The sequence below is a fragment of the Camelus bactrianus genome, chromosome 12 (genome assembly GCF_048773025.1).
Source record: "Camelus bactrianus isolate YW-2024 breed Bactrian camel chromosome 12, ASM4877302v1, whole genome shotgun sequence".
In the NCBI taxonomy this organism is placed as follows: domain Eukaryota; kingdom Metazoa; phylum Chordata; class Mammalia; order Artiodactyla; family Camelidae; genus Camelus; species Camelus bactrianus.
In genome coordinates, this window is record NC_133550.1 from 29,956,090 (window position 1) to 30,028,178 (window position 72,089).

General features: G+C 38.5%; 2 protein-coding genes across 4 annotated transcripts in view; one reads left to right on the forward strand and one right to left on the reverse strand.

Moving 5' to 3' along the window:
- The first annotated feature begins 6,838 nt into the window (after nt 1-6,838).
- Nucleotides 6,839-30,508, forward strand: PRDM4 (PR/SET domain 4). Of its 3 annotated transcripts, none has more exons than XM_045506987.2 (12): nt 6,839-6,895; nt 7,363-7,630; nt 10,797-10,930; nt 12,563-12,748; nt 16,844-17,638; nt 21,225-21,374; nt 22,361-22,479; nt 23,439-23,524; nt 24,151-24,278; nt 24,929-25,243; nt 26,352-26,520; nt 28,793-30,508. In XM_045506987.2, exons 2-12 carry the CDS (start codon nt 7,620-7,622, stop codon nt 29,103-29,105), a joined length of 2,406 nt encoding a protein of 801 aa, XP_045362943.2. In that variant the 5' UTR covers nt 6,839-6,895; nt 7,363-7,619; the 3' UTR covers nt 29,106-30,508. The 3 variants fall into 3 exon arrangements, with proteins under 3 accessions (XP_045362943.2, XP_045362941.2, XP_074231212.1); XM_045506985.2 differs by having other exon boundaries at nt 6,872-7,003; XM_074375111.1 differs by lacking the exon at nt 6,839-6,895 and adding an exon at nt 6,985-7,172.
- A 20,557-nt stretch (nt 30,509-51,065) lies between these two features.
- PWP1 (PWP1 homolog, endonuclein) overlaps nt 51,066-72,089 on the reverse strand; it is a 26,282-nt gene continuing 5,258 nt past the window's right edge. Inside the window, exons 2-15 of the mRNA XM_010970476.3 lie at nt 71,316-71,374; nt 70,995-71,179; nt 68,002-68,087; nt 67,805-67,901; nt 64,912-65,022; nt 63,783-63,913; nt 63,088-63,149; nt 57,245-57,341; nt 56,613-56,674; nt 55,272-55,383; nt 53,560-53,650; nt 53,352-53,473; nt 52,198-52,303; nt 51,066-51,367 (exon numbers count right to left, since the gene is read on the reverse strand). Of these exons, the coding sequence (XP_010968778.1) occupies nt 51,258-51,367; nt 52,198-52,303; nt 53,352-53,473; nt 53,560-53,650; nt 55,272-55,383; nt 56,613-56,674; nt 57,245-57,341; nt 63,088-63,149; nt 63,783-63,913; nt 64,912-65,022; nt 67,805-67,901; nt 68,002-68,087; nt 70,995-71,179; nt 71,316-71,374 (1,431 nt within the window). The 3' untranslated portion in view covers nt 51,066-51,257. The remainder of the gene's footprint in view (nt 51,368-52,197; nt 52,304-53,351; nt 53,474-53,559; nt 53,651-55,271; nt 55,384-56,612; nt 56,675-57,244; nt 57,342-63,087; nt 63,150-63,782; nt 63,914-64,911; nt 65,023-67,804; nt 67,902-68,001; nt 68,088-70,994; nt 71,180-71,315; nt 71,375-72,089) is intronic.

The window sequence follows — 72,089 nt, forward strand, 5'->3', positions numbered from 1 at the left end:
GTTTTTCTGGTTATGTTAAAAATGTTGGCTACTATTCTAAGAATGATGGGAAATAAATGAGGTGTTCTGAGCAGAGAGGTGACATGGTAAGACTTGTTTTTCTAAAATATCACTGTCTGCAGAGTGGAGAGTAGATTGGAAGGGATCAAAAGGAAGAACAGTTAAAGATATCATTTTTTTATCTGCAGTTTGGCAAAAATTTTAAAGATTGGTAATATCCAGGGCAGACAAGGATATGGGGAAGGGGCAGAAGCATAAATTGTGACAAGCTTTTGGGAAAGTGTTAAAATTAATAGTGCACATCACATATCCTTTGTGATCCCTACCATTTTATCCCACAAAAATAAATGCACTGGTATAGATTTATACGCACAGTACCATTTATTGCAACATTGGCTGTAGTGATTAAAACAAGAAAACAAATGGAAATAGCCTGAATGTCCATCAATAGGAAAAGGGCTACTACTTTTAGAATATTATGCTATTATTAAAAATAATGACTTAGATCTATATGTATAAAAACTTGCAGAGATATCCATAATGTGTTAAGTGAAAAAAAGGAAATGGCAAACACACACAGCACAAACTTAAACTATTCTTCGTGATGTGTGTGTCTTTATACATGTTGGTGTGAATGCAGAGAAGGAAATGGAAAGACACACACTAAACTTTTGTCATTGGTTTGGACCCTAAAAAGGGTGGCACTAGGGATGGAGGGAGGTGTTGTTCATCTTTCTTTATGGATCTTTCTACTATTTAAAATATTACAAAAAGCATATTACTTTTACTTTTCTTTAATTTAGTGAAGTTTAAAATACTAAGATAAAATGTATGGAAAACTCGAACAATGCCCTAATCCTGGCCAAACCGAAATATTTATCATTATGATTTAAAGTTTTGGACCAGGTTTTCTAGCTTCTTATAAATTCTGTCTCTGATGAATAAATATCTACAGATTTTTTCCCCTACTAATACTGCAGCAAAAAATGGTCAGATCTTGATCGTATAGTGGTCTTTTTACAGGGTCCAAGTAATATTATGATGTATCTACTTGGTCACAAGCAGTGTTGACCATCTTTCTTACACTTTTTGAAGGCGCATGTGCATTGGAAATAAGTGGCTTTTCCAGTGAGACAAGCAGTTTTATCGGCATGATGTGGGTGGTGGGGGACTGCTTTCTTCATTACATAGGAGATCAAAAGAGGAGATTCTCTCAATCCCTCCCCAGTCAGTTTTGATCCAGACAGATGTTCTCTCCAACTTTAAAGATGTCTTTCTTAAGACTGGCTAGATCAAGTTACAGATATACTGTACCCAAGAATGCTTGGGACTAGGTTTGTCTAGTCCTATTTAGGTCAGCTTGTAAAGAGGGAAGTGGATTCACTAAAGATCAGGCCCACTGGAGTTAAATGGCTGGCTCTGCAATTCATCTGGAATAACTACAGGGCAAGGATGCCCACATATGGAAAAGAGGCAGAAAGAAACATGCACTTTTAATATCCGTGAAAGAGGAAAACCTTGGGATTCTAATTGGGATCATGTTGAATATACAGATTAATTTGGATAGAATTAACTTTTTTTAACCCTGAATCTCTCCTATATGAACATAGTAGAACTCATTTATTCAGGTCTTCTTTTTTGCCCTTTAATGAAATTTCACAGGTTTTTTCATGTAGTTCTTACATGCTGCTTTTATGTTTATCTCAAGACAGTTCAGTTGCTGTTGTGAATAGAATTTTTTCCAGAGCTATTGATTTATTTCATGTTCATTTTTAATCCAGTCATTTCACTGATCTCTCTTACCAGTTCTAGTGGTTTTTAACTGAAAGATCTACATAAGTTAAATGTTCATATATTAAATATATAATTTAATGAGATTTGATACATGTATACATTTGTGAAACACCACCTCAAGATAGTTCTAATATTTATTTTTTAAAGATGACTTTCTAGGATTTCATAAACTATAAACATATTGTCTCAAATGATAGTTTTGTTTCTTCTTTTCTAATATAACTCATTTATTTTTTCTTATTGAATTTCAATGCCTAAGTTCTCTAGTCCAATGCTAGCTAGCATCCTTGTATTTTTTATAGGAAAGCTTCTAATGTTTCACCAGTTTAGTTTTGCCCCATTAAAATCTGTAGAATAGATCAGAACAGGACATTAGATTAACCTCAAAGCCTGGTGGTCCCTAGGTCAAATACTCATTTCTGAGTCTTTTCCTTTCTCTAATGGAAACCATTTTAATATAGCTGACCAGAGATTATACAAATCAAATTATCAGTAGAGTAATACTTCAGATTTTAAAATATACCTCCCATTATCAAATTGCTGAGGATAAATTAAAATCCAAAGTTTAAATAACCTTACCCTATAGGTTTAAATTCAAAGATCTCGACATCAAAATTTTTCTAGTTAAACTCCACAGATCATTCCTCCCAATTTCTTATTCTGCTCAGTCTCAAGCAGAGGGATCAGACTGCCAAACCTGAGCAGAGTCAGGGTTCCTTCAGTAGTTGTGTCTGAGGTGATCTTCCACTGAAGTCAGTGTAGTTTCTTCAAATCAGAAATTGAATTAGTCCAACACCACCGGTGTTCTGCTTTTTAAGTTCATAGAACGCACAAGATTATCCCGGTTCTGGTCCCATATCCACTACATTAGAAAACAAGCCATTCTGCAGCTCTTAGAGAAGTTAAATCAAATACTTAGAACTTAACCCAGGAAAAATAATGTTCCAAATACTAACACTTAATCTTTTATAGCCATGTAATAGTTTCCAAAGATCAAATCAGAAAATCAGTGGTATCCAAGAAAAGGAAGGCAGCCTCTCAGAATGGTCATCAAATAAACCACCCCAAGACTCAGTAGCTTAAGATAACAAGCGTTTATTTAGTTCTTGAGCCTGAGGGGCAGTGGTTTAGGCTGAGTTCTAGCATATTTCTAACCTGGCAAAGTCAGAGTCAAGGAGCAGAAAAAGTCTCCACCTCTTCCTAGGACGAGCTATAAAGTCTCCTTGCAAAGGGAATGGTTACCAAGAGCAGGGAGGAACTGGGGCCGTTAACACAATTCCTCAGTCTAAAATAATTATGCAATTTGAACTAGGAACATTTCAGGGGCTCAGTAAATAGCCCCCTGGAACCCCCATGTGGCAAGTGTCTCCCATATTGGACTGTCCAGTTCTAGTGTCAATAATCTCCTTACAGTTCCTCAGACCTGCCAGGGATTCTCCTGTCTCTGGCCTTTGCAACTTGCCCTTCCCTCTGACTGAAACACTCTTCCAGATGTGCACATGGATCACTCCTCACCTCCTTTGGTTCAAGTGTCACCTTTTCAATGATGACTTCTCTAACTACCCTATTAAAATCTCAGCTCCTACTCCTGAGCGCTTTCTATCTATATTCCTTGCCATAATTTTTTCATGGTATTTATTGCTCTCTGGTGTATTTTATATTTTATTTATTTGTTTATTATCTTTCTTTCTCTCCTCTAATGCAAGCTCCGTAAGTCCTGGTATTTTTTTTTTTTTTTGCCTGTTTAGTTCACTGCTGACTCCCCAGTGCCTAGAGCAATGCCTGGCACATAGTAGGCACTCAGCATATGTTTGAACAGACTCTAGCCTTTCCAGACCTTTCTGCAAATATTAAATAAAGAAATGAGTCAGCTTAAATTATATTTTATAATTATAACTTACTGTATCAGATTCTAACAATAAGCCTGATTTATAAACATATTGTAAAAGATTATAAGTCAGGCTTATGAAAGAGAATCCCAAGAATTCCAAAGAACAGGCTTACCAATGTAAAAAGTAGTATTTCCAGACCCTCCTTAACATGAGAGATCAGAAGAAGGATTTGAAACCGTAAGTAGAGTCAATTTGAAAGAAAGATAACCTGAGAAACCCAGTCCGGCCCAAATTTACCCCTTACCCATGTTTTTGTCCTTAGGGCTAGAAAATAATGTTTAAAAGTAATTTGCTCTCTGCTTCAGTTTTTGCCATCCAGCAAAAATATTAATGGTTTGTCTTTTAAAAAAATTTTTTTTTGGAGGGAAGGTAATTAGGTTTATTTATTTATTTAATGGAGGTACTGGGGATTAAACCCAGGACCTTGTGCATGCTAGGCATGCACTCTACTACTGAGCCACACACCCCTCCACCTTGGTTTGTCTTATATACAATTATCTCTAAGGCTTATCTTTGATTGCAACCCTACACCTTTGTTCCACAGCCTAATACTTGGATTCGAGAAGAGCACTACACTCTGATTTCTTCTCCTCTAATTGGTAATTCTCCCTTTGTTTTCATCGTCTCAGTTGTACATTGATGTCTCCTTAAAGTGGTAAGTCACCCTAAATCAGCTCCTTAGGCAAATTTTTGTAATTCATTTTGCTGTAAGTCTCCAAGGAAATAGATAGATGGGTCTATAAGCATAGCTTCAAATTACGTCAGTTTGACTTTCATTCATTCATCAGATATTTGCTGAGAACCAAATACGTGCTCGGTATTGTGTTGTGTCATGTAGCATTAAGTCAGGTAGACATGGGTCTTGTCCCCCAAACTTAAAATCTATTGAGCAGGACAGAAAATTAAACAATTACAATAAAAATAAGAGCGATGAGAGAGCATTCAGTGAACCATAATCTAGTCTGAGGAGTGGGGGCTAGGATGCTTCAATTTTTGGTCACCCTAACATCATTTTTTTTAAATCAACTTTTTGAGGTATTTTTACATGCAGTAAAATTTGCCAATGTTAAGTGTACTATTTGATAAATTTTAACAAATGTATGCAGTCATGTAAGCACTCCCACAATCAAGATAATTACATCATCCCTAAAAGTTTCCTGATGCCACCTTATAGGCAGTCTCATTCCTCCTGCTCATCCTCAACTCCTGACAATCATTTATCTGCTTTTTACTACTATAGTTTTGCCTTTTCTAGAATTTCATATAAATGACACACATAGTATGTAGTCTTTTGTGTATGGTTTCCTTTACTTAGCTTAATGCTGTTGAGATCCATCCATGTATCAATATATTATTTCTTTTTATTGTGGAGGAGTATTCCACTATGTAGATACACTTGGATTTGTTTATTCATTCACCAGTTGGTGGACATTTGGGTTGTTTCCAATTTGATGCCATTATACATAAATCTTGTATGGACAAGTCTTCGTCTGTGCATATATTTTTATTTTCTCTTGGGTAAACACCTAGACATGTAATTACTGAATCTTATGGTATAAGAAATTGCTAAGTTGTTTTCCAAAATAGTTATTGCATTTTGTATTCCCACCAGTAAAGTGTGAAGGTTCCAGTTGCTTCATATATGCACCAACACTCTTTATAGTTGGTCTTTTAAATTTTGGTTACACTAGGACATATGTAACGTTAGCTCATTGGGTTTTGATTTGCATGTCCCTAATAACTAACAAAGTCTAATCTTTTTATGTGCTTAATTGCCATGCATATATCTTCTTTGGTGAAGTGGCTGTTCAAGTATTTTGCCCATTTGAAAAAAAGGGGGGCTGTTTGCCTTCTTATTGAGTATACAGGGCTTTTAAAATATATTCCAGATAAAAGTCCTTCACTTGATATTTGTTTTGCAAATATTTTCTCATCTCTGGCTTGACTTTTCATTTTGTCAACAGTATCTTTTTAAGACCAAAAGTTTTAATTTTGATGAAATTCAATTTGTCAAATTTTTAGTTGTTCCTGATTTTTCTGTCCTATCAAGGTTACAAAGATTTTCTCCTATGTTTTCTTCTGTAAGTATTATAGTTTTAGCTTTTACATTTATCTGACCTGATTTTACATACACATCTGAAATCAATAAAATTGTTCAAAAGAACAGGCATGGAAAACCGGAATGAAATCATTTAGCCTTTATAAGACACATTGTCATTCCTTAGGCCCAGGTTTGATGTGACATTTTAGGGAATACTGTCCCTTATTTACTTGTGATATGATGATTTTTTGATTTAGATTTCCATTTGTTGTCAACGAGAGCAAAACCAGCGTGACCTGCCAATGTTCAGTGATTAGTTCCCTCAGTTTGGAATGTGCTTTCTCCTTATGAGAAGAAAGAGAAACATTCTGTGAGTTGACACCACTCCAGGTTTTCGTCGAAAACATTGTTATGTGCCTGTCTTTTACATGAGATTGAATTTTCAAAACTCACTAGTTCCCACTAGACTGCAAGCTGTAGACGGTCAAGTCCTGTAGGTTATTTTGTATCCCTATGTTTGAGATGTAATTCAATAAGTGGTTTCTTAACGAAAAGAGGAATTCCTGGGTGTCTGCCGTTTTGCTAGCTTAAGGAAACTACTAGGTAGTGTGTTGTAGTTTCAATGTCAATCCTCATGAACTTGGGACCATTTTCCTTTAAAGACAACTCAATTTGCCTAGGGCTTAGCGCGGTGCCTGGCATGCAGTAGGGAACGAAGGGCAAAGAGAGAAGCGAAAAGAAATTTGTTCAAGTCCCAAACACCACCCTTTATGACTTCAAGCTGGGAAGCTGAGCAACCTTCAGGTGTAACATATGATGACAAATACTTGGTATACAATCCTAATTCCTCCTGGGCAACACCCCCAACATTTCTGGGTTAAGTCCCGTATTTCTAATCTTGCGGGCTTGCGTAGAACCACGCTTTCCTAATAGGAGAATGCCCTGAAGATTGAAACCCGAAGTCTGGGAGACTTATTGGACTCAGAACCCACTCCCAGCGTGCACGTCAGCCCTGGTTGCTTAGCAACGGGGTCGATCGTTCGGCGCTCCACTCGGCTCGGCCGGACTGAGACGCGGCCCCTCTCGCGGCCCCGCCCCATCCGGCCCGGTTATCCGCGATGCGCACGCGTGGAAGGTGGAGCGCTGCGGAGGGGCCAGTCAGTCGCAAGTCAGTCGCAGGCGCCGCTTGCGGGCCGTGGTGGGGAGGGGCGCACGCACGAGGGGCGGAGCGGCGGGCGCCAAGAGTGGCTCAGGAGCCGGAAACGCGCTTTAGAGGGTGCGGCCGGGAGGAGAGTGCGGGCTGGGCCCGGCCCGGCGGGAAACGTTAGGCGAGCGGCCCTCGCGGCGCGGGGGTCGTGCGGGCGGGGAGGGCCCCTAGGCGAGTTTTTCCCGGATGAGGAAAAAAGCGGTGGGGCAGGCGCGTGCGCTCCCCGCGCGGCCGGCAGGTGGGCTGTGCGCAGGCCGGGCCGGGCCGGGCTGGGCGGGGTGAGGGCGGCGTGCGGGCCCCATGCCCGCGGGCGGGCGACTTAGTCGCCCTTGGGAGGTGGTGTTCGCAGGCCTGGGCTCGCCGGCGGCGAAGGGACGGGGGCTGCATCCTCCCCGAATTTTGGTAACCGCCCTTTTCCTCCCCCTCAGGTTGGGTAGCCCCCCCTCCCGAAGCTTCTGGAGGAAAGGCCCCGGGTGTTCCCCGGCATGCCCCATCTCGCGGCAGGGTGCGCGGCTGCCGACCCTCGGGAGAAGTTTGGTGGCCCTGGACGGCCCCGGGGACTAGTGGCCGCGCTTGTGCAGCGGTTGTAAGCAAGATGCGGTAGCACGTGACGCTGGAACGCAAATCCTGATGCCGGTTCCCCGCCACCCGTGTGCGCTTTTCTCTGACACTTGGCCCCCAGCAGATGCATCACAGGTAAGAAGGTTGTGGGGCTCAGCGGTCGTGATATCTTTAGAAAATATCTGGCAAGTGGGACTTTAGAGTGCCTTTGCTTTTGGTGCCATTGGGCAGGCTACAGGTGCGATTTGTAAATGGATTTGTGTCCCAGAGGGAACGAGAAATCCAGAAGCTAGTGCTGAGTTGAATATATTCTCATTAAACCTGATTAGCTCCACATGTGTCTAGTTCAAATCGCTGTACTGTGATTGTTGGTTCGTTGATATATTTACCATTACTTTTGAATTATTTGCGCGTTTAATAACATTTTTATCTGGATTTTGAAGTGTATTTTTAGGTCATCACCATGCTTCGCTTTGAATTTTGCTGGTTACCGTCTGGCTTGGCTAGTAATGTAGAGAAGGAGGTTCTTAATTTGTAGGCTTCGTGTTAATGCTTAAAGTACTTTGCGGTACCATGTCAGTACAGAAGTGTGAAGGGACCTTTCATAGGGTGTATTTTGAGGATAAGGAAGATAAAAACTTCCATTCAAATTGCTGAAACTGTCCATTTTACTTGCAAAGTGGCTGCGTTTCCATTAGCTTCGTATATGTCATTCTAAGAAAAAGTATAAAGGTCAGCAGCAGGCAAATCGTTTACGCAGAGACCATGTAAACTAGAGAAATGTGAGGGGAATGGTTCTACAATGAATGCGTGGAGAAGAGAGAGCTTAGTATCTTATTCTGGCCCTTCTCCCAAGACTGCTTCCTGCAATCTCAGAAGAGCAGCTGGAATGGAATTGCACTTTCGAATGGGAGAGTCTTAAGAGGATCATACTGTGAATTCCCTTCATCTGCTTTCTTTCTGTGGGATACTAGTTACCTTTGGTTTATGGCTGCTGAGGGCATCACATTTTAGTGACTCACAACAAAGCAGAAATCTGCTGAGCCTCTCACATTAATCTCTGGTTTAAACTGGTTTGAGAAGGCCTAGGAGTCAACCTAGAAACACCATTTTGATTTTTATGTTGAGACTAGGTGCACAGATTAATACTCAGGACTCTTCAGCATGGTATTTGAAGCTGCAAACGTAATTGTACTTAAAAATTATTGTAACCAGTTTTTTTGTAGGTCAGTACTACTCTAGTGATTGTAAAGTTTTAGTTATCTTTGTATCTAAAAAAAAGTTACAGGAAAAGCTGTTTTAAACCAAATCAAACCCAGAAACTTTCAAAATTAAGATAGCTATGGTTTCTTTTGGTTATAAGGATTTTTGCATTCTTTTATAACATAATTAGTGTTGTTATGCTGTCCTTCATAAGATGTACTTTATTTCCCATGTGCTTCTTGTTGTCTTTCTAGTAAGGATGTGTTTGCATTGCTCCATCCAAATAAATATTTCAGAGTACCTACTCTGTACAAGGTACTGTCCTCAATTGGCTTTGAACACTTTTAATGCCTGGGAGCTTGGTTTTATGAGCTACCTTGCCCAGGGTAAGGTTGAAGCCTATGGATATAGAATAATGCAGGAATAGGTTTGTGTGGGACTTTAAACCTGGCCCACAATATAAATACACAGACCCTAAAGTGTTGGAACTAGAAAAGGCAAAATGGTTCTTTTATTGTCTTTTTCTAATCATAGTTAAGGGCTTGGGTTTCTTAAATTGGGCACACTTGGATTTAAATCCCAATTCTGCCAATTTACTAGTTTCTTAAATTAGGCACACCTGGATTTAAACACCAATTCTGTGATTTACTAGTTTCTTAAATTAGGCATACCTGGATTTAAATCCCAACTCTGTCCCTTACTAGTTATGTAATTTGGGGTTAAGTACTTAGATGAGTCTGTTTCCTCATCTCTAAAGTGGGATGAAGAATAATACCTCCTCACAGTAGTTATAAGGATTAGGTGAGATAATTACATGTAATCATTAGGCCCAGTGCCTAATACATATAGTAAGGAAGTATTAATTGTTACTATTATTTTTGTGTTGATTGATAGCCGATATTTCCATTTTTCAGACTAAAAACCTGTTAAGTTTTGCTTTCCCTGCTAGGGCAGTGTAGACCCATTTGATTTCCTTTCCTGTACTTCACCCCTCCCATGTACATAGGTACACAGAAGAACTTGCATCACTCTGATACTTGCCATAGGATTGGAGGTCATTAGTGACCTCCTTTCGATACCTATTGGCTAGCCTCTTGAAATTCTGTTTATAATATGGCAGTCTCTAAATTCTGACATAGCAACTAATACTTATTGATAGCAACCCCCAATAGTGTCTTGTTCAGATCAGTGTTACTCTTATTTTAACAAGGTTGTCAATGGCACTACAAGATGGACTGCATAGAAAAGGCAATTCTCAGATTCTTCAGCCTGCCAAAAATGGCAAAATGATTAAGAAAAAAAAAAGGGGTGTATTGAAAAACTTTTGCCAGTATTTTGCAGCATGATCTGTGTTCCTCCATTTAATTGCTGTGTGATTTGGGGCATATGGCAAGCCCCCTTTGAGCCTTAATTTCCTTGGTTACCTTATTTTGAAGAATTGGTGAGAGAATATGAGATAATTTTTTAAATAAAACATCTAGGAAAGCTTACATAATGAACCTTGATTTATGGAGGATGGTATTAAGATTATTGATTAAATATTAAGATACCTGTGCAGAATTTTAATAAAATGCTGGTCCGTGGAGAAAATATAGTACTTCTGTCACAGCACTGATAATCTAAATCAGGCCCAGTATCACTTTAACTCCTGGTATAAAAAGAATTAGTAAAAGTTCTTTGAGTAAGTTAAAGCAAACTGTAAAAGTCCTGGTTTGAAGTAATAAGCCAGTTGTAGAAAATAAATATTGTGAAGAAAAAACTTAGATGAATTAAAAAAAACAAACAAAAAAACAACAACCTGATTGCCAAAGTGTTCAAAGGATTGCAGGTTTTGCTTTAGATAGTGTGCTTAGGGTTTGGAGCAAGCCAGACCTGAGTTAAATCCTGTTTCTGCTATATGACATCCGAGGTAACATCTCTGAATCCCAGTTTCCTTATCAGTAGAAAGAATATGACCTGGCTATCAGAGAGCTGTGGGCATAAAAATGAAGTAGTAATTGGTCGAGGCACATTTCCCCACCCTTATTGTTTCATGTTCTTCAGTCCCTTTAACAGTCACTAAGTTTTTGCATAACTAATTGTGTCTGCTCTTTCTTAGGATGAATGAAATGAACCTGAGCCCAGTGGGGATGGAGCAGCTGACTTCATCCTCTGTTAGCAATGCCCTGCCAGTCTCAGGGAGTCACCTTGGGTTGGCTGCCTCACCCACTCATAATGCCATCCCTGCCCCAGGTGAGTGGTAAGGGAGAGCGACTGAATTTCAACACTCAGTTGTAATAACAACTCTAAATGGAGCCTAGAGGGGGTCTAGAGCCCCTTTAAGAGTGGAAGGGAGAAGCCAAGCAGGTCTAAATGGTGGTTCCATATGTGGAAGCAGAATGGAAGAAACCATTTTTGTACAGTACTGGAGCTGTAGTGGATAGGAGTGGCCTTTCTTTTTGATGGTCCTCTCCTTGGATTAATGGTCTTTCGTCTAGTGCTGAAGTTGACTTGGCATTTTATCTAGGATTACCTTTGCATCTGGTTCATTCCCTTGGCACTCTGTCCCGGAGTTAATAGAAGAGAATCAAAGTTACTCTAATAGCTGTTCCTAGAAAACATGAGGAATTGAGCTTTATTTCCTATCACATCTGAAACTGGCAACAATTGCAAATTCACCAGGCCTAGAATTATGGTTAAAGAGGAGATTTCAGAGATGGAGCTCCTGCATGGAGCTCCCCATGAGCCTCTAGTCGGAAAGAATAAGAGTGCAAAAGAGGCAGCTTGCTTCTCCCCATCACTGTGCATTTAAAACCTTCTTATCTGCCTAGTTTAATTTCTTCTTTTTACTGAAACAGAAAAGAAACAAGCTATTGAGTCTCACAATGGTAAGCTAGTGATTCTAAAGGTCTCTGACGTTGTAATGGACTTTGTTTATCACAATAAAAATGTTTAAGAGTATTTTAAATCAGCAAGTTGTTTAAATAGTTCTCTATAGAGAATTACCTGCTTAATTACTAAAATGCAGCAGTAAAATAAGATTCATCTAAACTAGGGTCTCTTCACATGCCTTTTATTGTCCACAAAAGATATTAATCAGATGAGTTAAGAATAAATTTTTTTTTAATCTCTTAGTCATTCCATTTAATGGACACTCTTATTAAGGAGAAGAAACCTGGTAAAAAAAGTATTGCAGCTGGCAAAGATAATGCGAATCAGTACTGCCCAAGTTGATGAGTGTTCATTGTGATACTTAGGCACAGTTAGAGTCATTTTAACACTTTGCAGATAGATATAATCCAAGGTAGATACAAAGCTCAAGTTTTTTAAAAACATGAAGTACAGCATATATACAAAAGGCTGTATGAAAATATGTATGTGCAGTTTTGCATCTAACTGTAAATTATTTTCTAGGTAGAAGCATATCTTTAAATTTTTTATAAGTGAAGTATTCTCACCATGTAAAATAGAGAATACAGTAAAATAAAAAATACATTAAAAAATTTTTTGTACTGTCACTACTCAGAGACCACTCTCAATGTTGATATATTTCTTTGAACTTTGGTATGTTTCTTCTTATTTTTATCTATAAATGATTTGTCTTCTTAAATTGTATTTAAACTAAGTTTTTAATTATAATTAAATGTTTTAAGAGCAGTACAGACAACTGGATGATCAAGTTGGCATTTTAAAACTAACCTAAGAACTAAATATAGACCTGTTTGTGGATGTCTGCACAATACTGCCTATCTGGGAATGTAAAGGGCTACTAGGTGAGAATTTTGCTCATTGCAGAAACCTTCCTAGGAATTTAACCAGTGATTATAAAGAGAATTTTTAAGTACTTGCTTTCTTTTAATTGAGAAGAAAACTTTTTTTCCTTAGGCCTGCCAGTGGCAATTCCAAACCTGGGTCCCTCCCTGAGCTCTCTGCCTTCTGCTTTGTCTCTGATGCTCCCAATGGGTATTGGGGATCGAGGGGTGATGTGTGGGTTACCTGAGAGAAACTATGCCCTACCTCCACCACCTTACCCCCACCTTGAGAGCAGTTACTTCAGAACCATTCTACCTGGTAAGTGTTAATGGTTATTTGGGAAGTCAGAAGAAAGAATACAGCTAGCTCTTCCTCAAATTTTTTTTTTAAATTGAGTTATAGTCAGTTTACAATGTTGTGTCAATTTCTAGTGTAGAGCACAATTTTTCAGTTATACTTGAATATAAATATATTCACTGTTGCATTCTTTTTCACTGTGAGCTACCACAAGATCTTGTATATATTTCCCTGTGCTATACGTTATAATCTTGTTTATCTATTCTATGTAAGCCTGTCAGTATCTACAAATTTCGAACTCCCAGTCTGTCCCTTCCCACCCCCCTCCCCCCTGGCAACCACAAGTTTGTATTCTGTGTCTGTGAGTCTGTTTCTCATTTGTATTTATGTTCATTTGTCTTTTTCTTTCTTTCTTTTCTTTTTTTTTTTTTTTAGATTCCATGTATCAGCAATCTCATATGGTGTTTTCTTTCTTTTTCTGGCTTACTTCACTTAGAATGACATTCTCCAGGAGCATCCATGTTGCTCCAAATGGCGTTATGTTGTCATTTTTTGTGGCTGAATAGTATACCATTGTATAAATATACATTTTCTTTATTCAGTCAGCTGTTGATGGACATTTAGGCTGTTTCCATGTCTTGGCTGTTGTAAATAGTGCTGCTTCGAACATTGGGGTGCAGGTGTCTTTTTGAAGTAGGGTTCCTTCTGGATATATGCCCAGGAGCGGGATTCCTGGGTCATATGGTAAGTCTATTCCTAGTCTTTTGAGGAATCTCCATGCTATTTTCCACAGTGGCTGCACCAAACTGCATTCCCACCAGCAGTGTAGGAGGGTCATTTGTAGATTTTTGAATGATGTCCATTCTGACTGGTGTGAGGTGATACCTCATTGTAGTTTTGATTTGCATTTCTCTGATAATTAGTAATATTGAGCATTTTTTCATGTGCCTATTGGTCATTTGTATTTCTTCCTTGGAGAATTGCTTGTTTAGGTCTTCTACCCATTTTTGGATTGGGTTTGTTTTTTTCTTATTAAGTCATATGAGCTGCTTATATATTCTGGAGATCAAACCTTTGTCAGTTTCATCTTTTGCAAAAATTTTCTCCCATTCCGTAGTTTGTTGTTTTGTTTTGCTTATGGTTTCCTTTGCTGTGCAGAAGCTTGTAAGTTTCATTAGGTCCCATTTGTTTATTCTTGCTTTTATTTCTATCGCTTGGGCATACTACCCTAGGAGAACATTTTTGAGATGTACGTGAGATGTTTTGCCTATGTTTTCTTCTAGGAGGTTTATTGTATCTTATCTTAAGTTTAAGTCTTTGAGTTTATTTTTGTGTATGGTGTAAGGGAGTGTTTTAGCTTCATTGTTCTACATGCTGCTGTCCAGTTTTCTGAAGAGACCATTTACTGAAGAGACTGTCTTTTTTCCATTGCATGTTCTTGCCTCCTTTGTGGAAGATTAGTTGACCAAAAGTTTGTGGGTTCATTTCTGGGCTCTCTATTCTGTTCCATTGGTCCATATGTCTGTTTTTGTACCGATACCATGCTGTCTTTTTTTATGGTATTTTTCTATCTTTTTTTCTTTTTATTTTTTTTATTGAGTTATAGTCATTTTACAATGTTGTGTCAAATTCCAGTGTAGAGCACAGTGTAATGCTTTGGCAATTCTAGGTCTTTTGTGGTTCCACATAAAGATTTGTTCTAGTTCTGTGTAATGTGTCTTGTGTAATTTGATAGGAATTACATGAAATCTGTAGATTGCCTTGGGCAGTGTGACCGTTTTAACAATATTGATTCTTCCAATCCAGAAGTATGGGATATCTTTCCATTTTTTTAGTCTTCTTTAATTTCCTTTATCAATGGTTTATAGTTTTCCATGTATAAGTGTTTCACCCCCTTGGTTAGATTTATTCCTAGGTATTTTATTACTTTGGGTGCTACTTTAAAGGGGATTGTTTCTTAACTTTTTTTTCCTGTTGATTCATCGTTAGTGTAAAGAAATGCAACTGATTTTTGAATAGTCATCTTGTAACCTGCTACCTTGCTGAATTCTTCGATTAGTTCTAGTAGGTTTTGTGTGGACCTTTTAGGGTTTTCTATATATAGTATCATGTCTTCTGCATGTAGTGACACTTTTACCTCTTCTTTTCCAATTTGGATCCCTTTTATTTCTCTCTCTTGCCTGACTGCTGTGGCTAGGACTTCCAAGACTATGTTGAATAGGAGTGGTGATAGTGGGCAGCCTTGTCTTGTCCCAGGTTTTAGTGGGAAGCTTTTGAGTTTTTCAGCGTTGAGTACTATGCTGGCTGTAGGTTTGTCATGTATAGCTTTTATTATGTTGAGATATGTTCCTTGTATACCCACTTTGGTAGGAGTTTTTATCATAAATGGGTGTTGAATTTTATCAAATGCTTTTTTTCATCGATTGAGATGATCACGTGGTTTTTGTCCTTTCTCTTGTTGATGTGATGTATTACACTGATAGATTTGCGTATGTTGAACCACCCTTGTGTCCCTGGGATGAACCCCACTTGATCATGATGTATAATCTTTTTTATGTGCTGTTGGATTCGATTTTTTGATGTTTTGGTGAGGATTTTTGCATCTATGTTCATCAGTGATACTGGTCTGTAATTCTCTTTTTTGGTAGTGTCTTTGCCTGGTTTTGGTATTAATCTCAGTTCTTAAAAGATTTGAGTAACACTTTTTCTGTTTGTCACTATTACATATTGATCTATGTGGGAAAAAATTTTTCTTTGTGTTTGTGTATCTGTCCTCTTAGAACATATATAGATAACCTATTATTGATACAGCAGTTTGACTAAGCTTAATTTCTTAATGGCACATAAACAGTTTTAATCTTTTCTCTTCTAGTGCCTCCTTGGTTCAGTTTTTATAATTTTGCATTTGTGATTCCTACCAACTACATGTCCTGCTACAGTGTCATTGTTTATTATAAATTAAAGTTTATTAAATTTTGACTGTTCTAAAAATATTATATACTCACTTCAGAAAATTTAGCAAAAAAGAAGGGAGGGCAGTCTCTCATAGTCTCTCCATCCATCTTTTTGGTATCCTTCCTGTCTTTTATTTTTGTGTATGTTTTGTTTTGTTTTTTTTAATGGAGATACCGGGGATTGAACCGAGGACCTCGTGCATGCTGAGCATGCACTCTACCACTGAGCTATATCCCCATTTTTGTGTATAGGTTTTTACTGTTTTTCATAATTATTACTATATTACTTTCTATTCAATTGTGTATCCTTACTTTTTTCACTTAATGTTTTTGTTTTTACATAGTTTTTTTCTCCAACTGTTACATGGTTTTCATAATTACCCTTTTTCATGATGTATTATATTCTGTTGAATGGATATTCCATGGTTTATTATATCAACCTTTATTGTTGGTTAGTTTTTTCCAGTTTTTTAAATTACTGTTATATAAATGTTCTGTGTATAATATTTACAAAATACATTTAGAGAAGATTACTGTAAGTGGCATTTCTTGTGCAAGAAGGTATGAACATTTTTGAGGTTATTATGCTATATACTTTACAAAGAGGTTTTAGAAATTTATACTTCTGCTGGCAGTGCAGCAAGTACCATTTCACCACATCCTCACAGGCATGACTGTTCAAATATTTTTTTCTGTTTTAGTAAAGCAGGTATAATTGTGACTTATTTTGAATAGAGTAATGTTTTATGATAGTTTAATAAGTTAAAACTTAATTAAATTTTATTCTTCACTTGGAAGATTGGCTTTTAAATCATTTTACCTTTTAACTCTTAATAGAGCAAATTTCATCATTTTACGATTCAAGAATTCCAACCATGTGTTTATTAAAGACAGCATGTAAATGGTTTAATTTCTAGTGACTTCAAAGGAATATAGTTAATTTTTTTTATTTCTGAGTTTCACAGGAAAAACTGAATGGTAAATGTATGTTGCTATTTATAAAGTATGTGTATATATATATATGTATGAAACCAAAAAAATAAGTGGGAGATTATTTTAATTTAGTTGTATTTGTAAAGAAAATAGCTTTTAGCATTTGGAATTTTTTATATTTAGCAAAGTACTGAAAAGTCCCTGATATCTTATCTTTTCCTTTTCTCAGGCATTTTATCTTATTTAGCCGACAGACCACCTCCTCAGTATATCCACCCTAACTCTATAAATGTTGATGGTAATACAGCATTATCTATCGCCAATAACGCTTCAGCACTAGATCCCTATCAGTCCAATGGAAATGTTGGTTTAGAACCAGGCATTGTTTCAATAGACTCTCGATCTGTGACAACACATGGTGCCCAAAGTCTTCATCCCAGTGATGGCCATGAGGTGGCCTTGGATACAACAATCACTATGGAGAACGTCTCTAGGGTTACCAGCCCAATCTCTACAGATGGAATGGCAGAAGAGCTTACCATGGATGGTGTTGCAGGAGAGCATACCCAAATTCCAAATGGCTCCAGAAGTCATGAACCTCTGTCTGTGGATTCTGTGAGCAACAACCTTGCAGCAGAAACTGTAGGACATGGTGGAGTGATACCCATTCATGGGAATGGACTGGAGCTCCCTGTGGTCATGGAGACAGACCACATTGCAAGTCGGGTCAACGGGATGTCTGACAGTGCCCTCAGTGACTCCATCCACACCGTGGCCATGAGCACCAACTCTGTAAGCGTGGCACTCTCTACCTCACACAACCTCGCCTCCCTAGAATCTGTTTCCCTCCATGAAGTTGGCCTAAGCCTAGAACCTGTGGCTGTCTCCTCCATCACCCAGGAGGTTGCTATGGGGACAGGTCATGTAGATGTATCTTCAGACAGTCTTTCTTTTGTACCACCTTCACTGCAAATGGAAGACTCCAATTCAAACAAGGAAAATATGGCAACCTTGTTTACAATTTGTGAGTGTGCTTAGCCTTTTTCTTTTGGACATATTGGTAGAAAGGGCCATCATCCCTAACAGAGTTGGTCAAAGTCAGGTGTCAGTTAAGGGAGTATAAAAAGCGACTAGACTTTGAAACTTTTCTTTGCCTTTTTATTGTCCTTTATATTAATGTGGTGCCTTTTCCTCAAGTAAATCAAGTGATGTATAGACATTTTGTGGGTTCTTACAGTATTTTTCCTGAAGTAAGGAAACATAGTCATTTCTATATTTTACAGGTAAGCTTAGCCTAATATACTTAGGATATTTTCCAAAGTTACATAGAGTTAGGAAAGTATGTTTCAGTAAGGTATTCTGTATGACATGCTGTGTGCTTTTTCAACATAAGACAAATTTAGAAGATCATGCATATTTGTTTTATCCCCATGGGAAAATGTAGCTGGATACAAATGATTTTTTTTTTTTTTTGGCTCAGAATGTGTATAAATTGCCATAGTTGAGCACGTAAAAGTTCTCTTTTTATGGGGCAATAATAACAAAAGGCAATATAAAAACAGTTAATTTGTTGGTGTCACTACATGCTTCATTGATGCAGGAAATAAGCACCAGCCTCTGTGCTAGATACAGGGTGAAGAACAGTCTCCAAGAGAGAACACATGCTTTTAAGGAGCTATAGCATGATGGGAGGCTTAGGCAAGTAAACAGGCTATTGCAGTATGGTATGATAAGTGAAAAGATGGGATTAGGTGCGAGGTGCTAAAGGAGCTTGAGGGGCAGCAGCTAACCAAGCCATGCAAGGGGCAGGGAAGACTGACAGGGAAGGGGAGGGCAACATACATGTTAGCACAGACCTGAAGGACAAGAAAGATGTCAGCAGTTGAGTATCAGGAAGGACAGTGTCCGAGACAGGAGTTGGTACCCATGATTTCCTAGAACTGAAAGAATCATGAGTGGTTCGGAATTACTGAAGCACAAAATGAGGATGGAGTGAGGGATCTGTAATGAGAGAAATAGGAGCCAGAACACAGAGGCTCTTGTAAGACCAGTCAAGGGTTTTAAGGAGGGAGGGTTGGGATGGGGAGTTCTGCTGCAATGTGAGCATAACTAGTTTGTTAGAGGCATATGGGTAAAGATCATGCCATAACTTAAGTGAGAGGTGATGGTTGGTTTTCCAGCCCAGAGTAGAGGTAATACAGTTGAAAAAAGTAGAGGATATTTACAGAGAACTCAGTCAAACTCATTGGTTGGGTGAAGTTGGGGGAGGGATGAAGTTCTGGCTCGGTGGATAGTGACCATTCCTTTGGATAAGGAATGGTGGAGGAGGAGTAGATTTTTATTTTTATTTTTTGCAGAATGATGGTGAATCTGGTTTCAGACATGTTGATTTCAGTGTCTAATGATATCTAGAGAGTCTAGTGAGAATTTGAATCTGGGGCTCAGATCTGTCTGGAAATATTTAGGGGTCCTTGGCATTAAGATATTAATCATAGCCATGGAAGTGGGGCAAGAACTTCTAGGAAGTGTGGAATGACAAGAAGGCGAGGGATGTTAAGATACAGTGGCAGAGGAAGAGCTTCTAAAGTAGATTGAACAGGATGGTCATGAAAGCAGGAGGAAGCTTCTGAGGCCACCAAGCAGTGGAGAGACCTTTTGTGTTAACCCTTTAAAGTCTTAGATTTATAATTTTAAAATATTTAAATTTAGGAATGTTATTAATGTAGGCTCATTAATTTAGCAGAAGAGGTGGCTTAAATAAGCCTATTGATCCTTTTTTAATAGGGCAAGTGAAACCTCTTGCTTCTAAGTGTGTTTTTTAAAACATTTAAAAAACGATATATAATTCCCATATACATTTTAAAGTGTACAGTTTAGTGATTTTTAGTATGTTGGCAGGGTTGTGCAACTTAACCACTGTATAATTCCAAAATTTTTATCACCCTACAAAGAAATAGCATTGGTAGTCACTCTTCATGCCTCTCTCGCTACCCCCGCCTACCACTAATTAGGCAACTTCTAATTTACTTTATGGGTTCGCCTACTCTGGACATTTCATGAATGGAATCCTACAATAAGTGGCTTTCTGTGTCTGGCTTCTTTTCCTTTGCATAATGTGGCTCATCCATGTAGCATGTATCAGTGCTTCATTTCTCTTTTTGGATGAATAATATCCCATTGTATAGATATACCATATTTTGTTCATCCATTTATCATTTATGAACTTTCTCTTTCTCCTTTTTGGCTGTTACATTTAATGCTGCTATGAATATTCACATGCAAGTTTTTGTATGAACATATGTTTTTAATTCTCTTGGATATATATCTAGAAGCAGAATTGCTCTGTGTTTAACTTTTTGAGGAATTACCAGACTTTTCCAGAGTGCCTGCATCATTTTACATTCCCAGCATCGATGTAAGAGGGTTCAGTTTTTTTTTTACCTCTTTGCAAACACTTGTTTTCTTTATTGGTTATAGCCACTGTAGTGGGTGTGAAGTGGCATCTCATTGTGGTTTTGATTTGCATTTCCTTCATGACTAATGATGTTGAACGTCTTTATATGTACTTATTGGCCATTTATATATCTTTGAAGGAAACCTGTAGGCATTTTTTGCAGGATGAAGTCTGACTCTCCTTTGAAGGTTTAACATGTTTCTTGTTAAGAGCATCAGAGAATAAGTTCTCATAAAGTATAAGAGATCTCTAATCTGATATTCAGAGAAGTTTTAATCAAGAGGTTCTTGAAGAAGTAGTAGTATTCTGCCTTAGTATGAAAACTTACTGATATTTCATGCTATTTAAGTAGTAATTTCTAATGGATTACTTAGGGAAAAAAGACACCTAGAAGGTCATGGTTCTAAAGTTTATGTACTACAACTATTTTGTGAAAGAATGTGGAAAGTTTGAACACAGTCATTAACTAAATAAGGTTATGAGTACTACTCCTTAATAGAAAGGAAAGTATAAGAGCAAAAGATTTATGAAGGAGGACACTCCTGAGCTTGTAAAAGTGAAGTTACAGTAAGCATAGAGAACAGTATATGTAGGCAGCATCCTTTCTGACAATGCAGAAAGAAAGACCATGCAAACAGTAAGAAATTGTCTGAAGAATCTGTCACCAAAATTGGTTTGACCTTTTTGTTTACAGTGAAGCAGAGAAGAGCAGTGGTGCAGCTGGCTCTGATTCCTTTGTGCTATGTTGTCACCTCTGTTTTGGCTTTACATGACTAACAGCATTTCAACTCAATTTCCTCTTATAGTTTAGTAGAATTGGAATCTTTTGGACTTTGAAACATCACATCTGAAGGTATTACTTATCTTCTTAATGTAAGAAATAATGTATTGTTATTTTTTGATCAGTCTTTCTCTTATGCACTGAGTAGGACACTTGTCCAGTTGGATTAAAAGAAAAATCAACTCTTAAGAGAGATATGTAAGTGTATATATATTTTTGTGTAAGAAAGTGGTTCTGTGATCAGAGTATTTCTATTAGAACCTTTCTTCGTACTGGGTACATTTTAGTAATTCACATTTAAGTAGAAAAGCAGGTGTTCTTTCATTTCACTTGCTTGAACTGACCCCATTTGTGTCTCAAATTTCCCATCCGCAGGGTGCACTCTCTGTGACCGAGCCTATCCTTCAGACTGCCCCGATCATGGACCAGTGACTTTTGTTCCTGACACACCAATAGAGAGCAGAGCGAGACTTTCTCTCCCAAAGCAGCTTGTTCTCCGCCAGTCAATTGTGGGAGCAGAAGTTGGTAAGAACCTTAGAACTGTAAAGCCCCCTGCAGAGTCTCTTCTTCTTTTGTAGGGTATTGTAAAAGTAGATGTTTATAATTTAGTCATTATTTGATTGATCCAAAAGTTAATTTATGGCTGAAGATTTATCCTTTTAGGGAATATTTGTCTTATCCAGTGGTGATAGCAATAAATCAGGTTGAAAACTTTATTGGGAAAGTTCCCCTGTCTTAGAATTGAATAGAGGAGAGAATTCTGAGTCTTTGAAGACTTGACTTTTATTCTCAGCTCTATTATATACTAACAAATATCATGACAAAACACTCATGGAAACTTGGTTTCTTTTATAAAACATGGAAAATTCACCGTTGATGACCTTTTATCACAAAAGATGTTTAGATCAAATGTTTGCAAATTGTCTAATACTCCTTAGGAAAAAGGAGTAAGGAATTTAGACTGCCAAAGTGTGCTTATCCATGTTTGAATTTAACCTGGTGTCTGAATTACTGTGCCATTCTGTGAAAATATGAAACTAGGTTCATTATTCTTTCGGGTGTAGCTTAGGCATGAGTCAATCGAAAACATTAAACAGCTTAGATAATAAAAAGCAACGCATTAAGCACAAACAATTTTAGAAGTTTGATTTATTTTGTAGTAATGTTTTTATACTAAAGTAATGTTCTCTACATTTTTTTATATATTAGCTCCAAAGTAACATACTTGGAGGGACATTGTTTGAGTCCTTATGTATAAAAATGGGTTCAGGAATTTGATACCACTTCTTACTCTGCATATTTCTTCTGAGTCCCCATCTAATCTGTTCATTACTTTTTCCTTATTTACAGGATAGAACCTATAAGACTTACCTACCTCTTAGAAATGCTGGAACATCAGTGGTTCTTAGGTTCATTGAAATAAGATTCTTTGCATGCGTTAAGCTGCTCTTTTCTCTATCTTATTAGTTGCTTAAGTGACTGATTGTGTAGTTGGTGTCCTTCGCTGTTAGGTGTCTGGACTGGGGAAACCATTCCTGTGCGGACGTGCTTTGGGCCTCTCATTGGCCAGCAGAGTCACTCCATGGAAGTAGCAGAATGGACAGATAAGCCAGTGAACCATATCTGGAAGGTCAGTGTTTATGAAACTTCTCTGTGACTTTTGGGTGTTTTTATTATTATGAGGTAATTAAAAGCAATGTAAAAGTCAAAATTAGTCAAGTTCATGTAGTGCCATTCGCCTCTCAGTCATTTCCTTAATATTACATTCTTTCTGTTCTTGGTAGCCAAATTATGATACATAGTAAAACACCAGGTATTGAATATAGAAGGTGAACTGTTTTAGTCTTTTTTTTGTTAGATAACCCAATAATTCTTCATTTTAATTACTTATGGCAGCTGAGGCCATAGATTTTGTTTATATGATAAAAGTCTTATTTTGTAATCAGCTGAAACACTCCTCAAATGTTTAGCTTGGGAAGCAATTCTAGAATTAGAAGCTAAGAGTATTTCTCTGGTTTTCTAATGTGAGGGGCTGGAAACATACAGTTTTGATGTAAACAGCTATTCCTGTAACATGTTTGTGTAGAATCTTAGCCAATAAATTAGGAATGATGCTTACAAAATTGAAGTAAGGGAGATATGGGTCTTGTGATAATTGGAAAGGTAGAGTGCCACTGGCATTGGGGCTTGAATTGTATCCAGAAGAGAACACAGGAGCGCTAGGTGCATTGAGAAATCATGAGAAGAGGTTGTCCTCTGACTTTTATACCCATTCATGTGGTAGATGATGAAGACAAGTAGACTGTTTTTCATGTCTTTTCTAGTCCAGCCAAAATGTGAATAATCAAGAGCAACATGATTCTATCCACTGAGCACTAACTGTAGGTCTCTAACAGTCTTAATTACATTGCTAGAAATACTGGGATGGTGAAATGACAAATATGTGTGAAGACAACCGTGTATTTTCACACTGACTAGGAAAGCTGGTGTCTCCTGCAAAGTAAATGAGACCATTGCTAGACTAAATTTAGTAGCACTTTGGGTCACTGGTCAGTTCATTTGATATGTATGCTTGCCTTTTGTTGGCAGATATACCACAATGGTGTCCTAGAATTCTGCATCATTACAACTGATGAAAATGAATGTAATTGGATGATGTTTGTGCGCAAAGCCAGGTAAGAGTAGACTTGGATGAAAGAAATAGTACCATTCAGATGTTTTTCAATAGGAAGCTCCGTATAAAGTAGGGGAAAGCCAAAGAATCCAAATGACAGTGATATCTGAACCTACGTAAGGCCTAAGGCTTTTCACCTTCTTCACCAGTAGTAGTCGACTTTTGGTGATTATAAATCAAAACATATAAAACCATCCTTTTTTTATAAACAGTTTAATCAATTTACCAATGCAGTAAGGAGTGGTACAGTCACCATTGAATTTGCAAATGGGTACCTTATCTTTATATTGGCTATTAGTCGATCCCTCAGGCTGCTGTGGTGGTTAATTCTTGTTCAGCTTCTGTCTGTCTTTGTCATATTGTTTTAAGACTTCATTTTATTTACTTTTCTTGCTTCCAGTAGCAGACTCCAGTGTTCTGACTATAAAAGGCAATCAATTAATACATTGAAGTAAGAATTCTGTTTCTATACAAGTCACTCCTGTTAGGTAGTATAGGGAATTAGAGAAATGACCGAGAGAAGTAGTTACATCTAAGTTTTCATACAGGATTTTGCTATAGGGATATGATGTATTAAGTGTGTATTTCAAAACTAATATGCTTGATCTGTTAAATGTGATAACTTAGGAATCGGGAAGAACAGAATTTGGTGGCTTATCCCCATGATGGAAAAATCTATTTCTGCACCTCACAGGATATCCCTCCTGAAAATGAACTGCTTTTTTATTACAGCCGGGATTATGCTCAGCAGATTGGTAAGTTTATGTATAAAGACATGTTTGTCATTAATCTAGCATAGTAAAAACGCCACAGACCAGGAATAAAGTTTTGGTAATTGATTTACACGTCAACTGAAGCAAATTGTATACCTTTGTGTATATAAAAGCAGGATATTCTCCCTACGTTAAAATGTTAAAATCTGTAAGGTTCTTCACAAGCTAAATGTTACTGACCAAGCAGTATTTATATGAAATGAACTTTTGTGTTAGGACTTTGATTTGGGGAACTTCAAGTTCCTGAGTTCCTTTTTGAGCCAGTATCATTGGAATTTAAGTTCATAAAGGAAGCAGAGCTCTTGAACTGATTTAACCTTGGTAGGCTTTTTCTTTGTACTGTGTCATGATGACAAGTGATGTTTCAGAGTGTGTGTGTGTACTACAGAATCTAAAGTTTTTTTCCCTAGGAAAGAAGCCTTATAATCCAGAGTTTGCCAGGTGCTTCCTTTGTGTCTAGCACACTATTTGAGATGCTGGAACTAGAGCATTGAACTGGATGTTTTAATTTTACAGGTAGTGGGGCAAGCTGGCAATTTTGGTAAAAGGGAGAATTGTAAGCAACAGTTATTAGTATCAACATATGTTAAATTTTAAGTACCAGGAGACATTGAGTAATTTTTTTTTTTAAGGTGTTCCCGAACACCCAGATGTGCACCTCTGTAACTGTGGCAAGGAGTGCAATTCCTATACAGAGTTCAAAGCTCACCTGACCAGCCACATCCATAACCATCTTCCTAGCCAGGGCCACAGCAGCAGCCATGGGCCAAGCCACAGCAAAGAAAGGAAGTGGAAGTGCTCCATGTGCCCCCAAGCTTTTATCTCCCCTTCCAAACTTCATGTCCACTTTATGGGTCACATGGGTATGAAGCCCCACAAGTGTGATTTCTGTAGCAAGGCTTTTAGTGATCCCAGCAACCTGCGTACTCACCTCAAGATACACACAGGTAAGTTATGTTGGACCATGAAAACGGAATTTTGCAAAATTAGAAATTGCCGTAGTAAGACTTGCCTTGCAGGTAGGGTTGAGATAAGATGTTAGAGAATGAATCCAGCTTGCTGTCAGCAAGACTTCATTGGGTAGGATGACTGCACTTCGTCAGAGTATTACTTCCAGTGATTAAGATGCTCCCCTTTCCAGATGCTCCCACCAAAGCTTGAAGGTGACTGGGAAAATGCAGTTAGTGATCAAGAAGTTGATGCATGTGTTTGGACTTAAAGGGGATTCTATAGAAACAGCTGAGCCTCCCATTACAGCTCACCCCTGGTCACCAGCCAGAGCCAGTTTCTCTCCTTTGAATATTGCCCAGTGAACACTGCCCAGATTTGTTTGTTGAGTGTCTGTTCTAAATTCCATGCCAACCAACCCCTTCCTCTCAGCACTTATTTATTTTTTCATATATACTGCAAAATAACTGTTCTTAATTTAGTTTTCTTGTCTGGGTCATTTGTTCTCCAAATCTTTAAAAGTAAAACTCTTCCTCATCCTTTTACATTAAGACAGTAGGCTCAACAGACTGGCCTATAAAGCTTAAAATTCTGACTCGCTTGTAAGAAAAGGTTTGCTAACCCCTGACTTAGAGTAATCTTATTTCTGCATTCTTAAAAGGATTTTTTTCATCCATGGTTTAGAGATCATATAGTATGTTTTAAAAAAGAAAACTATAAAATGTAGATGGTAAAAATATGTTTGCCTGTAGACAAGTATTAGAATTCATGAGGTTTTAAAAATAATAATTGAATTAATTTGGGCACTGGGGTTATAAGTGGTTATTTTTCCTGATTTTGTATGTCAGCTATAAACATTAAAAAAAAATGTGCATGTGTAGCTAAGCAATCCTAGGAGCTGAGATGTGTTCGTTTCACTAGTTTTAGTTGCAGAATCTAAATTCAGGGTCTCTGAGTGTTTCTGTGGTAGACAGTCCTAGAAAGTGAAGTTACGGTTACCAGTCAGGCCTATTTCATTCCTGCCTCTGCCACATACCACACAATGTGCCTCTTTTGAGGATGCTAGTGGTGCTTTTACTCAGTGTGATAATTTGGGATAATGTGCAGGTCAGAAGAACTACAGGTGTACTTTGTGTGACAAGTCTTTCACCCAGAAGGCTCACCTGGAGTCCCACATGGTTATCCACACGGGTGAGAAGAATCTCAAGTGTGATTACTGTGACAAGCTGTTCATGCGGAGGCAGGACCTCAAGCAGCACGTGCTCATCCACACACAGTAAGTTACCACAGCCCAGACACTCGGGCAGTGAACAAGGGCCTAGTGCTGGCTCCTCGTCTGTCTTCTGCCTTGGCGCCCATTAGTTGCCTCCTGTGGGCCGCATAGCCAAGCAAAGTTCAGGAAACTAAGGTTTTGGTTTATCCTGAAACATTTTACTTGTTTGTTTTGTTTTCCTTATTTTTTACTTCTACGCTCTATATTTACTTTTTTTCATATTTTCAAAACGTAATTTCATTAATTAAGCAAATTGTTTTTAAGTATGTCCTTGATGCCCAGCATTGTGCTAAGTGGTGAAGATACAGAGATTTGAAGACATTCCTTGTCTTTAAAGAGCTCTGAGACCAGACAGAACAGTAAATAATCACCATACTGTGTCGCAGCTGTTAGAGTAAGCACCGGATCGTGAAAGACCATAGAAGAGGGTCATCTAAGCCAGCCTGCAGGTGTCCTGGGAAAGCTTCCTGGTAGTTTGAGCTAAGTGTTGAAGAAGATAAACTCGAATTATTCAGGCAGACAAAGAAGGGTAAAGGATAGAAATAGTATTCTAGACGTGGAAATGGTGTATTTAGAATCATAGATGCGCTAACTGTAAAGAACCTTTTTGCATCATGTGCATGTGAGAGAGTGATGGAGAGAGAGGCAGCAGCCACATCATGAAGAGCCTTTTATCCAGCTAAGGAAATTAAATTTCATTCTGGAAATAATGGAGAGCCACCGAATCATTTTTCCTCCCTGTGTACCAGGAGCTGTTCTGTGCCTTGCATGTGTGTGCACATGTCTTATTTTAATTATGGCATAAAACACAAAATGTACTATCTTAACCATTTTAAAGTGTATATTTCAGTAATGTTAAGTATAGTCGCGTTGTACAAGCAATGAAGAAGGATTTTAAGGGAGAGACTGTCATGGTGAAATGTCCACCTTATAAAGATTACTCTGGCAGCAGGACAGAGTGATTGAAGGGAGACCTGTTGGGAATTTATTGTGTGAATCCACGTGTAATTAATTGCCCAGCCTGTGTTAGTCACAGTAACAGTCGAGAGAAGAGAACAGATATTGTGGTACTGAGCTTTCAGCAAGTGTTAGAAGAGGGAGAAAACATTAGCTTGTATTCTTATTTAGAAATCCATCAACAATGGAAACTTTATATTCTTATTGTGGGTTTTAGATAAATACTTGGCTTTCATATCGGCTCTTTTATCTGATTCGTAATCATAGTGCAACCAGACCCTCCCTAAAATATCCAGGGAGTCTGGATCTTTATTCCTGACTCCTGTCTGAAATAGGACTCCATCACTCTTACTTGGCTTTTTTTTTCTTTTTTTCATAGTACTTATTACCTCCTGATATCATGTTATATATTCTTAATTTGTTTATGGTATAACTCCTCCACTAGAAGGTAAGCTCCACGAGGTCAGGCAATGAGTTTTCCACGTCCTGTAGCTCCACAGAATTCTTCTGAGCCCTCTCCTGCTGGGAGTAGGTGGTAGAAATGCTAAGGAGGCCAGGCACCCTCCCACTCCGTCAAGAGTTTTAACCCCCCTTGATCTGGTTCACATATTGAACTTTTATTAAGACATGGGGTTCAGCTGCTCAAAAAAGGAGTTGAAAAATTTCTGCTCTCTATGATTTCTGAGTTTCTTTTCAGCTCTAAAATGTCTAGGCCCGGGTTACTCAAACTTTGACACTGTTGACATTTTGAGCCAGATAATTTTTTGTTGTAGCAGCTGCCATTGACACCAGAGTGTGATACTGTTACGTATTGGCCAGTTGGCAAACGTTTTCAAATTTTGAGTCTTCAGTTGTTGATGAGAATCTGGGGCAAGAGGAACTCTCAGTTGGCTGTTGATGGATGTGTATATTGATACAACCACCATATGGGGAAACAGTTTAGCCATTATCCAGTGAGATTGAAGATGTGCATGTCCTTTGATGGAGCTGTGCTGCTCCTGAGTAGATGCCCTAGAGGAACTGATGCATGTGCAAACCCACACACCAGCATAGAAACATGATATTGAGTGAAGGAAGCAAAACACAAGAGATACATACAGCGTGATCCCATTTACGTAGAATTCCCAAACAGGCTAAATCAGTTTGTGCTGTTTAAACTATGTGTATGTTTTATGACTCTTCTGTGTATCTCCTGTAAAAAAGTTAGATTCTAAACAGGTAGAGCTTCTCTGAGAGAGGCCTGAAGTTACGAAGAATAAGCGTGTGCCTCAGTTGTCATTTGTAACCCCAAATCAAATGCTTTTCTTGTGTCTCTTAGAGAACGCCAGATCAAGTGTCCCAAGTGTGATAAGCTGTTCTTGAGAACAAATCACTTAAAGAAACATCTCAATTCACATGAAGGAAAACGGGATTATGTCTGTGAAAAATGTACAAAGGCTTATCTAACCAAATATCATCTCACCCGCCACCTGAAGACCTGCAAAGGGCCCACCTCCAGTTCATCAGCACAGGAGGAGGAGGAGGAAGAGGACTCAGAGGAGGAAGAACTAGCAGACTCTGTGGGGACAGAAGACTGTCGGATTAACAGTGCTGTGTATTCAGCAGATGAATCTCTCTCTACACATAAATAGAAGACAAAGCAGCCACCCATTTTGGATGGAAAATGCAAAATGGGAAAAACACATATAACCAGTTAGTTATCCACTACAATGATTTTTATGTAAAATGTTTTCTGTATTTCCTTCCAGCCAACAGTCAAAACAGACTAAATGGAAATGGATAAAGCACTTATGGAAGAGTATCCTAGTGAAAACACTTTAGAAGAGCTTGGGAAGAGAGCATGAGTCCTAATTTTAAGTGCTGTGTGGGGAGAATAGTGTCATCTTTTGAGCTCTGTTCTTTATCTACATGATAATCTGGGTGATACATTTATGCCTGAGTCAGAGCTGCCCTCTGCCCAAACAAATCATACTTACTTTGAATTATTTTGTTTTTCCATTTTCTTCCCAACAGTGATCTGGTAGCACTCTAAACTTGGTTCCTGCCTCACAGTCGTCTTGATTGCTGATTGTGGTTATGGTGTTTTGTTTTATGCAGACTGGTGGCTTAAGCTCATCCTGGAGTGGATTGGAACATAGCAGTGTAAGCTTGTTATTCTGACTATAGCTAATACGTTTAAAGCACCACCTGCCTTAAATCTCTCCTGGCTGCTTGGGAGTTTAGGGTAGATCTTGCTTCCAAAAATTTCAACAGGTGCCTAGAGGGCAGATAAAAAAGGAGCAGTCAGGCCGCAGGCCCTGATGGAGAGAAGAAAAGGAGAGATGTCTGAGCCACTGTCCAAGAAACTAGCTTTGATGGAAGCCAGGGTGAGAGACCTGGTGGTAGTTCCTTAGAGATCTTTGTAGGTTTAGACATGTCTGTCTGTCTCTAGTGAAGCCTGCAGCCCCCAGACAAAGGGGACCGGAGGTGTAGCAAGCCAAGGAATGCCTGCTGGATTGTTTCCTGACAGCAAGCACCTGTGGACTCAGCTGACAAAGTGGTATCTCAGCCATGGAAGGAAGGAGGGAACGATTCTGTCTGGCTTGCCCTCTGAAAAGGATCAAGACACCATTAAAATGTTGCCAACTCAGAATGACAGGTGACACCGGTGCATTTGCAAGGGTAGGCCTTTCCATTTGTCTTTGGTGAAGCATCTCATCGGTTCAGCATGGTGGATGCCAAAGGATTTGGAAGGTGCAGAAGGCTTAATGGTCACCATATGGATGTGCTTTCAGGGTCTCCACTTAATTCGTCTGCCCATCTGATCTTTCTCCGGGTCTCTCGTATATATTGTGCTTTCAGCAAGAAGTAAACACATCTTTAAGTTGACGGTTGATGGAACATGCTCTCTGCTCTTAAGTCACAACCTCTGGGCTGGAGGAGAGAAGACTCTGGTGGAGAGGTTTTGCTGCTAATGTATTTATGGAATGAATGTATTTCATTCAAATCTCTATTCCTCTAGGAAGGATTAAAATAAACTTTTTAAAAAATGAAAGATTCTTCTTACCTTATTTTGTGGGAGGAGAGGAATGTTTTTTAGAGAAAAACCAGGTACAACTTTAGTTTTTCTAAGGTTAGAAGTGGATAAAGTATTTCCTAAGTACTGTAGCTTTGAAATTATATTTTAATGTGCATCTGCCTAATGGTGCTTAGACAGACTGTGCTTCCTGTGTTTCCAGCTCTCATCTGCCCTCTCCCCCCGAAAGGTGGTGCCTTTGCTTTGCCTGCTCCTTGGAGAACTGTGGCAGGTCTGCAGTTAAGGGAGTGGGTGAGGTGTTGGTGGTTAGAGGTGGCTGCCAACGCTGGGTCGTGAAGCCTTCCTCAGGGCAGCTCTGGTGGGACTGAGGCAGCTCTCAGCTCAGCCTTTTGAGGTGGTAAAGGCATTCTAGTAGCAGCCACCCCTGTCCTCAGGAAACCACCAGTGCTAGAACTACAAAGCTCCCTTTCTCCCTGTAACTCGGGGGCTCATGCTGGGCTTAATTTTATTTCCTAGTGCTGGTTGAATGAGATAGTTAAACCTTTTATCAGAAAAACCCAAACAAAACAATAGTGGGATTCTGGGGAACAACTGAAGTGGGACTGTAGCTGCTACTGCTTGCTTACAACTGTGTCTTCCATTTTTTACCTCTTAGACCTGAATGGCACATTCTAAGCCATTCTCAGAAGGTGAGTAAATGAGTAACTACCTCTTTGACCAGATTTCACTGTGAACCTTTTCTGTCTGTCGCAGGTGGCCTCGTCTGTCGCTGAGTGAAGGGTCATACTCAGAGGCAGGATGCTATGCGTGTGGAGCCCTGAGTGTTCTCCAGTCTGGGCTTCGCTGCGTGGTGGTTTGTAAGCTTAGCCAAGTTACGTAGTCTCTCTGCGCCTCTGTTAACTGTAAATAGAGACAAATAAGAATTCCCATTTCATAATATTGTTTGATGTTAATTCACATAAAGGGCTGGCACAGTGCTTAATGTTTAGTAAACAACTTTGGCTAATATTCTTTAGTTTTAGATTAGCCTAGCACAGATTTCTATCCTTAAAAAAAATGGCTATAGATGACCCCAGAAGCCCTAGATTTTAGTTATACAAGTAAAACTGCCATGATTTGAGTTTTCAAGGCCAAAGCATAGAACCTGGTTTGCAGTCTTCTTGTAGATCAGTATGTGCCTGGTGTTTTCTTCCTTAAAAGGCGAGTTGTTAGTGGTCTCGAATGTGTGTGCTAAGCCGAGGTCCTCAGTGTATCAGAGAGCAAAGAACTAGTCTTCAACCTTTTCAGCCTGTTGACCACTTCTTAGTAAACATTCCTTTAACTGTGTCTTGAGGAGCATAAACATTGCCAGAAGCTGTGTAAACTTAACACTATCTGATCACTGGGCTTCATCTTAGTCAAACATTCAAAAATATGTAAGTGACGCCATCTGTTACGGGCAGAATTGTGTTCCTTCAAAACCCATACATTGAATTTCTAACCCCCAGCACCTCTAAAGGTGAGTATATATGGAGATAAGGTCTTCAAAGGAGTGATTAAGTTAAAATGAGGTTCTTAGGACATACCTTAATCCAGTGTGACTGGTGTCCTTTCAGAAGAGAAAGTTTGGACAGACACTGAGGGAAGACATCGGGAAGACACAGGGAGAAGATCGCTGTCTGCAAGCCAAGGAGAGAGGCCCTGGAAGAAACAGCCCTGCTGGCCCCTTAATCTCGGACTTCAGCCTCCAGACTGTGAGAAAATTAATTTCTCTTGTTCCAGCCACTCAATCTGTGGTACTTTGTTGCCCTGAAAACTAAACGCTGTCCAACCGAATATACCATCTTCATGATGATTGCTTATAGAGGAGCAGCTTCCAGAGTAGTGGTTACAGTTTAACCTCAGTTTTACAAACCATGAGCGATATAAATGGCAGTAACAATCGGTGGTGGTGTGTTTTGCCACTGGCAGATGTCTGGGCTACTGAAAGGGATGTGATCAGTCAGCTGTGCTTTTGCGCCTTTGTTTCTCTTGCCTGTACACACTTGACAGTCATGAAGCCCCTAGGCCTGTATAGTCCTCAGACAAGGACTTTCTTTTAAAAACCAGTCATTACGTGCTGGCACAGTTTAAGGCTTTGTAGGGGAACAGAAAAATGGCCAGGGCTTATGCCCTTGCCCTCTGGAAACTCAGAATCTTGCAGCGATCTGGCTGCACAGCTGGATCACCTGAGCAAATGAGAGCAGTCAGGCGCCCTGGTCAGCTACAGGCCTACTGACATGCCTCCTGGGCTCCCGGGTGATCCTGAAGTCGTCCACAGGAGTCATGTTGGGGACCACACAGGATACAGACGCGGATGACTGCAGCGAAGACGACCCAGACCATGGCAAGCGTTACAGGTACAAGTGGTATAAAAATCTAGGAGCAGAAGTGAAAGTGTCACTCTAAGAGAAGGATAGTAAAGAAAAGTGGGTAAGTCAAGCCTGGATCTGTGATGTAGTGAATTAAGCTGGTGCAATACATTGGAGATACAGGGCTGAAAACTTTAGAATGACTAGTTTACCAAGTCAATAGCTGCTTTTTGATTATTTTATTTTTAATTACAGTGCTAGTGTTTATTTGTGGCAGGTGTGGTTTTAAATGCTTTATAAATAGCATATTTAATCTGGACAGTAGCCTTGTGCTTATCCCTAGTAGAAAGACAGAGGTACAGGAGAGGTTAAGTAATTGGCACATGGTCACACAGATGGTAAGTGGCGGTCTGCGCGTAGCCCACCGAGCCTTACTGATTCCTCAGTAGTGGCCTCGCATGGGGTCTCTCCATGGCATGTATCCAGGCCACAGGTCTTTAAAGGCAGTCACGCACAACATCTGAACTATTCCATTTAGACAAAGCATATTTATAGACGTGGATTAGGGAGCTTGTGGAAAGCAAGCTGTGGTCCTTGTTTTCTGCCCTGCTGCGGCCCCCAGTGCCCTTCGTGCTGCTGCACAGGCTGGAGAGATGGGCCTTGGGGCAGGACAAACATGGAGGTCCGCTGATGGCCAGAATGAGGAGAGAAAATCACTTAGGGATAAAGGGGCTGACTTTGGGAAAGGCTGCTTCTTGACTGATCCATCACTGGTCAGTAGACAACTTCTAGCCCCTTCTTAGCTACCATGTTCTAGGACATAGTTGTTCATGGGTGTCATCTGTAACAGCAGTAGTGTATTTCAGTTCAACATTTGTTTAGTCCTCACAGAGCATTATAAAAGTAGGTTTTACCCCCATGTTGTGGTTATTGAAGTTCATAAAAATTACAAGGTTTTCCATATTTCATATTCAGTGATTTGCTTTCTGGGAGCACTTTTTTAAGATGTATATATGTCTCCTCCAGGTATCTCTTCCATGTTAATCCACATGCTGCTGTTCTGACATCTCATTTCAGGGTGCGTTACACTGCTACCTGTAGTAGTTGTGCATTTGCACTGGGGTTGTGAGGTACATTTTTTTATAAGCTGAGAACACTGTTGTGGGCCATTACTCTTTATTGGAGACAACTGGACTCAGCTATGAAAAATGAATTAGTCAAAAGCGTGGGAGATGACATAATATCCTGTTAGGGACTTTTTCAAGAGACCTGATGCAGATTTGCTGTAGCAAAAGGAGAGCAAACCAGGCTATTGTGTATCTGAAATTCCCAAATGCAAACTGTTTTGAGGCAAAAGAAAAGCAGGATGATCCATGCATTCGGCATATATTTACTCTCTTTGAGAAAGGAACATGTTAGACTTTAAGGAGAGTAGGGGAGGGAGATGTATAAATGAAGAACAGTGGCTTGTGACCAGGAAATCCAATCTCAAGCCCAGAAGCACACACATAGGCAAAAAATATGTTCGGGATCCTAGTCCTTTCTTACAGGTGTGTGGTTAGGATGGAGGGATACGTCAGTGTTTTTAACAGCAAAGATGGAAGAAACCTAAGTGTCCCCCAGAAAGGAAATGTTGAATAAATTATGACGCATTCACCCAAAGCAATACAGGGAAGGGGGAGAGTATACCTCAGTGGTAGAGTGCATGCTTAGCAATACAGTGCTGCTTTGAAAAAGGATGAGGTGTTCCATGTGTTAACATAGAAATGTCTCCAAGACATATTGTAAAGTGAAAAAGCACGTTGTCTGATCACCTGTTACCTGTCTGTGTCTAATATATTAACATGAATTGCACAAAGAATATACCATTACTTGTCAATTCCCTTTTATGCTTTCCTGTGCTATAGAATCTAGAAAGCTAAAAACTGCTTCCCAGACTCCTTTAGAGCTAAGATTCCAAACAAAACCAGACTTCCTCTGATCAGATGCACTTGTGTGAAACTTTGGTTTAGAACTGCGTTATGTACGGGGAGAAGCAGGGCCGGAGGTGTCTGTTATGCAGGTTGATCTTACCAAGGGTGATGTGGTTTTGGAGCTGGTGGCTGGATGGAGGCTTTCGGATGTGTCAGGTAGCTTCTTGATTGTAGAAGTAGCAGCTATACCTTGCAAGCTCACTTCTGCAGTATGGGATTGGGGTTCATTCCTAGAGTTCAACCTAGACTCCATTTAAAACCTTTCCAACAATTCTGTGAGCTGTCTGTACTGCTTAATAAATTCTTTTTGCTTAAACTCTGAAAATAAGAATTCTGATCAAATAATTGGTATCCAGAAATATTGCAGGAAATAGATCCTCAAGGAAATGGGATCTTGCATTAGTTGTCTGACCTGCCTGGGTTTTGAAGGCACCGGGGATCTGGCTACTCTTAGAAGATTGGGACACAAAATTGTACCTGACACTCATGGCTGGAACATGAGTTAGCTCATCACCTGTGACCACTTACAAGGAAATGCCCAAAACAGTAAAATCAACTTGATCAAAACTGTTTTTCTCCTCTTCTTGTCTAGCACCCTTAGAATCTTTTGGACACTTATTCCTCAAGAGTTAGGAAATTCTTGTAATTCTTTTAATATGTAAGCTTTATTTTCCAAGGTTTGACTTTGGACATATAGAGAGTTTGAGTTTGTCTGAGTCATAGATCAGAGGCAGTAGTAGTAAATGAGGGAAACTGGAACTTCATTTTGGTGTGGTCATTACAGGGTATGCAAGAAAGGACCGTACTCATTAGGAGAGAAGGAGCTGCTTCTGTTGATAAGGGAAATCTTTGGGGTTTGGAGGGACTTAGAGTTGTTGGAGTCCTCTCAGATATCACCAGTCTACTCTTCAGATTTATGGTCTTTCCCCCCAAATATTACAATTTTCACTTAAGAAGCCTGCTGAAACTGAATTCACACTGTGTTGTAAATCACTAACTTGCAGATCTGACTCTGCTGCTGGTTTATCACTGTATCAGCTATAAGAGGGAAGGTACTATTTCAAGGCAGTCATGGAGAACTCCATGGTTCTCTGATCCAGCTTGTGTGTGTGTGTCAGGCAATTGGATATGAATACTGTGTACTTCTATATTCAGACTTTCTATTTTTTCTTGTATCAGTTCTAGAAAGTTATGTTTTTCTGGGAATTTGTGCATCTTATATATGTTTAAGTTTAGTCACATGAAGTTCATATCTTATTAACTATTTAATGTCTGTAGGATCTCTAACAATGTCCCCTTTCTTGTTCCTGGTGTTGATAACTTGTGTGTGTTTTACGACAGTAAGGCTCATAGGCTTATCGACTTTCCTAGTATTCTAGGAAAGAATCAGTTTTTAGCTTTGATGGTTTTCTGTGTTGTATCTGTTTTCTGTGACATTACTTTCTACTTTGTTATTTTTTCCTGTCCACATTTTCAGGTTTAAATTGCTGTTCTTTTTCTTAAGATGGCTGCTTGAATAGCTGATTTTGTTTTCCTTTTCTAATATGCATTTAAGGCTATAAAATCATCTTAATAGGGCTTTAGTTGCATCCTTATAAGATTTTTTATGTCATACTTCCATTGTAATTTGGTTAAAAATATTTTCTAATTTCTGTTGTGCTTTCTCCTTTGCCCCATGGATCATTTATAATAAATTGCTTAATTTCTATTAAGCAATTTTGAGAATTTTTCTAGTTGATCTTTTCTAATTGATTTCTAGCTTAATTCCATGATGATCAGAGAGCACGCTGAACAATTTCAGTTCTTTACAGTTTGTTGATACTTGCTTCATGGCCCTGCGTATAAGAGCCAATTTTGGAAAATGTTCCATATGAAAAGAATGTATATTTTGTTATTCTTGGGTACAGAGTTCTGTGAATAACAAATAGGTCAACTCAATAATCACGTTAATTAAGCTTATATATTGAACTTTTTGTCTTGCTTGTTCTGTCAGTTACTGAGAAAGTTGTATTAAACATTCCCACTCTGTAGATTTCTCTGCTTCTTTAAGTTGTCATTTTTGCTTTATATATATTTTTTGATTTACATATACATACTTAAAAGTATATATATACTTTTTTTCTTCCAGTGTGTTTTTTTTTTAATAGACTTTATTCTTTTAGAGCAGTTTCAGGTTCACAACAGAATTGAGCAGAAAATACAGAGTTCGCACATAGCCCTCCCCACCCACACATACATACTCCCCTACACTCAGCATCCCTCATCAGTGTGGCATATTTGGTACAATTGATGAACCAACATGGGCACATTATTATCAACCAAAGTCCATAGTTTACATTAGGGTTCACTCTTGATGTTGTACATCCTATGGGTTTTGACAAATGCATAATGACGTGTAGCCACCACTATAGTATCATATAGAGTAATTTCATTGCCCTGAAAGTCTCTTGTGCTCTGTCTATTCATTCCTCCTTCCCTCCCTCTCCCTAAACCCTGGAAACAATGATCTTTTTATTGTTTCTGTAGCTGTGCCTTTTCCAGAATGTCATATAGTTGGAACCATACAGTTTGTAGCCTTTTCAGCCTGGCTTCTTTCATTTAGTAATATGTCTTTTAATTAAGTTTCTTCTATGTCTTTCATGGCTTGATCTTTTTTCTTTTTACTGCACATATAATTTACATATATGTACTGTTCGTTGTTTCTAAGAACGTTTAGAGCTTTAGCTTTTTAAACTTACATAGTTATCAAAGGAATAAAACCAACCACAAAATAAGAATTAACTCAAAAAGATACATACACCCTGCTATTAACAGGAACGTTATTTATAATTGTCAAGATATGGAAGCATCGTAAGTGCAAATCAATAGCTGAATAGATAATGGAGATGTAGTGTGTGTGTGTGTGTGTGTATAAATATATAAAGTGGAATACAACTCACCATAAAAAAGAAGGATATTTTGCCAGTGGCAGCCCTTCTTTCACTTTTTTTTTCACCTCAAAAACTAGAATTTTATAACTGGCAGAGACATTTCCATTACATCAAAAACAACAAAATACCTAGAAGTAAACTTAACCAAGGAGGTTACCTATACTCTGAAAACTGAAATGACACAAAGAAATGGAAGTATTTCTTGTGCTCTTGGATTGGAAGAATCAACACTGTCAAAATGGCCACACTACCCAAAGCAATCCACAGATCCAACGCAACCCCCATCAAAATACTCGCGACATTCCTCGCAGAACTAGAACAAACAATTCCAGAATTTATAAGAACCACAAAAGACCCCTAACAGAAAAAGTAATCTTTTGTAGGTCTCTCTCTTTTTTTTGTTTTCTCTTTCTTTTTGTTCTCTTTTCCTATGGTTTGATGGCTAGAGAAGGTCCTTTAACATTTGTTGTAAAGCTGGTTTGGTGGTGCTGAAATCTTTTAACTTTTGTTTATCTGTGAAGCTTTTGATTTCTCCATCAAGTCTGAATGAGAGCCTTGCTGAATAGAGTATTCCTAGTTGTAAGTTTCCCCCTTGCATCACTTTAAATATATTGTGCCACTCCCTTCTGGCCTGTAGAGTTTCTGCTGAAAAATCAGCTGATAACCTTATGGGAGTTCCCTTGTATGTTATTTGTTGCTTTTCTCTTGCTAATTTTGTTATTTTTTCCTTATTCTTAATTGTCAATTTAATGACTATGTGCCTTGGTGTGTTCTTACTGGGTTGATCCTGTGTGGTACTCTCTGCGCTTCCAGGACTTGGGTGACTGTTTCCTTTCCCAAGTTGGGGAAGTTTTTGGTTATTATCTCTCCAAAAATGTTCTCAGGTCTCTTCTTTCTGGGACCCCTGTATTGTGAATATTAGAGCACTTCATGTTGTCCCAGAGTTCTCTTAAACTATCCTCATTCCTTTTTATTTTTTTATTTTTTCTGTTCTGAAGTAGTGATTGTACTAAACTGTCTTCTAGCTCACTGATCCGTTCTTATGCCTCATTTAGTCTATTCTTGGTTCCTTCTAGTGTATTGTTCATTTCAGTGATTTTATTCTTCAACTCTGGGTATTCTTTATATTTTCCAACTCTTTGCTAAAAACTTCACTCTGTACATCTGTACTCCTCTTGAGTTCTCTGAACATCTTGGCCATCATTAAACTCTTTCTCACATAAATTACCTATCTCCTCACTTATTTCTTCTTCTGGGATTTTATCTTGTGCCTTGGCCTGGGAGATATTCCTTTGCTGCCTCATCGTCTGTCTTTCTATGTGTTTGTGGATTCCTTCCAACAGGCTTTGGGATTGTTGTTTTCTTATTTGTTATCTGTCCCCTGGTGGATGAGGCTGTACTAGAGGCTTGTGCAGGTTTCCTGGCAGGAGGAGCCAGTGCCTGCCCACTGCTGGATGAAGCTTGGTCCTGGACCTCTGGTGGGTAGGGCTGTGTCTAGAGGCCTTTGTGGCTTAGGAAGTCAGGTGATGGGGTGTGGCTGTGTTCCCACCCTGTACGTTGTTTGGCCTGAGGCTTCCCTACAGGCTGTTGGGCGGGGCTGGGTCTTGGTGCTAATGATCCGATCAAGATGTCAGCCTCCAGGGCAACTCATGTAGATTAACAATCCTAGAATGTCCGCCACCAGCTTTTATGTCCCGTGTGAGCCGCAGCCATCCTCCAAGTCCCCAGGAGACCCTCCAAATCCAGCAGGCAGGTCTGGCCCAGGTTCCTGTGAAATCACTGCCTCTGCCCTTGGACCTGGTGCACGTGAGTTTCTGTGTACGCTTCCCAAGCAAATGGAGTCTCCATTTGCCCCAGTCCCGTGAGGCTACCATAGCCAAGCCCCCCTGGCCTTCAAAATCAGATGTCCTGGGGTCTCCTCTTCCCAATGCCGGGACCCGAGCTGCGGAGCCTGACTTGGGGCTTAGAGCTCTCACTCCTGTGGGAGGGCCTCTGCGACTTAACAGATCTTCAGCTTGTGGGTCACCCACCTGGTGGGTATGGGGCCCAGTTATATCGCAGGCACGCCCCTCCTACCGTCCTGCTGTGGTTCCCTTTTTATGTTTTCAGAAGATCTCTTTTGCTAGGTTCCAGTCTTTTCTCGATGGTTGTTTAGCGGTCAATTGTGGTTTCATTGCAGTCACTAGGAGAAGCGAGCTCGTGGTCCTACCACTCCGCCATCTTGATCGGAACTCTATATATACTTTTAAATTGAAGTATAGTTGATTTACAATGTTGTTTCAAGTGTATAACAAAGTGATTCAGTTATATATGTGTGTGTGTGTATGTATTTTTTCAGATTCTTTTCCATTATAGTTATTGCAAGATACTGAATATAGTTTCCTATGGAACTATGCAGTAGGAACCTACAAGGAACCTGTACAGTAGGTCCTTGTTGCTTTATACATTTTGGAGCTATGTTGCTGGATGTTTAAAAATTTAGAAATGTATCTTTCATGTTGATCCTTTTGGCATTATAAAAAGGACACCGTCTTTATAATGTCTTTCCTTAAAGTCTATTTTGATATTAAAATAGCTGTATCACATTAATTTTGATATTTGCATAGTGTATATTTTTCCACTCTTATTTTCACCATTTCTGTATCTTTAAAGTGTGGCTTTTGTAAGCAGCATATAGTTGTTTTGGTTTTTATATATTAGGATAATTTGCCTTTGGATTATTTAGGTAATTTATATGTATTATACTTAGGGATATATTTGGGTTTAAATCTTCCATCCTACAATTTATTTTTGTTTTTATTCGTTCCATATTCCTTTTTCTCTCCTCCTTTTGGATTAATGAAGTATTTATTATTAAGTCCTCCTCCCCCCCTTTGGCTGGTGTGTGTTCTGTCACTGTTCTTTTGGTAGTCAGCCTGGAGATTACACCACGCACCCTCAATAGACTGTAATACCAATTAGTACTTTTACCTCTTTCAAAAGAATACTGGTATTGCAGAATACCTTCCACTGTTAGTCTCTTTTTAGCCTTTTATGTTATTGTCAGGCATTCTAATTTTACAGACATCTTAAGTCCTACACAACATTATTGTTGTTGTTTTATAATGTTTGTTTAAATTTACCTGTATCGATCATTATTTTTTCTTGCAGTTTCATGTTCCCATCTGAGATAATTTTTCATTCTTAAGTTTAATGTAGGTCTAAAGACAATGAGTTTTCTGTTTTAAGACATTTTAAAAAACACTTTTATTGAAATATAGGCAATTACAATGTGTCCATTTCTGGTGTACACAATGTTTCAGTCATACATATACATACATTTATTTGTTTTCATGTTCTTTTTCATTCTAGGTTACTACAAGATATTGAATATAAATCCCTGTGCTATACAGAAGGAACTTGTATATCTATTTTATATATGGTAGTTAGTACCTGCAAATCTCAAACTTCCGTTTAACCCTTCCCACCTCCTTTCCCCCCTGGTAACCATAAGTTTGTTTTCTATGTCTGAGTCTGTTTCTGTTTTGTAAATAAGTTCATTTATGTCTTTTTTTTTTTTTTTTTCTTTTTAAGTTTCCATGTATGAGTGATATGATACGGTATTTTTCTTTCTATTTGTGGCTTACTTCACTTAGAATGATGATCTCTGAGTCCATCCATGTTGCTGTGAATGGCGTTTTCTTTTTAATGGCTGAATAGTATTTGATTCTATAAAATATACCACAACTTCTTTATCTAGTTGTCTGTCAATGGACATTTAGGTTGTTTCCTTGTCTTGGCTATTGTAAGTAGTGCTGCTATGAACATTGGGGTGCATGTATCTTTTCAAATGAGAGTTCCCTCGAGATACATGCCCAGGAGTGCGATTACTGGGTCATATGGTAAGTCTATTTTTGGTTTTTGAGGAATCTCCATACTGTTTTCCATAATGGCTGCACCAGCTACATTCCCACCAACAGTATGAGAGGGTTCCCTTTTCTCCACATCCTCTCCAGCATTTATCATTTGTGGACATTTGAGTGGTGGCCGTTATGACTAGTAAGGGGATATCTCATTGTAGTTTTGGTTTGCATTTCTCATTTCTCCAATAGTTAGCGATACTGAGCTTTTTTTTTTTTTCCTCCATGTTGCTATTGGCCATTTGTATGTCTTCATTGGAGAATTGCTTGTTTAGGTCTTCTGCCCATTTTTGGATTGGGTTTTTGTTGCTGTTTTATTATTAAGCTGTACAAGCTGCTTATATATTCTGGAAATTAAGCCCTTGTCACATCATTTGCAAATTATTTTCTCCCATTCCGTAAGTTGTCTTTTTGTTTTGCTTATGGTTTCCTCTGCTGTACAAAAGCTTTTAAGTTTAATTAGGTTCCATTTGTTAATTTTTGCTTTTATTTCTATTGCTGGTTAGACTGCCCTACGAGAACACTGCCAAGATTTATGCCAAAAAATGTTTTGCCTATGTTTTCTTCTAGAAGGTTTATAGTGTCTTATGTTTAAGTCTTTAAGCCATTCTGACTATTTTTGTGTATGGTGTTGAGGGAGTGTTCTAACGTCACTGATTTACATGTTGCTGTCCATCTTTCCCAGCACCACTTGCTGAAGAGACTGTCTTTTCCTCATTGTATATTCTTGCGTCCTTTGTCAAAGATTAATTGTAAGACATTGTCTTTTTTTTTTTAAATTTTTTAACATTTTTTATTTATTTATAATCATTTTACAATGTGTCAAATTCCAGTGTTCACAATTTTTCAGTTATTCATGGACTTATACACACTCATTGTCACATTTTTTTCTCTGTGAGTTATCATAACATTTTGTGTATATTTCCCTGTGCTATACAGTGTAGTCTATTCTACAATTTTGAAATCCCAGTCTATCCCTTCCCACCCTCCACCCCCCTGGTAACCACAAGTCTGTATTCTCTGTAAGACATTCTGTCTTAAAATGTCTTTATTTCATCTTTTTAAAAAACAGCTTTTTTAGGAGGGGTGGGTGTAGCTTAGTGGAAGAGCACATGCTTAGCATGCATGAGGTCTTGGGTTCAATCCCTAACACCTCTATTAAAAAAAAATAGTAAAATAAATTTTAAAAAGCTTTATTGAGGGTAATTTACTTACCATAAAATTCACATTTAAAGTGTACAATTGAATGCTTTCCAGTATGTTCAGAGGTGTGCACCCATTGCCACAACCCTCTTTTAAAATATTTCCACCACCCCAGAAAGATCCCTTGTGCCCATTTGCAGTCACTCCCATTTCCATCCCTAGTCCCAGGAAGTCGTTAATCCACTATCTCTATAAATTTGCCTTTTCTGATACGATAAGTGGAATCAGACAGTGTGTGGTCTCTTGTGTCTGGCTTCTTTCATTTAGTGTGTTTGAAAGGCCCACTCATGCTGCATGATAAACACTCCTGTTTATCACGGAATAGATTTCATTGTAAGGATATACGACGTCTTGACTATTCATTCACCAGTTGATAGACTTTGGATCATTTACACTTTCTGGCTGTTATCAATAAAGCTCCTGGACATTTGCATACAAGCTTTTGTGTGGACGTATTTTTTTCTTGTGTACATACCTAGGAGTGGAATTACAGGTTTGCAGGGTAAATTGATGTTTAACTTTTAAAGAAACTGCCAAACTGTTTTCCAAAGTGGCTGCATCACTTTCCATTCCTACTAGTGATATCTGAAGCTTTCAGCTTCACCATATCCCCACCAACACTTGTATTTTTGATTATAGCCTTTCTACGGTGTGAAGAGGCACCCCAGTTGTGGGTTTGCTTTGTGTTTCCCTCATAACCTGTGTTGAGCATTTTTCCCTCCAAGTGCTTATTGACATGATACCTTTCATCAGTTTGGGAAAAATTCTTAGCTATAATCTCTGAATATTGCCTTCTCTCTCATCCTGTTCTTAGATTCCAGTTCCATGAATTTTAGACGTTTGCATCATGTCCAATCTGTGTCTTATGCTTTTTATAATACACTTTCTCTTTGTACTTTATTCTGAATATTTCCCACTGACCTCCCCTCAAGTGCACTAATCCTTCACCTGTGTCTAATTTTTTTCATTAATCTCATATATAAAATTCCTTGTTTAATATATGAGTTCTAGAATCCCCATTTGATTCCTTATAGATTTCATTGTTCTGGTGACATATTCAATCTTACTTTCTCTTTTATTTGGCTATTTCAAAGTCCATGTCCAATGCAAGTCGATTGGGTGAATTCCTTTCAGAGTTGTTTCTCTTCTGATCCTGTTTCCTGGTATGCTTGGTGATTTTTGATGGCATCCTGGAGATTGTATAAGAAAGACTGGAAGCTGTGGATAAAATTACTCTCTTCCAGAGAGGATTCACTGTAGCCTCGCAAACAACTAGAGCAGGAACATCTCAATCCAGTCAAGCACTGAGCTTATTCAAGTCTAGGCTTCTGATTTTATACAGCTGGCTCTACCTCTGGCTCACGTCTCCTTCTAGGGTATTGTTACAATGAAAGCCTGAAGTGTTTTTTGGAAACCTCCCTCCTTGAGATACTTAAGTTCAGATTTTGTTTTTCTGGCATCATGAGACTGCTGAATGCTCTGCTGTAGTTTTCACTTGCATTTTCCTCCCATTTAGTTTCTCACCTCACATAACGTAATAATTATTAAATGCTTGAGAAGAAAACCAGTCTAGGTCACTTCTACAGATCTCTTTTTCCCTCAAGGCTCGGCTATCTTAGAAACTCTCCAATGACTTCATATAGATGTTGCGTGCATTTTGTTCAGCCTTTTGTGTTTTCACTGGAAGAGCATAATGATCTAATCTGTCATAGCTAGAAGTGGAAATATAAAACCAGTTATTTTTGAACCCAAATTCTGGATGTTTGCTCTGACAATTTTTTTTGTTGTTGTTTTATTAATTTGCTTGTCTTGAAAAGACCAGGGCAAAAAAACTATGTGCCATCTTTAATATGTCGTGTGTATGCAGTTGGGGTTGTCCTGAACAATTATAAGGCCTATGGTCACTCCTGTATAATGCTCACCTCCCCCAAATAAGTTGATTCTGCTTTATAAAATAATTTGACAGACATGGTCAACCCTATTGCCTCTCCACACACTACCTAACGAAAACACCTGTCACCAGCAGACTACCAGTGATGAAAATAATGCTGCATTTTGTTCTCCCACTTTCCATGCCAGGTAGGCACTCTCTCTTGGCCTCAAATCTTTGGGCTCAGATCTGCCCACATTTAGGAGTGGTGTGTATCTATGGTAGGAAGCAATGGGGAACCCTTTTCTCAGTCTGTATGGCACTGTTGAGCTTCCTTTTAAACCTGCAGTCCTCACCTGTATTTGAACCCCCATGTTCCCCAGTCCCCCAGGTTTGACTACCTCTGTTGCCTGTCTACTCAAGATGTCTCACCCCCTGCCTGTGCTGGCTTTCAGCAGTAACTGCAAGCCTAGGTTCTTGGATGACAGGTGCCCAGAGCTATTCTCATGAATAGCCTTGGAGGCAAATTCTCTTGACTTTGAATTCACCTCCCTGCTTAGCATTCCTCAGACTTGGTACCTTCAAGTTGGAAACAGAAATGTCAACTCCATTTTAGCATTAAAGTTTTTATAGGCAGTAAACATGAGTTCTTACTCTTTATATGATACATATGTTTGGGTAGAGCCTTGTCTATATAAAAACAGTGCAAGTTCTTTCCCTTTTATATACAACCTTCCCTGAGATCCAGGAAAGATACATTTTTATAGCTATTTTTTACAGAAGAATATAAAGTTTGAGAGACACTTAACTATTGAGTTTAAACCTATCAGAAGTCTCCCTCTGGCTGTCACTAATCTGGGGCTTGTTTTGATAATCTAATTAAAAGCCAGATCAAAACCAAGAAAACCAAAATAGGCACTTCATCCTTCAGTCTGCTGTCCTTTCTAGAGAGATTTTGGTGAACCCAAGTTGCTGTACCTTTATACCAGTGTCTGAATTGGAATGACATTCTGCAGGAATTATCTAAAACGATTGAAGTCATATTCATGAATTTCACAGGAAACATTAATGGTTCATGAACTGATAGCTCTTCTGTTCTGCCGCTTTAGGATTGGGTCTCAAATCAAACTAATTTTTACCACTTGTGAAAACTCACACTTAACAGGAGGACTTAATCTGTAATTAGAATTGTCCCATTAGGTGGAGAGCAGAGTTTTCTTCTTCACACTGAATCTCCCCCATGCCTGTGTGGCACTAGGCACAGAACAGGCATTCAGTGTTTGAAGATGAAGGAACAGTCTGCCTCTCCTTCCCCTCTCTCCTCTGTCTCTCACCCACACTCAGTCCCTTGTTCTTTTTAATGTCTATTTATATATTGTCTGTGGCTCCTTTCATGCTACAGCTAAGTTGAGTGTTCTGACAGATGCAGCAAGCTAGCTATCCGGAATGTTTACCATCTGGCTATTTTTTTGAAACTGTGCCAACTCGCATTTTAGGTTATAGTGATCAAAAAACACCTTATGGTTCTTGAAGGGTAGTTTTACTAGGTATAGAATTCAAATTTGACTACTGTTGTCTTTCAGCACTTTCTATTGTCTGCTTTTTAAATATTTTCAGTTATGGTTTACTATTGTTTCCTTCTGTACCTGGTCATTTTTTTAAATTGAAGTACAGTGGATTTACAATGTTGTGTTAAGTTTCTGGTGTATAGCATAGTGATTGTTACATATACATTGTTTTCCTATTTTTCAAGCTAATGAGTATAGTTCTGTTATTAGAAGCTATTGAATATAGTTCCCTGTGCTATACAGTAGGATCTTGTTCCTCCCTTTTGTATATGGTAGTATGTATCTGCCAGTCCCAAACTCCTAATTTATCCCTAACCCTCCTTTGCCTTTTGGGAACCATAAGTTTGTTTTTTGTCAGTCTGTTACTGTTTTGTAAGTAAGTTCATTTGTGAAATTGTTTTTAGATTCCACATATGTCATATCATATGATATTGTCTTTTTCTGTCTGACTCACTTCACTTAGTATGATAATCTCTAGACCCATCCATGTTGCTGCAAATGGCATTATTTCATTTTTTATGGCTGAGTAATACTCCATTGTGTTTAAGTATGACATCATCTTTATCCAGTCATCTGTCGTTGGACATTTAGGTTGCTTCCACATCTTGGCCACTGCAAATAGTGCTGCTGTGAACACTGGGGTGCATATATCTTTTCAAATGAGAGTTCCTTCCAGATATATGCCCAGGAGTGGGATTGCTGGATCATATGGTAGGTCTATTTTTGTTTTTTTCAGGAATCTCCACGGTTTTCCATAATGGCTGCACCAGCTACATTCCCACCAACGGTGTTAAGAGGGTTCCCTTTTCTCCACACCCTCTCCAGGTCTGTAGACTTTTGAATGATGGCCATTCTGACTAGTGTGAGGTGATACCTCATTGTAGTTTTGATTTTTATTTCCCTGATAATTAGCAATACTGAACTTTTGTTTTATGTACATATTGGCCATCTTGTACCTGGTTATTTTTATTTCCTGATTTTTGCATATCAAATCACAATAAAAATGTGACCAGTACTTTCTAGGCACTTTCATTCCTTAGGTTAGGTTTCTCTTCACAATTATTTTTGTGTATTTTAATATTTGTTTGTTAGATTTATTCTAGTGTGGTCACTCTCAGTGTTATTTGATAATAATTTTCATTTTTGTTCTTGAAGAATCATTTTGCTAGGTATAGAATTCAGATTTGGCTGCTATTTTCTTTTGGTACTTTTGAATATATATTTTTATTATCCCCTAGCTCCCATTATTTTTGCTAAGAAGTCATCTATAAGTTGAGTTGTTGCTCCTTTAAAGATAAATGCTCCTCCCTGCCTTGCCTCCTTAGCCTTAGCTATAGTTTTCAGCAATTTACCATCATGTACTTAGATATGATTTTCTTTGGTGTATTCTGCATAGGTTTGTTAGTGGTGCCTTCAAATCTGTGGTTTGATGTCATTAGTCTTGGAAACTTTTTAGCTAACATTTTTGTATGTATTGCTTTTGTCTCACATTCACTTTCTCTCTTCTAGAGAATTATGTATCTTTTCGTTTATTCTCTTTTCAGTTATACTGTTCTTAAAGCCATTTATGGAATTTGTCATTTCTGTTACATCTTTCAGTTCCAGATTTTACATTTTAAATACAATTTCTAGTTCTTGGCCAAAATTCTCAATTTTTAAATTTTCTTGACCATATTAAAGATAGGTACTGCAAAATCTATTTCTGATAACTCCTTTATTTGGATCTCTTGCTTTTTCCTATTGCCTTTTTTCCCCCTTCAGTTATCAATTATGTTTTATTGGTTTTGCACCTGGTTATTTTTATGCCCTGATTATTATATATCAAATTATAATAAAAATGTGGCCCAATAGGATGTTATCTTCCTCTAGAGAGAATCTGTGGTTTTGGCAGGCAGCTAAGGGTATTAGGAATACTGGATTACCTTAATGAATTATAATTCTGATGATTCAAAACTGGCTTTCAATCTTAACATTGGGAGGTTATTCAATACCAGCTGTTTCCCACTAGCACTGTTTAAAATACTATATATGCTACACACACACACACACACACACACACACACACACACACACACACACACACACACACACACACACACACACACACACACACACACACACACACACACACACACACACACACACACACACACACACACACACACACACACACACACACACACACACACACACCCTTCTCAGGCCCTAACACCTTTCTGGAGTCCACAGAACAGATGTTCTAGGGAACGAATAGTCCCAAACGATTCAACTTTCTGGGTTTGTTTTCTCCTGGCTGTTGGTGCACTGTTTCCTTAGTTCCTCTGGATTTTCTATGATGTGGATTCCTCAGTCTGGCTCTGTAGGAGACGGTGAACCATGTAATGGATGCTGGGATGTACCACTTTGAATCCGTTTGAGTAAGAAGCTGTTTCCAGAGGTGCTGGCTGCTGATTGCTCACAGCTTAGTTTCTCTCTGGAGAAGGCTCTTAGCTCTTGGCAGTTGCCTTGCTCAAGACTCTTCATTCCTGGGGGTAGCCTAAACCAGATGACTGGTTGATACACTGCTACAGAGGCTCTGCCACAGTATCTCAGTCAGGACTTGTGTGAACAGTCATTTCAGCTTTAGGGGTAGGCGTCTGAATGGAACATCTGTGGAAAGTTCCATTAGTTCAACTTCTCCCTCTGTATAATTCTGCTCCCCTACTTCCTTACAGGTTTTGTTTCAGAGAGCACTCCAAGTAATCTACTGCAGAGTTCTAGGAAACCACATTTATGAGTCTGTTTACTTTGCTTTTGATACAATCATATTCCTTTTTTGCGATATTTAACTCATTCTGGGGAAGAAGTTAAGCATTGGGAGAAACAACATTTAGGGTAAGTAATGTACTTAGGCTATGACATAGCCAATTAAGATACTGTCTTTGCCTAAAGGGAGCACATCTTTACTTTTTCATTTTTTTTTTTTTAATTGAGATCTGATGTATTAGTTTCATGTATACAACATAATGATTAGATTTTTCTACGTATTGCAAAATGATTATCAAAGTTTAACATCCATCCACACACAGTTACAATTTTTTTCTTGTGATTAGAACTTTTAAAATTTACTCTTAGCAACTTTAAAATATGTAATATAGTATTATTAACTGTAGTCACCATGGTGTACATTTATAGCCCTATGACTTAACTTTATAACTGGAACTTTGTACCTTTTGGTCCCCCTTCACCCATTTCACCCCACTCTCCCCACTTCTGGCAACCAGCAATCTGTTTACTGTATCTATGTGCTTAGGAGGGGTGGGGGGAGGGGTCTCATTCTACACATAAGTGAGATATGGTTCAATATTTGCCTTTCTCTGACTTACTTCACTTAACATAATGTCCTCAAGGTACCTCTACACTGTCACAAATAATAGGACTTTTCTTTTTTATGGCTAATATTACTTTGTGTATACCACATTTTTAAAATCCATCCATTGATGGACACTTTGGTTGTTTCCATGTCTTAACTATTGTAAATAATGCTGCAGTGACCACTGGTGGTGCACACCTTTTTGAGTTAGTATTCTTGTTTCCTTTGGATGAATACCTAGAAGTAGAATTGCCAGATCATATGGTAGTGCTATATTTAACTTTCTGAGGACCCGCCATACCATTTTCCAAAGTGGTTACAGCAGTTTACAGTCCCACCAACAGTGCACGAGGGTTCCCTTTTTTCCAGATCCTTGTCAACACTTTCTCATCTTTTTCATGAGTCATTCCAAGTGAGCAGTATGAAGTGATATCTGATTGTGGTTTTGATATGCATTTACCTGATTATTAATGATGCCGAGTACCTTTTCATGTACCTGTGGCTATGTGTATGTCTTCTTTGGAAAAATGTCTATTCAGATCCTCTGTCCATTTTTAAATTGGTGTTTGGCTTTTTTTGCTATTGAGTCCTACGACTTTATGTATTTTGGATTTTTAACCTTTTATCAGGTATGATTTGTAAATACTTCCATTCTATAGGTTGCCTTTTCTTTTTTGATGGCTTCCTTTGCTGTGTAGATGCTTTTTAATTTGATGTAGTCCTACGTATTTTTACTTTTGTTCCCTTTGGTGTCATACCCAATGTTATAGGCGGTAATTCCTTTGTCTGCTAAGTTTTTTATGGTCTCAGGTTTACTGGTCAAATCTTTAATCTATTCTGAGTTAATTTTTCTGTATGGTGTAAGACAGTGGTCCAGTTTCCCAGCACCATTTACTGAAGAGACTGCTCTTTTCCCACTGTATGTTCTTGGCTGTCATAAACAGACCATATGTATGGGTTTATTTCTGGGCTCTCTACTCTGTTTTGATTACTATAGCTTTATAATACAGTTTCTGTCTGAACGATCTACCCATTGGTGAAAGTAGGGTTGTATTATTGTACTGTTATTTCTCCCTTTAGCTCTTTTACCATTTGCTTTATTTATGCACCCAATATAGGGGCACCTAAAATACTTATTTACAAATGTTATGTCCTCTTGTTGGACTGACCCCTTTTATCATTATGTAATGCCTGTTTCGTTTGATAACACGATACCATGATAGGGACAAAAAAAGGCATGCCACTTTTAGAACACTTCTAAATCATGAACATTAATTGGAGAACAGTCATTCAGGAAAGTGCAGTCTTGGCTTAATCACCCAGTTTCCAGGCCTGGGTTCACCATCTTTTAAGATTAGAGAATTTTCCTCTTTTAAAATTCTATCAATCAAGTAGTAACTATTTTACAAACCTCGATGACCTATGATAGATGGTATGTTTAAGGAATTACTTAAAAAAAAAAAAAAACTTTTATTATCCCTTTCAAGAAATGCAGGTGGAGCATACATATCACAAGCTTGAAAGGTACGCACAACGACCAGCCCTGTCTGCTGCCCCCGCAGTTGCAGAGAGGAATGTCTGGCAGTTCTGTTTGTTGTGTGCATGGTTGCAGCTACACAGGGAACATTTTTAGGCCAGCTTTTTAAGATTCCATTGGTGTTTCTGAGCTTCTGCTCCCAAAGGGGCCACTAATAGATGAATTTCTTGTATTGCCGAGAACAAGCCTCTCTCGTCTTCCAAATGCTTCATTTACTAAAAACATAAATAAATAGTTAAACTACCAGATCAAAAAATTAGCTTATAAAAATATAAAGAGACTAAAATGTAGAAATGAGCAATGAGGTTCTCTACCTTGAGGTGGAAATTTTGTTTTGAAAATATATTTAGCACTTTATAAATGGGAAGTAACCAACTCAAAATAAAGTTAACCTCAATCAGAACATTAACTGTTTTAAGCTGGTCCCCTTAAAAAAAAAAAAAAAACTTTCTTTGCCTTGTCCTGGATTTATCCACTTCACCTTGATTAACAGATGTCCAATCTATGATAACAGTGACTCTGTCCCTCCCTTATTATGCAGGAGTAGAATTGTTTCCTACTTTCATCTTTCTCTGCATCATGAGCAGAATAGAGCCTTTTTGGATTTAGGACCTTTTCTCATCAATCAGATAGGGGGGCTTTATTGTTCCAGATTACATCAAAAATAATAAACAGCCCAGCAGAGTAGCCCCTTCAGGAAAGCTGGATTTTATAGGAAATAGTTGGGGGAGTGGGAAGCACATATATTTACACTGGGACGGGTCATTGTTGGGAAAGGAGGGCTGCTCTTCAGATCTTTTAATTTTAAAATTCAAATTTTACCATAAAGATATTTTTTAAATGACCTACATTTAAAAGCGTGAAGACAAACTTATTTGTGAACCTGAACATTTCCAAATTACATTTGATCTTTTTTCCTAAGCAGGCTGTACTAAGGGGATGAACACTGGATCTACCTTTGCTCACTCTCTAATGTATTCAAGTCACACTTTCTACGTTAGCTCTTACAGAACTCATCCAGAGAAAGCAGGAAATTAAGTCTTACCTGAAGAGACTGTACTTATGTCCCAGACCCGAAGCCCTTCTTTCTGACCTCCAAAAGCATAAATAAATGGCAAATCAGGACAACAGGAAGAACAGAAGAGAACTCCCTGAGAAGAGAATACAAAGTCAGTGATTCCAGTCTTTCCAGAGAGCCCCAACCTTGATCCTTAGTCCTGTCTACAAGAACCTATGATTTGAATGGTTACTTAAAACTAACTCACCAGTATCTCTTTCAGGCCTCCTGCAAAGTTCAGTCAAGTTGGAAGGGTTATCATTACAATACAAAGCTGGCCAAGTTCAACACGATGGACATTCTGTGAGGACAGGTAGGACCCTCAGGTCCCTCTAATAGAGATTTCCTATTAAGTCTAACCTGCTCAATAGTCCCAGAAACTTTAATTCTTTTTACGTAATTATGCTGATACCACAGATCACTATTAAATCATTTTTTTAAACTTTTAATTCTTCCCCTTTATATTTTCTATGATGCATATGTTATCTAGTAATAAATAAGGAAATGTAATAAAATCAGTAAGATAATCAGCTGTTCATGTTTTGGGACAGGGTTTTCTAGATTTAAATATAAGCATCCAAGTAATTAAGTATTTAAATATAAAAATTGTTCTGTAAGCTGCCTTTCCACAAATTTATGTATATATACATACATACACACAAATATATCTGCAGTTTTAGAGTTCAGTGCCTGACTGCAGTATGTGCTCAATAAATATATGATGAATGAATTCCAGTCATTTTTAAAACTTTTGCTACTATGTAGTGATCAATTTCAGTGTGATAAGAACTAGTTATAAAAAGAGGCAGGTGAAAAACTGACCTCAACAGATACGGTGCCCTAAAGGTTCAAGGGTTTCCTGGGATGGCCCTGAGTTTAAAAAAAAAAGGCTATTCCAGTTGTGTCCTAGAAACCATGTCCTTATCATCCTTGTTTTTACAAGGCAACTGTTACGGAGTTGGAAAAGGAACCAGTCTTTGATTTCTCCCAAAACTGTCCTGAGTTGTAAAACTCCCACAATTTGACTAAGCCCAAAATTAACTTCCCAACAAATACATATTCTTTAATGCAGTGATTCCTAGAGTAAGACAAACACATAAGTCAGAAACAGAAAAAACCAAGATGCTCAAGGATATTCTTACCATTTTCATGTCCCTTGAGTGAACTAGACTTGGCCTGTCTCCTAATATGTCCCAGATCTTCACATACTTATCTGCTGATGCAGTCACAAGACAGCCCTTGATTTGACTGCTTAGATCAAGACCTAAAGGAAGGTAAGATTAGCTCAAAGACTCACTCTGAAATAGATTTACTTCATCATAATAGAAATGAAACACTATTCTTGCTCACCAGAGATTTCATCATTGTGTGCATTAAGTGTAAAAATTGGCTTATCTGAACGTGCATCCAAATTATATACAAAGCCGTCATCTGTACTGGCCTGGAAAGAGTAAAAAGATGGACATGACGCTACATGACAATAAAATTTAGCAACTGGTAAGTAGTATAAATCATAGTGAAAGTCAGCCATGTACCTGACTTACCTGAGGAGCTCATTACAAAATTAACATGGACAAGTTCTAGTTCAGCTGATACGTCTATTAGGCAGCTGAACGTGAGGATGAATATGAAGCTGTGGCCATGGTATGGGCCAGGATTAGAGAGATGAAAGCACAGGGGTGGAAGTTACATCCATGAGAACAGAGAGGACACATCCCAGGTGCACAGAATTAAAGTGCAGTGTGTTGGGGACAAAGGCCTGGAGAGCACAGCCACTTAAGGTACAGGCTGAGGAAGAAGTAAGAACCAAAGAGGGAGGAGGGAATTACAAAGAATATCAGGGAAGCCTAGGGGTTCTGAAGAAAGGAGTGCCAATGCTATCGATATTTTGGCAGAGATTTAATCAGATAAAAACTGAAAGGCAGATTACAGTAACACTGAAGAAAGGGAGAGGAAACAGAAGGAATTAAGAGAGAGACCTAGTCAAAGAGGGGAGAGAGACCTGAGCCTATAGACAGCCAAGGGAAACAGCCAGGACGGGGAGGACACATGTTGTGGTCTTGAAGCCAGGCTGCGGATGGGGACAGAAACTGAAGAGGGAGGTCTCATCCTTTGAGATTGGGGGGAACGAGGTAAACCATTTTATTTTGATTACTTTCCATTTTCCTAAATATTTGTGATTTTAGTGCTGATGACCATCTATTAATAACCTCAGGAAATGTGTGCTTGCCTGTTGAGAGCCAAAGTACAATACCACATTCAAATACAACTGGCACCTCACTCCTGATAACTATAAAATGGAATCTGGCTTCACGCAGCTCAGCGGGGAGCTGCATGCACTTCTGTGCAGAGTTGAGATTAAATGTTCTCAAAATCAAAATGGCAAGAAACTTAATAAAATTATCCATATTTAAGAGAGTTTTTTTTTTCTTTTAAGGATTCTTTCCCTCATTTTACAAAACACTCTGTACATACTTTAGGAAAATTAGGAAGTATATGGATGTATAACAATTTCCTTAATTAACCTTCCCCTCTGGATAAAAGCTGGGCTTTTACTTCTACATGGATTGAAATATCAGTGGCATCTTTGGATGCTACATAGAAAACTGTTATCTTACAGATATTAAGGGGATTAAGAGATCATACACTTTTTTCCTGCTATATTTGTTAAATAGGCTTTGCATCACTGCAGCTCAAGTTAAGTACTAATATTTAAACAAAAAGGGTTATTTTCTTGGACTGATTTAACCATTAAAAAAAGCATAAAAACAATATTAGCCATGCTTTCTATTTCAAAATAATTTTTACAATTATCACCTAATTATTACAACTAAAAAAACGTGGCACACTTTGGGATGGTTGGAAGTTAATAAAAGTGTTTACATATTTACTATTTTTTGTGGTGGATCCATTGTTCTGTTAAAAATCCTTTTCAGAAAGACTCCAATCCAAATACTTCACGTTGTTAACGTAGAAAAAGCTTTTCAGAGATCCTCTCTACAATGCAGTGTAAGAGTCTAAGTCATTAGCAACCTGGGTAAGCAAATAATATGCATACTTACCAAAAAATGACAAGGTGAAAAGTGATTCCAAGTCACTCTTTCAATCTGCCCACTGAATCGCCACATTCGATGGCTTTCATCTGGACTCCGGCAGTCATACAGAGCTACTGACCTGGACAGATATGGGCACAGTCAGGGTTTTAAGACTTCAATTCTCCTGTATTTTCAGTTTATTTAAAATGACATGGTAATAAGACTGTGAAATCAAGAGCCAATTATTTAAAGCCTGTTTTAAGGTTCTAAAAGTAGAGACGACAAGTTGATTTTTATAATTGGTAGACTCGGGTCTTGTCACCTAAAGACACTGGTGGCTCTGGCCTTGACCTCCAGAATGAATCCTCTACTTCCAAGATGAATCCTTTCTATTTCCAAAAGAACAGGCCAATTTCTAATTTCTGCTTCCCCAGCAGTGCTGAGACTGATAATTCATGTCTCAGCCACCCATGCTTACTCTCTGTAAGCAGGTTACTGTGTTTGGGGAACTGATGGATATACTTCTCTAATTCTGAATGAATCCCAACTGAAAAACATAAACATAGTACTTTTCAAAAGGATAAGGAATCAAAATAAAGACTGCAAGTTGGTTTCTGTTTCTGCTAGCTACCTCTCCCACCTTCAGACTGAATCTGTTAAAAAACAAAAAAAAACCCCAAAAAACCAAAAAAAAACCCATACATGTGGCTGGAAACCCCTCTGTGGGGGGCTGCAGTGGTCCCGATTCTTCCCCTCTCCCTATATATACGTGCCCCTGTCAGTGATTTGGAAGTTCCTCCCATAAAGGCATAGTCCATTTCCAACTCCATGTGATACCTCTTTTGGCCAAGAGAGGAAGACACCGTACTGGTTCCGAGCCCAGGTCTTAGGAGGCATTGGTATCTCTGCTTCTAATTCTGACCTTGCTGTGACAACAAACCTGGGCTAGCCTGCTGGTCCCAGGAGATGTGAAACACGAGGAGAGCCAGGTCTCCGGGCCCAGCTGAAACAAGCCAAGATTGGCAGAGCTGCCAGCTGAATCCAGAGTAGTCAGCTCAACCTTGCAGAGGACAGGCAATAAGTGTTCATGGCTTTAAGTCACTGAATTTTGCAATGGTTTGTTTCACAGCAGTGGCTAACTCATACATCCTCTAAAAATCACAGCAGTTGCTAGTTAGGAACTATGTTATTATGATAGAACGATATTCCTTTGCAGGCTGAAAGGATCAAGTTGAAAGGGAAAAAGTACTACTAAAAACTTAAACACCCAGAAGCCTCAGTAATAAATTCTACCTGAGTATCAAGTGATACTTTCTGAATTAGTTCAAGAGGATAAAAACAGCAATAACTCCTGAGATATTTTCTTACTTATCATATGATCCAGAAATTAGAGTCTGTGCTTCAAATGGATGAAATTGAAGAGTCTGTACCTAAAAGGAGGAAACATAAATGAACAGGTCAATGTTTGTTTGGTTTTGGTAAAACTGCCTAATACTTGGTGAGAATCAATTTGGCACTGTTTCTACTATTTAAAGAAACATAAATGTACTGCATAATCAAAAGGGCAAAACATGCTTCCCAGTAAAGGCTGACACCTGAAAGACACAATGCAGTATTCCCCAAATTGTGCTTGGAGAATATGTATGTCCCTAAAATGTTAAAGTATAATCAGAAGGAAAAAGGGGGGGGGGGATCAAACTTACTGGGCAACTCCAAACACTGGAATTTTCACAAGGTGCATCAGCACATTAGATCCCTGAGTTCTGTAGTAACATCTGTTAAATTCTTTAACCCCATTTGGTGACTGACACACCCTCAGCCCTTTTTAGGAGCCTCTGTAAACATGTTGTAAAGCACAAGGTTCTATGACAATCCAGTGAGATACCAAGTCAAAGCACTTTGTAATTCACAAAAAGCCATATATAAATATTCGGATTATTTGTAGCCAATATGCTTCCCAGATTTTTTTAGAATCCCCTTTACCCACTAAATCACCATACCTTGTCTGTGTGTACGGCAAGACTAGCTGCTGGTTTCCCCAAGGACATGTCCCACAGAATTACAGTGTTATCAGCTGATGCACTTGCCAGTACGTTTCTGAGAAAGGAAACAAATCAGGTTATCTTTTAAAAATAAAAAGCATTACATATAAAGATTCCATTTATAATAGCATTCAAACAAATAAAATACTTAGGAATAGACTTAATGAAAGAAATGCAAGACATTGAAAACTTATAAAAGATTGTTGAAAGAAACTGAAGAGTATCTAAATGAATAGGAAGATAGCTCATGTTCAAACTGGAAGACTTAATGTTAAGACAGAAATACTGCCATCTACAGGTTAATCTATAGATTCAACCAACCCCTTTCAAAATGCCAGATGGCTCTGGCAAAAAAACTGAAAGCTGGTTTTAAAATTGACATGGAACTGCAAGGGACCCAGAATAGCCAAAATAATCTTGAAAAAGGAGAGCAAAGTTAGAAAGTTCACAGTTCCTGATTTCAAAATTGATTGAAAAGCTACAGTAATCAAAACAATGGTACTGGCAGTAAGTACAGACTTTAGGAATAGAAAAGTCCAGAAATAAACCCTCAAATTTATAGTCATTGGTTTTTGACAAGGGTGCCAAGATTATCCACTGTTCAGTGGGGAAAAGAACAGTGTTTTCAACGAATGGTTCAGGGACAACTGGATATTCTCCAGCAAAAGAATGACGTTTAGACCCCTTCCTCACTATACAAAAAAATCATTCAAAATAGATCACAGGGCTACTAAATGTGAGAGCTAAAACTATAAAACTCTCAGGAGAAAATAGGTATAAATCTTCATGACCTTGGGTTAGGCAGTGGTTTTTTACATATGACAAAAACATAAAACAAAATAAATTGGGTATCATCAACATGAAAAACTTGTGTTGCAATTACACTATCAAGACAGTGAAAAAACAACCCACAGAACAGAAAATATTTGTAAATTGTATGTGATAAAGGGCTTGCATCTAGAATATATAAAGAACTCTCAGCTAAATAATAAAACAATCCAATTAAATGATGGGCAAAGGATCTGAATAGACAAATGGCCAATGAGCATGTTTTCACATGCTCAAACCATTAGTTATTAGGGAAATTAAAAAAAAATGGGATACCACTTCATACACAGAACAGCTATAATGAAAAAGACAAGTGCTAACAAGATGTAGAGAATTGGAACCCTCTGTCCTACACTGCTGGTGGGAATGTAAATGGCAAAGACACTATCATATGACTAGCAATTATATTCTTAGGTGTATACCCAAGAAAATGAAAACATATGTCCCTGCAAAAATCTGTTCACAAGTGTTCTTAGCAGCATTATTCATAATATGCAAAAAGCAAAAACAAAGGAAATGTCCATTATCCAGTGAGTGAATACACAAAATGTGGTACGTCCATACAAGGGAATATTATTTGGCAATAAAGAATGATGTACTGATACATGCTACAACATGGAAGGACCTCAAAGACATTATGCTAAGGAACAGAAGCTAAACCCAGAAGGCCATTTATTATGATTCCATTTCTAGGAAATATCCAGAACAGGCAAATCCAGAGACAAGAAAGTAGATTAGTGGCTGCCAGGGGCTGGAGGGATAGGAGAATAAAGAGTGACTGCTAATGGGCATAGCATGCTTTTTGGATTGATGAAAATATTATGGAATTAGTGATGATGGTTGCGTAACTCTGTGAATATACTAAAAATCACTGAAACACTTTTAAAGTGAATTTTTTGATACGTGTATTTGCTAGGTCATATAGTATGAAATACATCTCAACTTTTTTTTTTCCCTTAAAAAAAGAGCATTAAATATTTTTAATAGAAAAAACCCAGGATGTCTACCTGTCAGGGATCAAGAGCTAATAATGTAGTTCCACAACAGAACACAGGCTTTAGAGCCCAGAAAACCTAAAATGGATTCCTGAGTGCTGCCTCTTACCAGCTCTAAGACTTAAGTTACATTTCCTTGCCTGCCAATGAGAATGAAACAACCAACCTCAAAGGGCTGCTATGCCAAGTACCTGGCTGAGTGACTGGAACGTAGTGAGCCCTTGATAAATGTTAGATGCTGTCTAAAAAATACACACACTCCTAAAATTGAAAGCTCATTCTTCAACATCTAGCTTTAAAATGGCTCAACACAAAATTACATCATTAGTGACAGTAATCTTTTTGTTCAGAAAATCAACATACTGTTAAAATAAGATGTTGATGGGTCCATTTTTAGGTATTATTTCCTCAAGAAGTTACTTCAAAGTACTTTCAGTTCTATAAGTCATTTTATAAGTCACTATATATTTACTGATATATGCAATGTCTCTTAAGAAGATCATGTATATTTGGGTCATGCTAGCTTTTTCTACCATTAAGTCCTGCATACAGGTCATGTTTTAAGCCCCTGGCATTTTATACATTAAATTTAACTTAAATTCCCAATAATCAGTTTATTAATAAACAATGGCTCCCAAAAGCAAAAAATTAAAATTTCATAGTACATTTTCATTTTAATCATTCCAAAAATATCTGAAATTATTTCCACATTCAATTTCTTACTGTGTAAGATCAAAAACAAAAAACAAAACTTCTGAACACTACACCTGCAAGAAGAGCACTCCAACAAGAGAATGAATCAGCAGAGGACATTTTTTTTTTTTTTAACTGGGAGCATTTTACTAGAAACCAAGGTCCCACCAGTAACAAGGCCAACATGTTATTCTTCACCACAGTCCCAAACTCTATGCACCCAGCGTATGGGACATATTTCAAGACATACTGCACCTTTTCAGTAAAGAAAGGGGAAAGGAGAACCAAGATCTAAAATAAGATGGAGACATAAGAGTTAAGGAGCAAAGAAACGTGTGCCACTGGAGTCAAACAGATGTGAGTGCAGATGCGGAAGGATGGGAGAACAGGTGCCAATAAGAAGCTAAATGGAACTAGGGAACTGTGGCTGGGGAAAGGGAATGATGAATCAGTTGGAATGCTGATGAGAGGTTGTTGCATTAGACTGACCTTTCAGTTAATCAAAGTAACAGTTGCTATACGATGAGAACTTAATATATGTAATCATTGTGACAGTTTAGATTTGTAAATATGAGTGGGTTTCTAAAGCACAGGGCACTCATTATTAGATCTCTTATTTATATGCCCATTAGTCAGGATCAGGCCCAATTCAAACAAAACCCAATTACCTATAGCCTGGCAGCATTAGATTCATCTGGGGGAAGCTTTAAAAACAAAATCAAAACCAAAACACCAACAGATTCTTGGGCCCCTGCTTCAGAACTACTGACTCAATCTTGGGGTATTAGAACCAAGGAATCTGTAGTTTTTTCTTTCTGACTTTTTAATTTTTAATTTATTTTTTTAGGATGCATTTTATTTGTTTTTAATTGATGTATAGTTGATTTATAGTTTATTTTAGTTTCAGGTGTACAACATAGTGATTCACTATTTTTATAGGTTATACTCCATTTAAAGTTATTATAAAGTATTGGTTACATTTCCTGTGCTGTACAATATACCTGTAGCTTATTTATTTTATACATAGTTTGTATCTTAAAAACCTTTACCTCTATCTTGCCCCTCCTCTCCTCCCTCTCCCCACTGATAACCACTAGTTTGTTCTCTGTATCTGAGAGTCTGTTTTTATTTTGTTATATTCATTTGCTTATTTCATTTTTTAGGTTCCACATATAAGTGATAACATACAGTATTTGTTATTCTCTATCTGACTTATTTCACTAAACATAAAAACTTCCACTTCCATCCATGTTGTTGTAAATGGCAAAATTTCATTTTTTTTTTTTCCAGGAACTTGTACTTTAAAAGGTTATCCAGAAGTTTCTGGTTTGCAGCTAAGTTTGGGAAATACTACCTAAACAACCTTCTCAGGTGCATTTCCCCAAATGGTCGTAACTCTGGAGAGGTCCGAACACAAACATATTCTTTGGCAAGCCAGCACTATGGGATTTTCCTTAGAATGCTCATAATTACGAAGTGTCCAGTGTGACAGAAATGCTTTGGAAAAAAAAAAGTGCACTGGGTAATCCAGCTTGTTCTCACCCCTCCAGATAAGTTGTACTCAACCTAGTGCTTACCTTCTTGCCACAGTAGTCCCTCAAACCAACTACACTATTTGGAAAATGGCCTTCTGGGGTAACTGTTGTTTAAGGGTAAATAAATATAAAAAATATGTGGATGACATGCAAAAGAATTAAGTTGCGCCCTTACCTTACAGAGTATACAAAAATTAACTCAAAATAGATCAAAGACTTAAGAGTTAAAACTGTAAGACTTTTAGAAGAAAATCTTCATGACAGTGAATCTGGCAATGATTTCTTGGATATACCACTAAAAGCACAGGCAACAAAAAGTAAAAATGAATTAGACTACATCGGAATGAAAAACTTGTGCATCAGAGGACACTAATGAGAGAGTTGAAGGCAACCCATCCATCAAATGGGGGAAAATATTTGCAAATGATAACTCTCATAAGGGATCAAAACTCAGAATATATAAAAAAACTTCCACAACTCAACAACAACAAAATCCTAACCCAATTAAAAAATGGCCAAAAGGACCTGAATAGACATTTCTCCAAAGAAGATGTACAAATGGCCAATAAGTACTTGAAAGGATGCTCATCAATAATCATTAGGAAATTTCAAGTCAAAACTACAATGAGATACCACATCACACCAGTTAGGATGGCAATTATAAAAACAACAATAACAAAACCAGAAAGTACCAAGTGTTGAAGAGGATGTGGAGAAACTGGAACCCTTGTGCTCTGCTGATGGGAATGTAAACGGTGCAACTGCTATAAAAAACAGTATGGCTGTTCCTCAAAAAGGTAAAAACAGAATTAACATATGGTCCAGCAATTCCACTTTTGGATATATATTCAAAAGAACTGAAAGCAGGGACTCTAACGTACATGTAAGTCCACATTATTTATATCTATGTAAATAACAGAAGCATTATTCACGAGTCAAGAGGTGAAAGCAACCCAAGTGCCCACCAACAGATGAATAAACAAAATACGGTATACATGTACAGTGGAGTATCATTCAGCCTTAAAAGGCAAGGAAATCCTGCCACATGCTGTAACATGGATGAACCTTAAGCTAAGTGAAATAAGCCAGTCACAAAAGGAGAAATACTGTATGATTCTACGTATGAGGTATCTGGAGTAGATTCATAGAGACAAAGTAGAATGATTCATAGAGACAAAGGTTACTAGGGCCTGGGGGGAGCAGGAAATGCAGAGTTATTGTTTAATGGGTATGTGGTTATAGTTTTGGAAGATGAAAAAGTTCTGGAGTTGAATGGTGGTGCACAACAATGTATAACAGTGTCCAGTGAACTGTATACTTAAACACGATTAAAATGGTAAATTTTATGTTATATATATTTCACCACAGTTTAAAAAAAACAAAAACAAAAACATGTGGATATGTTGAGAAAACTAAATGAAGTGAGAAAAAGGCCTGCCTTCCGTGAAGAAATAATTCTACTGCACCACTGGCACTGCGGTACATCCTGTTTTTCCCAGTGGTGCTGGAGAGGAGTGCACTTGGTCCCCAAATATGTAATGAGCCTCTACTAAGCAAAAAGCTGGCAGGTGATGTGGGGTATGCAAGGACAGACAGCAGAGCTCTTGCCTTCAAGCAGTATATACTGCAGGAAAAGATAAGACATGGACACAAAGACTCGAAACACACAGTGTAGGGAGACAAGTGCAGGCATGAGGAAAAACCACAACGGTTAGTCTTTAACAATCCTTCAAATGGTATTTCTTTTTACCTGATCAATTTATTCCAAGAAAGGTCAAGGACAGCATCAGTATGCCCATCTGCTGAGGAATTCTGTAATGATTGTTCAGTTTAATTATTTTTGGTATTAAATTACCTCCCCAAACAAAACTGATAACACTAATTTGAAAGATTCTTTAAACCTTAAGATTAATGTTTTGATCTTGAGCGCACATGCTCAAAGATCTGGAAACACCTTGTCTCTCTGTTACTATAGAGATACATGATATTCTTTTTCAGGGAAAAAAACTATAGTAGTTCTTAATGTGGGTGCTATAATTCTACAAATCAATCCCTCCCTTTCAAAACTGAACAGTTCTAAAAGCTATAGGAATTAATAGAGGGATATTTAGATTTCAACATACTCAAGGCTAAATGAATATTTTAAAAGTTCAAAAATAGCTTATTAGTGTGAATAGCTACTATCTATAAAGCGGGATCATGACCAGAGAGTAATCTGTTTTGTGTAAAGATGAATAATGTAACAATGGAGGCTTTATGTAATCAGAAATCAGTTTTTCCTTGGATGGGCATTTTGAAACTAGAAACTACAATAACTTCATAACTACCTGTCCTCTTCCACCAAAACTATCTAACTGAAAAAGTGTATGTTCTTATCCCCTGTCCCCTCTCCCACCAAACCTCTCTGTTTGTCATTGGAGTTTAAATATCTATTAGCTTGCTTACCTTCTTTCCTTTCTTTTTCTTCTTTTTTGATAGCTTACTTCCAAGTGTGAAGACTGGCTCTAAAGAGTCCACTATATCAAGGTCCCACACTTCAATAACGGGGGTCATGTTTCCCACAGCAATATAATTTCCTACAGGAGAAAATGATGTACTTATGATTTTAAAAATAAATTTTAATGACACACTGAGTAATGGCTTAAAGCAGTTTCTCTCAAACTTTCATATGCATGTACATCACCTGAATGCTGTTAAAATGCAGATTGTTTCAAGAGGCCTTGGGTTGGGACCCTGAGCCTTGAATTTCTAGCTGGCTCCTGGGTGATGGCTATGCTGTGCTGCTGGCCCTCAGACCACACTTGAGTAACAAAGACTCAGGCCCCTGGTCCCCAGGTCCTCACACATGTAATGAGAAAATCCCTTCCACCTTCACAGGCTGCGATGAGGGACTGAGTGTTAAAGAGTTTTTAGCCCTAGTATGACAGGGACAACTAGCAGTGTGCAGCACAGCTACAGTGACTAACATGAAAGCCCAATTCTCCTCCTCTTTTTTTTTTTTTTTTACTTGAAGTACAGTCAGTTACAATGTGTCAATTTCTGGTGTACAGCATAATATCCCAGTCATACATATATATATACATATATTCATTTTCATTAAAGGTTATTATAAGATATTGAATATAGTTCCCTGTGCTATACAGAAAAAATCTGTTTTTTAATCTATTTTTATATATAGTAGTTGATATCCAATTCTCTCTTCATTTTGGTTTTACTTGAGGGTTCTGAAAAGGGTCATGCACTACACTCTAGCTGGTAACATCAGGTGCATTACGCCATTTTATACTGGGTTTTTATGGGATCTTTGCACAGTTGTGCAGCCCAAAATGGTTTTCAGGCCCTGTCCTTCTGCCTACAGTGGAGAAGTTACCTCTTCAGCCTGTCTGAAATCTGGAGACATACAGCCCCAAACAATTAAGTGATTATGTTTTGAGAACTCTATAACTTCATAAAAGAACATTAACTTCATAAAATATCAACAATTCTGAAAACATTCATACAAAATAGGTAACTTATGTGGGCTAGGAAAAACACAGGAATAAGAGCATTGAGTAATCTTAAGTTTTCTAATTACCAGTCGAATCATCTGGGCTAGGATCAAAATTCAGCCATTCCACACTCAGAGGGTATGCAGACAACAGGATATCATGGTGTACATAAAAAGAATCTTCTTCTTGATTATAAACTGAAAAGATTGGGAAGAGACTTTATTATATCAGAATAAGAAATCACATCCAGCTCAAAAGAACAAACTCTCCCTAAACCTATGGGAGCCATAGGCTTAAAGCGAGACATATTTGATGGCACTAAAGAGATTCCAAAGTATTTACTACTAGGCAGAAGTTTTGCATGTCTAACATATTCCCATTGTCTGGTGTGCTCCAAAGAGGAACAGCAGTACTGACAAGAGAACTGACATCTGCCTGAATACTCGATCCGCATGTTCCCCAGCTACAATGGTCCTACTTTCTGGTTCATTTATTACAGAAAACAAATGCTCATGATGTCTCCATAAGAAGTACTTCAATATAATTTTATCTTTTAAAGGTCTATCTGGCTATAAGTCAAGAATGAATCAGCACTGGAAAGAAATAACTCATTTAGAAATCTAAATGCTCGTCAAAAATTACTTCAATTAAAAAAAAAGTTTATGAAGACCAGCAAAGTAAATAATGATCTTGAGAACACTCTTCTGGAATATGGCAACTAAAAAAAATTAGCTCTTTATCATTCACAGTTACAATGTTAAGGAACAAAAATATTGTTAAAATCAATAACTAAGGAGAACTTTAAAAATTATACAGTGAAACATTGATAAAATAGAGCCCGAGAAATCACAGATTTCCCTCAAATATGTCTTTTACTAGAAAGAAGTAATGTTAAGATAAGCAAATGATTTTTTAAAATTCCTCAGATCACTAAACCTGTGATAGATCTTGGGATTAGCAGATTCTCTGTAATGTTCTAGCACATCATTTCATGGTTAAAATGCGTGCTCAAAATGATTAGTTAGTGGTCCTGCAAGAACCTCACCTATGGTCAATGTACTCAGCTTACATTTTAAATAAAAATGATGATGATGCTGTAATTGAGTTTAATTAATTTTTTTTAATTTATTTTATTTTGAGGGTAATTAGGTATATTCATTTATTTTCAGTGGAGGTACCAGGGATTGAACTTAGGACCTAGTGCATGCTAGGTACACACTGTACCCCTGAGCTACACCCTCCCCCTGATGACGATGCTTTAATCTTCTTTTAACCACGTCAGATCAACATTCAGATCTAATTCAGAATGCAATTTTGAAATTATTCTTGAACAGAGATACACTGGGTAACTTGGAGATTCAGACCAAATCCAAATAAAATATATCATTAATAACCTAACTTAGAACAAAATAGGAAGACAACTGTTTTTCTTTAACTTCTCAACTCCACTCTGATACTCACTAGATTCAAAGGAATGACTACAATAAATTCTCACACGAAAATGCATAAAAATCAATGATGACAAACTGTAACAGTTTCAATTTTTCTGAAATTAGAATTGGTCTTTTAAAAATTCCATGAACAAAGTTTTCATTTGAAATACATAAAAAGTTCAAAGATAATTAGGAGAATAGCTTCACATGTATTTGCTATTTAAAGCCTTTCAGCGGGCCATGGGATAAAGATGGCCTATTAGGCTTCCTGCAGGCAGCCCTCAACTGTGAAGAGTTACAGAAATCCAAGTTAATAAAAGAAATAAGTGACAAAGTAACCTAAAAGATGCCAATAAACATTAAATCTAAAGGTTTTAATTTTCACACTATGCAACTGTATTTCCTATAATAAAAAGCATTAGCCTAATCATCTCTTTAAAGCTTCCAAATTTTAAGGCAAATGAATAGAAGACTGTTGGGGAAGGAGAGTATCTGGGCAAAAACAGACCTGTCTGAGGATCTGCGTGCATGGAAAGGGGCAAGAAAAACAAAAGGGAAAATGTGGAGGCAGAATATTCCAGACATCTTGAAGGTGTTTTTAAGAAAATAATCATTCAATTAATGTTTGTTGAATTAATAAATATCAACTTTAAGATATTTGATTTAAAAATTCAATAAAAAGAAAAATGTGAATCATTGTCTGCTTCAGATTCCAACTAGCTGATCCTTAAACAACGTGGGGGGTTAAGGGCACTGACCCTCCATGCAGTGGAAAGTCCGTGTATAACTTACAGACCACCCTCCATATCCCTGGTACAGTGTTTCTCCACTACAGTGTTTATTACTGAAAAAGAATCCACGTATAAGTGGATCCTCACAGTTCAAACCTATGTTGTTCAAGGGTCAACTAACTGTATTCACCTCTGGCTTTAATGCAAACATTCCCTGAACTGGGAAAAGTGACCATGACCTTTTGGTTCCTGAAGAGAACCTGTGGGCCTCTAAGTTGAATTTTTATGAAGAAAATAAAATGTTCTGCAGAAGGGGAAATATCTGAAATGAATTTGTGAAAAAGCAGGATAAATTATATAGAATATAACCTTCACCATATAAAGAAAAAGGAGCCAGAAAGTGAACTGGAGTAAAAAGCCAAGGTAACAAGTTACCTTGGGATAAAGAGATTATAGTTTTTTCTTGCATTTAAAAATAGTTTTACCTCTAGGTTTTCTCCATTTTCTCCAATGAAGGGAGAAAGAAAAACAAAAATTAGCAAAAGTGTTTAAATAAAAGATAAAAAACCCCTATTAGAACTTTCCAGGGGATCATTTTCCATAAATAAAGTCAGATACTAAAATGACACATCAGACTACACATACCCAGGCACAATAACCAGGAAGTCTGCAGACCATGTAGAATTTAACCAGGTAACCCAACTAAATGAGATACAGCAGGACCTGGTGTTTAGAAATTCATCATAGTTACTATTATAGTTATTTTAATATCACTAAAGTAGAGAACCTTTTAGTAAGGGATGTATTTCACTTACCATGTACCTCTAAATTGCACTGGTCCTGTTCAGCTCTGCCACAAACTATGAGATTGTCATTGGGCTTAATCAAGAAATCTTCCCGTTCATATTGCTCCTAAGTGGACAAAGAAAAAGTCATTGACTAGAATCAGATATTTGATAAGGTTTTTCAAACACTTAAGGAGCAGAATTAGAAAAGCCATGCGAATATTTACCGTATCTTTCAGAGTAACATAAGGATCTTGATCATTACTCCCATAGACTGTAAGACCCAAAAGAGATTCACCAAGAGTTTCAGTATCTGTAAGAATTTATAAATCGAAATGAATAAAACACAGAGACAGGCTATAATGGCAGAGTACAGACTCACAACTCGCTCTCTCCCACAAGTAAACCAAGAATTACATCTACAAATCCAATGAATTGCACACAACACCTACTGAACTCTGGCAGTGTCTCTCGCTTCGAAATACAGGAGGATTCTCACAAAATTCAGTAACAGAAAAAAAGAAAAAAGAAAAAAACCAGTGCAGGACCAGTCCTGTAGGGAGGGAGCAGCAAAGGAAGTCACCCTCAAACTGGGATGCCCCATCTCCAGCCAGGTCAGTGGGGACAGAAGTGGAGCTTCTGAGGGTCAGAGGAGAAAGTGGCAGCTACTTGGTAGCCAGAACTAATAGAAACTGACATGAAGTGTCCCTGTGATCCCCAGCCCTAGATGCAAGCCAGCAGGTACAAGCTGGGACTGGCTGCTGGAGATCAGTGAGGAGCCTGGGCAGAGGGCTGGGGCCTATTGCCCAGAGGCAGCCTCAGTGGACTGGAGGCTGGTGTGAGCTCTGACTGGGGGTGTGTGTGGAATAGAACAGCCTGGGACCCCATTAAAAAAGCACCACTGCTGGTGTGCATGGAGGGGAGGGGTACAACGCAGTTGCACCACAGCTGCTTTCTCTGCCTGGCTCCATTGTTGGTGTGTTCTTGCGAGAAGAGGAGTGGGGCTCTGTCATAGACAAGGCTGCTGCACGGAGGTGGGGCTGAAAGCTGAATCTATACCTAGTGGCCCTGCAACTTCATAGGAGGGACTAAGATTTGTTTATAACCCCAGGCAGAGAGGGTGGATTTGCTCTCTCTGGACCATTGATTGACCCATCCCTCTGGGACGAATAAGCAGTGAGCGGAATTTTGGTGCATGGCGGGGGTGACTACGGGTATTTACAACAGGCTGGCATACCATACGGTATGCAAAGGCAGGGCTGGGGACTGCACTGACCCTGTGGCGCACCACGGATTCAGGTGTGTGACTACATGCTTGCTACGGTGGGTCCTATCACCTGACATTGGTGAATCTGCACTGGTGGTCCTGGGGGCCAGAACCTGGGGGACATCAGAGCAGGTGGCCAACATTCCCGCAGCTAAGGTGGGGACAAAGGCAGCGTCAACAAAGAATACTTTGTAAGCCCGCCCACGTAACAAGTGACAGACAACACCACGGAGAGCACCTCCTAATGGGACATCTCCTGCGGAGGTACTCAGCGATACTTCTTTCCAGATGAAGCGCTCCAACCCTGCTTACCACACGTCACAGCTCAGAAACGGGTCTAGAAGCCTCTATTCCAGCAACAGGGGAGCAGACCCGGCCCCTGTCAAGGCTGTGACAACCACAGAACAAAAAAGGAGGTCCAGCTCAACAACAACAATCAGGGCAGGCTCTGATCACACCACCAACCACACCTCCAATCAAAGGGATAACAGCCAACACTCACAGAAGAAAGAGGTGGCAACCATCCATACTAAGAACAGCCCTCGCAACAAAACTATTAGACGCACACAGTCTACATAGGAATGTTCCCACTTTAAATAAAAACAAATAAAAAATAAAACAGCCCTTCAAGACCACAGTAGATAACTGATACTCCTAGAAGCCAGAGAAATATAAGTAAAATGAAGCAGAGGGACCACTCCCAATTAAAAGAACAAGAGAAGTCCCCTGAAAGAACGAACAATGAGACAGATCTCAACAGTCTACTAGATCATGGCTTCAAAAAGGGGGTGATAAAAGCACTGATAGAAATAAGAGAGACTATGAATAGAGACAGAGAATGCTTTAAAAAGGAAATTGAAACTATAAAGAGGAGCCAATTAAAAACAAAACTCAATTGCTGAGATAGGAGCTGAGCTAAAGACAGTCGAAAGCAGACAAGATAATGCAGAGGAATAAATAAGTGCCTTAGAAGACACATAAAAAAGTCATCCAATCAGAACAGTAGATAGAAAAGCAAGTAAAAACCAATGAAAGCAATATAAGGGACCTATGGGATAATATAAAGTGTGCCAACCTATGCAAAATAGGGGTCCCATAAGGATATGATAGAGAAAAGGGGATTGAAAAGGTATCTGAAGAAATCATGACTGAAAAGTTCCCAAACCAAAAGAAGGAAATAGATATCCAAGTACAGGAAGCACAGAGGGTCCCCAACAGGAAGAGCTCGAATAGACCAACGCTAAGACATATTATAATCAAGATAGCCAAGGTTAAAGATATTTAAGGAGGCAGGACTAATAACACCTGATAGGCAACAAATGGGAATTTCCACCAGATGAGAAAGACAGGACCAATACTCTGCAGGGTGTGGAGAATGTCAGGGAGCAGTTTCTGAATGCCATTTCTGTAGACTGCTTAGCTCTTATTGCTCTGTATTCCCATGGTACTCTGTCCTAGCAGGATGGTAACAAGTTCAGAGGCCCACAACCCAGAGTCCAATGAAAAAAACTATCCTCTGCATCTAATGAAGTACAGTGAAAAAGCATGAAGGCCAGAGACTATTAAAACCTCAGCTCCATTATTCACCAGCTGTGTGACATTGGCAAAGGTATTTCATCTTTGTAAGCCTGTTCTCTCTTCTGTAAAATAGAGGTAATAACTCCTCTCTAATTATTGCAGACAAAGAAAGATGAATTACAGATTATCATAATCACTACTTGCAACAAAGCATATAATACTAATTTTTTTTTTTTTGAGATTTTATATTAGTGGGTTGAATTGATTTTCAATTCAGGAAACAGTTTAGGAAGCACGCTGTCTGCCCAAGCCTTGAACCAGATTATCTGACATAAAGGACAACAAAGCCTCAGAGTAAAGCTCTGGAACACTAGAAGCATGATCTGACGCACTGAATTTGTGACTAAAAACTAGTAGAAGTGAGTGAGTTCTCACCTGGGTCACCTTCCTCATCATATTTATCTAGGTCGTATTCGGCCAGCTCATCATCATCCAGGGTCCTGTCATCCTCTGGGTCGCCATCCTCTAAGGGCTCCCTCGGTCGTGCCTGGGTACGGGCACTCTGCATGCCATCCTCTGAAGGATCACCTGTCTCCTCTTCATCACTACCACCTTCTTCTCTACACCAATGAAAAAAGAAAAGTAAAAGGACATCACCCAAAAGGCACCATTCAACAACAAGACCATCCCGTCATCATTATTTAAGATTTACATTTCATCTGACTTTACTACAGGCATCAACATTCTGTAACTTACTGTAATTTTTCCTTTGCTTCGGCAATGAGACGTTTCACTTCTTCTTTACTAAGCTCTACCTGGAAGAGAGCAAATATTTCATTACGATATATTTTAGGAAATCAAAAGTCTTTGAATTAAAAATAAGTTTGTAAACTAATGTAAAATATAACTCAAGAGACATTAAAAATCGAATATCAGGAGAGATGCAGCCAAGATGATGGAGTAGGACGCTCTTAGCTCACCCTCTCCCATGAATACACCGAGAGAGACATCCACGGACCCACCCATTCAGAACATCTGCTGAACTGACAGAACATCACCTTCTTCAAGAGACAAAATTTGCCACAAATCTGGTGGAGATGGAAGAGGGGGTGGAGGGGTGGAGGGGGAGGAGGGGGATGAGGAGGAGAATATTAGTGCAAGACCTGTCCTGCAGGGAGGGAGCAGCAAAGGAGGAATAGCGCTCTCACACTGGGACTCCCCCTCTCTCCAACACAGAGGCCAGCAGGAACAGAGGGGGAACCTCTGAGGCTCAGATCTGTGCACAGCAGCCCTTGACTGACAGAATTAAGTAAAATGGGCACAAAGGGTCCCTGCAATCCCCAGCCCTAGAGGCGAGCCAGTAGGGGTGAGCCGGAGCAGGCTGCCCAAGAATGGGGGCGACTGCACAGAGGCAACCTCAGGGGACTGGAGTGTGTTGTGCACCATGGCTGGGAGTGTATACAGAACAGAACAGCCAGACTGCCCTATTTAAAAAAAAAAGAAAAAAGAAAGCAACACTGCTGGTGCATG

Excerpts from the sequence above, each read along its gene's own strand:
- PRDM4 (XM_045506987.2), top strand. Across the intron at positions 12,749-16,843 it reads CTTCAGAACCATTCTACCTG|GCATTTTATCTTATTTAGCC; the intron begins GTAAGTGTTAAT and ends TCCTTTTCTCAG. Across the intron at positions 17,639-21,224 it reads GGCAACCTTGTTTACAATTT|GGTGCACTCTCTGTGACCGA; the intron begins GTGAGTGTGCTT and ends TCCCATCCGCAG.